The following is a 61,073-nucleotide window of genomic DNA, read 5'->3' as shown; positions in this document are numbered from 1 at the left end:
TTTCAACAACTTGGGTTGCCGACCCCTGGGTTAACAATACATGATGCATAGTGCTGTCGCCTCACAGCTAGAAGGTCCTGGGTTCGATTCCTGCTGGGGACGCTGTGGTGGGCGTGTTCCCTCCTCCGCGTCATCAGTGCCCATACCCGAGGCGGGGTTGGTGAAAGGGCCTTTCTGTGTGGAGTTTGCATGTTCTCCCCGTGTCCCCTAGGGTAGGTATACCCTCACAAAAAACATGCAGCAATCCTGGTCTCTAAACTGCCTCCCCCTGGCCAGCCAGGGCGCCTGATGGAGGGGAAAGGAACTGGTTGGAATAACGTGTTCCTTCCACACGCTACGTCCAACCGGGGAAACTCCCCCCTGTCAGGTGAAAAGATGCGGCTTGGACTCCTCATGCATAGAAGGAAGCATGAGGTCAGTCAGCTGCCCCCCCCCCCCAGGTTGGCAGAGGAAGTGTAGCGCCCAGGATTACATTAGATGGTTGACACTGGGTGAAAAAATGGGTTGCAAAATCGTGGGATAAAAATTATAGTAAAAAAAACAAAACAATAGGCTACATTAAAAAAGGACTGTGTCCTAGTATCATAGCCATTGTTGCTTTTGATTAGCCTGCAGCTGTAGTGTGTTGCTTACATCACAATAGTACTGCCATGTTTTACCCTGCTGCACACACACACACACACACACACACACACACACACACACACACACACACACACACACACACACACACACACACACACACACACACACACACACACACACACACACACACACACACACACACACACACACACACACACACACACACACACACACACACACACACACCACCCCGCAGGCCCGCACACACAACACCCAACCCGCCCCGTCTTCTCCCATACCAGCCCTCTTCAATTTGTGGCAGCTCATCTCTCTCATCTTGGCTTCGCATTTCCACAGTGTTTCCCCACATGAGAGCCTCCACAGTCACATGTTCTACTATACTCTTGTAGAGAGAGAGAGTGTGTGTGTGTGTGTGTGTGTGTGTGTGTGTGCGTGCGTGTGTGCGTGTTTTTGTGTGTGCGTGCCCGTGTACCCAGGTATCATACTTATGAGGGCCAGGTGTCCCCACAAGTATAGTAGATCTCAATTGAAGTGGACCTTGTTGAGGACCATTTGCATTATTGTTTTCATGTTTAACAATAAAAAATAAAAACAATACTACAACATGACGTAACAATATCATCCGCTCCCGACCGGATCATACAGACTTTTGAAACAGAGACCAGGCTTTCCTCCGAGGTGGTGGAAAGCCTGGTGAGGCGAGGTCAGGCTTGGGGTAGTTAGTGGCAGGGTTAGACTTGTGGTTATGGTTTGGGTTCCACTTAAAAATGTCAAAAGAAATGGTAAAATAATGAAATAAAATGCTTCTATAATTAATACCACCATATCTCTACGTATTAAGACCACCCATTTCCCAGATGGGTGGTCTTGACCCATCTTTTACCTGCGGGAACGATTTTGTCTTCTAAATCCTGACAGTTTTCTGAAAAACCTATGTTTCTGTGTCAGTGGTGCTCAAACACTTTCATGTCAATTAAGTACCCCCAAGATTATATGTAATTGGCCGCCGACCCCCATCTGAAAATATGTTGTTCCAGGGAACCCCCCAGAAGCAAAGATTTGAGTTAAAAACGTTCGCTCTGAAAGAATATATATATTCAAAGATTTGCACCACATTTTTACGATTAAAAAAAATTAGCAGACCTACAAGCTCGTAGCGTGGCACTCGGTGCCGCGCTGTTATACTTTAACTATTTTTCAATAGCTAAAGTATAACATAATGCTTTAAAACACCAAAAGGGGTTCCCGCCCAAAATGGGTTAATAGCTAAAATTGCTGTACTGTTGGCATAGCGGCGCTGATTGCTATAACTTCTGCGTACTTTAAGCGTGATTTATTACCCAGCGGTTCTCAGCGTTTATCCTGGGTCACAGCCTGGGCCCACCCATCAGCTGCACGGCCCACCCATCTGACCACCCATCAGCTGCCATGTTAATGGTTAAGTGGTCTCTCAAAGAAGGAAGTATTAGAGGAGGGAGAGAAGACACATTACATTACAGAAATTTTTTCGAAAAAAAAGAATTACTGTCTTGTAACCCTTATTGGTGTTTTAAGCATTATGTTATGCTTTAGCTATTGAAAAATAGCAGATCTACAAGCTCGTAGCGCGGCACTCGGTGCCGCGCTACGAGCTTGTAGGTCTGCTATTTTTGGAAAATCGTGAAATCGTGAGTATATATTCTTTCAGAGTTTCAGTTTTTAACTCAAATCTTTGCTTCTGGGAGGGTCCCTGGATGGAACAACATATTTTCAGATTGGGGTCCGTGGCCAAATACATATAATTCTGGGGGTCCTTGATGAAAATGTTTGAGAACGTGGGGTTTTTCAGAAAACCTTCAGGTTTTAGAAGGCATTTGTAGAATCGTCCTCGGGTCTAAATAATATAATAATGAATTTATAATGAATTGCATTTTTATAGCGCTTTTCCAAGTGCTCAAAGCGCTTTACAATGGTTCATTCATTCATACATTGGGAGGTGAAGCGGCGAACAGTCGACGCCAGCGTCCTCACTTCCCACATTCACACACCAATGGTGGCAAGCTTACACCGACCGACTCATTGGAGGCAATGTGGGGTTCAGTGTCTTGCCCATGGACACTTCGACATGTGGACAGGAGGAGCCGGGATTCGAAGCGCCGACCCAGGGATCATTGGACGACCTGCTCTACCTCCTGAGCCACAGCCGCCCCTGAAAGACGCGGTAGGGGTAGGGTAACATACCTGGATGTTTGGCAGTCACATATTCCGCCGTGTTTTTCCAGCGTGAGGAGGATCTCGTCCTTACTGCCGTACTGAGCTGTGGACTACAAACGCACACGGCGTCAATTCTATACACAGACAAGGCGCACGCGAACGTAAAAACCTTTGCTTCTTTAGAACGCCACAACGGTAAGGCCCTCCGGTCTGCTTTTCGGATATGTTATAGAGCTCCACGAGACGCACGCGTGGAACTGTAGTACGTCCTCGGGCGACCTTTCTAGTTGACATGGCGCGCGCGAACGTTCCACTACACCGAGTGGCGCGCTACGAGCTTGTAGATCTGCTATTTAAAACCTTTGCTTCTGTAGAACGCCACAACGGTAAGGCCTTCCGGTCTGATTATCGGATATGTTATAGAGCTCCACGAGACGCACGCGTGGAACTGTAGTACGTCCTCGGGCGACCTTTCTAGTCGACATGGCGCACGAACGTTCCACTACACCGAGTGGCGCGCTACGAGCTTGTAGATCTGCTACTTTAAAACCTTTGCTTCTGTAGAACGCCACAACGGTAAGGCCTTCCGGTCTGATTATCGGATATGTTATAGAGCTCCCAGAGACGCACGCGTGGAACTGTAGTACGTCCTCGGGCGACCTTTCTAGTCGACATGGCGCGCGCGAACGTTCCACTACACCGAGTGGCGCGCTACGAGCTTGTAGATCTGCTATTTAAAACCTTTGCTTCTGTAGAACGCCACAACGGTAAGGCCTTCCGGTCTGATTATCGGATATGTTATAGAGCTCCCAGAGACGCACGCGTGGAACTGTAGTACGTCCTCGGGCGACCTTTCTAGTCGACATGGCGCGCACGAACGTTCCACTACACCGAGTGGCGCGCTACGAGCTTGTAGATCTGCTATTTAAAACCTTTGCTTCTGTAGAACGCCACAACGGTAAGGCCTTCCGGTCTGATTATCGGATATGTTATAGAGCTCCCAGAGACGCACACGTGGAACTGTAGTACGTCCTCGGGCGACCTTTCTAGTCGACATGGCACGCGCGAACGTTCCACTACACCGAGTGGCGCGCTACGAGCTTGTAGATCTGCTACTTTAAAACCTTTGCTTCTGTAGAACGCCACAACGGTAAGGCCTTCCGGTCTGATTATCGGATATGTTATAGAGCTCCCAGAGACGCACGCGTGGAACTGTAGTACGTCCTCGGGCGACCTTTCTAGTCGACATGGCGCGCGCGAACGTTCCACTACACCGAGTGGCGCGCTACGAGCTTGTAGATCTGCTATTTAAAACCTTTGCTTCTGTAGAACGCCACAACGGTAAGGCCTTCCGGTCTGATTATCGGATATGTTATAGAGCTCCCAGAGACGCACGCGTGGAACTGTAGTACGTCCTCGGGCGACCTTTCTAGTCGACATGGCGCGCACGAACGTTCCACTACACCGAGTGGCGCGCTACGAGCTTGTAGATCTGCTATTTAAAACCTTTGCTTCTGTAGAACGCCACAACGGTAAGGCCTTCCGGTCTGATTATCGGATATGTTATAGAGCTCCCAGAGACGCACACGTGGAACTGTAGTACGTCCTCGGGCGACCTTTCTAGTCGACATGGCACACGCGAACGTTCCACTACACCGAGTGGCGCGCTACGAGCTTGTAGATCTGCTATTTAAAACCTTTGCTTCTGTAGAACGCCACAACGGTAAGGCCTTCCGGTCTGATTTTCATATGTTATAGAGCCCAGCAACACCGGCCGACACCTCCAAGGCTTCCTGGGTGATGGCGAGGAGGAGGGCTGCCACGTCACCTCACAGTCCAACAGTCTGTATGTACGCCTCTGCTGTGCCTGAGGAAGGCACGCGCGCACACACACACGCACGCGCACACACTCACCTGCCCAGGCCATTGATGCCAGACGACCCTCGGGCCAGGCACTGCAGCCTCAGCCTCTCCACGGGATCTGAACTCACACACAGACGTCTCTTGGCGTCCAGCGCCATCTCTCGGTCGTGCCTCGACGTCCTGGCCATGGCTGAACACACAGAGCACATTAATATAATGTGTAACATTATAGTGGATGCAGTTAGCTTAATGCTAATTCTGATTAGCATAGTTAGCTTCTTATCCATGCTACTGGTGACTGGTTTAGCACAATACAAACTCGGACTCATTACATAACATGCAAATCACACCACCACTCAATATAAAAATAAAACGTTGTCTTATAAAGCAGCATATACTTTGTTTACATTCAGACCCATGGCTTTGTACAACTACTGGCCAAAGTTGAAGTTCATATAGTTGTAAAACATTCACCATAAAAGCCAAAATCGCGACAGTCAGCTATTGATTCATTACTAACTATTTCACAGACCTTGATGTGACTGTTAGCTGTGATAAAGTAAAGTAAACAAAGTGATGATGAATGACACGACACGAAACACACACGTAGGATGTAGCTCTTCTCACAACATTGACGACACAGGTCGGTTCTTTATAAACGGGCATTTATTGGGCATTCTTCTCATCCCTCTGCTGTTCCATGCCGTGAGAACTATGTTCACACAAAATAATAAACACATAAACAATCAACAAATTACGTCGCAATACATAATATTGTCATTGATCAAACAAAGAAATACAAAACATGTAGATTTGCGCGATGCGCAGGTGAACGTGTCCGTCAAAACACCACAATACAACACAACAAAGATAACTCTCAAATAATAATACCTCGTTGGCCGCTTGTTGTGTAAAGAGGTTCTTGATGCTTCTTGAGTTTCATACAGTCCTTTGAATGTCCTTTTGACCGTGTTTAATAACTTTAAACAGTTCAAACACACTACTCTGCTGCGAGTGTGCTTCCTTGTGCAGACCAGAGTCTGAATGAGTGAGAGAAATGTTTGTACCACCTGTGTGCAATGCCAGGCAATCATGCATCAATCAGTCAATCAATCATGGTCCAGTGTTGCTACTGACAGACAGGGAACTTGGTTCTGCCTCAGAAAGTTATCATCACATCATGTTTACATTTTTAACCTCATATGAAATCAATTATGAACCACATATTTATTATTGTATCATGACATTATTATGAATTATGCTTTATGAACTTATGACCATGAATTGTTGTATTTTAGCTATTTTAGTCTTTTTAAAGTAAGCATTTTAATAGCAGCACTTACATAGGAAGTCAGAGAAACGAATCAAAGAAAAGACCGTTATCTGCCAGTGGAATTCAGAACAGCGCCACAGCCCATCCACATGTATGTGGCAGCGGTGGCCGAACGGATAGCGGCGCGGTCTAGATACCGGAAGGTTCCCAGTTCGAATCAGCCGTCCGACACGTTAAAATTACCACCGCTGAAATGCCCTTGAACAAGGCATCAACCACTACGATGAAATGTGTTCTATCCTGGCTGGAAACAAGTTCTTGAGCTTAGCCCAGATACCCTGGGTAAATATAGATTTCATTTCATTTCATTTCATGAAGCCATATGCCTCTCCCCTCCTCTCCTCTCCTCTCTTTTTGAATGAACAGACAAAACACAAAACACAACATGTTCATTAATGTTATTCTTCACAAACTAGACATTTTATTCATATTTAGAAAATGCAGAATCCAATGGCGTCGGTCTGGGCTCTCCACGCCGTTTGCAAAGGTCAATGGTCAGCAAAAAGACTGCCTCCTCTCTCCCCTCTCTCCACAGAAGTGAAAACAGACAAAACACACCTTTAAAATATGTTCCCTAACCCTATTCTTCGCAAACGAGACATTTTATTCATATTTAGAGCGTCCCAAATTCAATGGGGCCGGTCTCGACTTTCCAGGACGTTTGCAAAGGTCAATGGTCAGCAAAAAGACTGCAACGGTGACCCTTTGGGCCAAATTCTTAAAAAAACGGGGTGATATATATTTTTAAAAATATGTAAGAACCTCCAATATCCATATTCAGGACATGTCGAATCCAATGGAACCGGTCTCGAATTTCCACGACGTTTGCAAAGGTCAAAGGTCAGCCGAAAGACTGCCACGGTGACCTTTGGGCCAAATGCCTTAACAAATAAGTGATAGATATTTTTTTAAATATGTAACACCCCCGAATATCCATATTCAGGCCATGGCGAATAAAATGGCGTTGGTCTCGATTTTGTGGGACTCTTACAAGCGTCCGATAAAGGGAACTACACTGCAATGCTAGGCCTCGGGTCAGATTTGAGGTTCCCGAGGTCGCAGAAAAAAAACTCAGACCATCACGAAGATCGGCTCGTCGCCGCGATCGCAGAGGTGTTCGGCCCATCCCGAACAGACTTACGATCGTCGTCGTAGGCGCGCGTGAACGTCAAACTTTGCTTCACTGGAACGTCACGACGGTGAGGCCTTCCGGGATGATTTTCGGATATGTTATAAAGCTCCCGGAGACGCACGCATGGATCTATAGAACGTCCTCGGGCGACCTTTCTAAGAGGCACGGTCTCGTTTCACTTTTTCAGCCAGGACGCTGTTAGAGTCTATGGGTCTATGACGTGTCTGCATGCACAGAGCCAAAGTGAAGGACGTTTTGTACGACTGTCGGAGGCGTACGTCCGAGACACCTAACCGTTCGTCTCGGCTGGCTCTCCGACATATCCGAACGTCGGACCGTGATGTTTTATCGTTGGCGCGTTGTCGCGCGTCAAAGTCGGCAATTTGTAGGCGTTCGTTCAAGGCTACCGCCGCGGCCGTATGTCCGTTTGGCCCGAAACCTATACGGCTGCGATCGGGGCCGCGACCCGGCCGCGGTGATGGTCTCGGATTTGTTCTGCGACTTTCGCGTCAAAGTCGCAAATTTCGAGGCTTTCGTGCAGGGCTACTGTCACGACCGTATGTCCGTTTGGCCCAAACCCTATACGGCTGCGATCGGGGCCGCGACCCGGTTGCGGTAATGGTCTCGGATTTGTTCTGTCGAATTTCGCGACTTTTCTCGCTAACTTACTTTGTGGGAGCAGTTTATGCTAATGAAGGGCGTGGTTCCGGCTACTTTGTGGGTGTGGTATATGCAAATTAGTGGGTGTCGCTTATGTAAATTAGTGGGTGTCACCCCGCCTACTTTGTGGGAGTGGTTTATGCAAATGAAGGGGCGTGGCATGCAAATGAAGGTGCGTGGTATGCAAATGAAGGGCATGTTTCGGCTACTTTGTGGTATTTGCTTATGCAAATTAAGGTGCGTGGTATGCAAATGAAGGGGAGTGGTATGCAAATGAAGGGCATGTTTCGGCTACTTTGCGGGATTGGTTTATGCAAATTAAGGGGCGTGACATGCAAATGAAGGGGATTGGTTTATGCAAATGAAGGGACGTGGCATGCAAATGAAGGTGCGTGGTATGCAAATGAAGGGGAGTGGTATGCAAATGAAGGGCATGTTTCTGCTACTTTGCGGGATTGGTTTATGCAAATGAAGGGGCGTGGCATGCAAATGAAGGGGAGTGGTATGCAAATGAGGTGCGTGGTATGCAAATGAAGGGGCGTGGCATGCAAATGAAGGGGATTGGTTTATGCAAATGAAGGGGCGTGACATGCAAATGAAGGTGCGTGGTATGCAAATGAAGGGGCCACTCCCCTTCATTTGCATACCACGCACATGAAGGGCATGTTTCGGCTACTTTGTGGGATTGGTTTATGCAAATGAAGGGGCGTGGCATGCAAATGAGGGGGAGTGGTATGCAAATTAAGGTGCGTGGTATGCAAATGAAGGGGAGTGGTATGCAAATGAAGGGCATGTTTCGGCTACTTTGCGGGATTGGTTTATGCAAATGAAGGGGCGTGACATGCAAATGAAGGGGATTGGTTTATGCAAATGAAGGGACGTGGCATGCAAATGAAGGTGCGTGGTATGCAAATGAAGGGGAGTGGTATGCAAATGAAGGGGAGTGGTATGCAAATGAAGGGCATGTTTCCGCTACTTTGCGGGATTAGTTTATGCAAATGAAGGGGCGTGGCATGCAAATTAAGGGGAGTGGTATGCAAATGAGGTGCGTGGTATGCAAATGAAGGGGCGTGGCATGCAAATGAAGGGGATTGGTTTATGCAAATGAAGGGACGTGGCATGCAAATGAAGGTGCGTGGTATGCAAATGAAGGGGAGTGGTATGCAAATGAAGGGGAGTGGTATGCAAATGAAGGGCATGTTTCCGCTACTTTGCAGGATTAGTTTATGCAAATGAAGGGGCGTGGCATGCAAATTAAGGGGAGTGGTATGCAAATGAGGTGCGTGGTATGCAAATGAAGGGGCGTGGCATGCAAATGAAGGGGATTGGTTTATGCAAATGAAGGGACGTGGCATGCAAATGAAGGTGCGTGGTATGCAAATGAAGGGGAGTGGTATGCAAATGAAGGGGAGTGGTATGCAAATGAAGGGCATGTTTCGGCTACTTTGCGGGATTGGTTTATGCAAATGAAGGGGCGTGACATGCAAATGAAGGGGATTGGTTTATGCAAATGAAGGGACGTGGCATGCAAATGAAGGTGCGTGGTATGCAAATGAAGGGGAGTGGTATGCAAATGAAGGGGAGTGGTATGCAAATGAAGGGCATGTTTCCGCTACTTTGCGGGATTGGTTTATGCAAATGAAGGGGCGTGGCATGCAAATTAAGGGGAGTGGTATGCAAATGAGGTGTGTGGTATGCAAATGAAGGGGCGTGGCATGCAAATGAAGGGGATTGGTTTATGCAAATGAAGGGGCGTGGCATGCAAATGAAGGTGCGTGGTATGCAAATGAAGGGGAGTGGTATGCAAATGAAGGGGAGTGGTATGCAAATGAAGGGCATGTTTCCGCTACTTTGCGGGATTGGTTTATGCAAATGAAGGGGGCGTGGCATGCAAATGAAGGGGAGTGGTATGCAAATGGGGTGCGTGGTATGCAAATGAAGGGGTGTGGCATGCAAATGAAGGGGATTGGTTTATGCAAATGCAGGGGCGTGGCATGCAAATGAAGGTGCGTGGTATGCAAATGAAGGGGCCACTCCCCTTCATTTGCATACCACGCACATGAAGGGCATGTTTCGGCTACTTTGTGGGATTGGTTTATGCAAATGAAGGGGCGTGGCATGCAAATGAGGGGGAGTGGTATGCAAATTAAGGTGCGTGGTATGCAAATGAAGGGGAGTGGTATGCAAATGAAGGGCATGTTTCCGCTACTTTGCGGGATTGGTTTATGCAAATGAAGGGGCGTGGCATGCAAATTAAGGGGAGTGGTATGCAAATGAGGTGCGTGGTATGCAAATGAAGGGACGTGGCATGCAAATGAAGGTGCGTGGTATGCAAATGAAGGGGAGTGGTATGCAAATGAAGGGGAGTGGTATGCAAATGAAGGGCATGTTTCCGCTACTTTGCGGGATTGGTTTATGCAAATGAAGGGGCGTGGCATGCAAATGAAGGGGAGTGGTATGCAAATGAAGGGGAGTGGTATGCAAATGAAGGGGCGTGGCATGCAAATGAAGGGGAGTGGTATGCAAATGAGGTGCGTGGTATGCAAATGAAGGGGCGTGGCATGCAAATGAAGGGGATTGGTTTATGCAAATGAAGGGGCGTGGCATGCAAATGAATGGGAGTGGTATGCAAATGAAGGTGCGTGGTATGCAAATGAAGGGGAGTGGTATGCAAATGAAGGGGCATGGTTCCAGCTACTTTGTGGGATTGGTTTATGCAAATGAAGGGGCGTGGCATGCAAATTAAGGGGAGTGGTATGCAAATGAGGTGCGTGGTATGCAAATGAAGGGCGTGGTATGCAAATGAAGGGGAGTGGTATGTACGTCGTCGTGTAGGGAACATGTACGTCGTCGTGGAGGGAACATGTACGTCGTCGTGTAGGGAACATGTACGTCGTCGTGGAGGGAACATGTACGTCGTCGTGTAGGGAACATGCACGTCATCGTGGAGGGAACATGTACGCCATCGTGTAGGGAACATGTACGTCATTGTGGAGGGAACATGTATGTCATCGTGGAGGGAACATGTACGTCATCGTGTAGGGAACATGTACGCCATCGTGTAGGGAACATGTACGTCGTCGTGAAGGGAACATGCACGTCATCGTGGAGGGGACATGTACGTCATCGTGGAGGGAACATGTACATCATCGTGGAGGAAACATGTACGTCATCGTGGAGGGAACATGCGCGTCGTCGTGAATTGAACATGTACGCCATCGCGTAGGGAACATGTACGTCATCGTGGAGGAAACATGTACGTCATCGTGGAGGGAGCATGTACGTCATCGTGGAGGAAACATGTACGTCATCGTGAATGGAACATGTACATCATCATGTAGGGAACATGTACGTCATCGTGAAGGGGACATGTACGTTATCGTGAAGGGGACATGTACGCCATCGTGGCGGGAACATGTACGTCATCGTGGAGGAAACATGAACGTCATCGTGTAGGGAACATGCACGTCGTCGTAGATGGAGCATTTACGTCATCATGTAGGGAACATGTACGTCGTCGTGAAGGGAACATGCACGTCATCGTGGAGGGGACATGTACGTCATCGTGGAGGGAACATGTACGTCATCGTGGAGGAAACATGTACGTCATCGTGGAGGGAACATGCGCGTCGTCGTGAATTGAACATGTACGCCATCGTGTAGGGAACATGTACGTCATCGTGGAGGAAACATGTACGTCATCGTGGAGGAAACATGTACGTCATCGTGGAGGGAGCATGTACGTCATCGTGGAGGAAACATGTACGTCATCGTGAATGGAACATGTACATCATCATGTAGGGAACATGTACGTCATCGTGAAGGGGACATGTACGTTATCGTGAAGGGGACATGTACGCCATCGTGGCGGGAACATGTACGTCATCGTGGAGGGAACATGAACGTCATCGTGTAGGGAACATGTACGTCATCGTGGAGGAAACATGAACGTCATCGTGTAGGGAACATGCACGTCGTCGTAGATGGAGCATTTACGTCATCATGTAGGGAACATGTACGTCATCGTGGAGGGGACATGTACGTCATCGTGGAGGGAACATGTACGTCATCGTGGAGGGAACATGTACGTCATCGTGGAGGAAACATGTACGTCATCGTGGAGGGAACATGCGCGTCGTCTTGAATTGAACATGTACGCCATCGTGTAGGGAACATGTACGTCATCGTGGAGGAAACATGTACGTCATCGTGGAGGAAACATGTACGTCATCGTGGAGGGAGCATGTACGTCATCGTGGAGGAAACATGTACGTCATCGTGAATGGAACATGTACATCATCGTGTAGGGAACATGTACGTCATCGTGAAGGGTACATGTACGTTATCGTGAAGGGGACATGTACGCCATCATGGCGGGAACATGTACGTCATCGTGGAGGGACATGTACGTCATCGTGGAGGGAACATGTACGTCATCGTGGCGGAAACATGTACGTCATCGTGGAGGAAACATGAACGTCATCGTGTAGGGAACATGCACGTCGTCGTAGATGGAGCATTTACGTCATCATGTAGGGAACATGTACGTCATCGTGACGGGACCATGTACGTCATCGTGGAGGAAACATGTACGTCATCGTGGAGGGAACATGCACGTCGTCGTGAAGGGAACATGCACGTCATCGTGGAGGGAACATGTACGTCATCGTGTAGGGATCATGTGCGTCATCGTGTAGGGAACATGCACGTCATCGTGGAGGGAACATGTACGTCATCGTGGAGGGACCATGTACGTCATCGTGTAGGGAGCATGTACGTCATCGTGGAGGGAACATGTACGTCATCGTGTAGGGAACATGCACGTCATCGTGGAGGGAACATGTACGTCATCGTGGAGGGAGCATGTACGTCATCGTGGAGGAAACATGTACGTCATGGTGGAGGGCACATGTGCGTCATCGTGGAGGAAACATGTACGTCATCGTGAATGGAACATGTACATCATCGTGGAGGGAACATGCACGTCGTCGTGAAGGGAACATGCACGTCATCGTGGAGGGAACATGTACGTCATCGTGTAGGGATCATGTGCGTCATCGTGTAGGGAACATGCACGTCATCGTGGAGGGAACATGTACGTCATCGTGGAGGGAACATGTACGTCATCGTGGAGGGAACATGTACGTCATCGTGGAGGAAACATGTACGTCATCGTGGAGGGAACATGCGCGTCGTCTTGAATTGAACATGTACGCCATCGTGTAGGGAACATGTACGTCATCGTGGAGGAAACATGTACGTCATCGTGGAGGAAACATGTACGTCATCGTGGAGGGAGCATGCACGTCATCGTGGAGGAAACATGTACGTCATCGTGAATGGAACATGTACATCATCGTGTAGGGAACATGTACGTCATCGTGAAGGGTACATGTACGTTATCGTGAAGGGGACATGTACGCCATCGTGGCGGGAACATGTACGTCATCGTGGAGGGACATGTACGTCATCGTGGAGGGAACATGTACGTCATCGTGGCGGAAACATGTACGTCATCGTGGAGGAAACATGAACGTCATCGTGTAGGGAACATGCACGTCGTCGTAGATGGAGCATTTACGTCATCATGTAGGGAACATGTACGTCATCGTGACGGGACCATGTACGTCATCGTGGAGGAAACATGTACGTCATCGTGGAGGGAACATGCACGTCGTCGTGAAGGGAACATGCACGTCATCGTGGAGGGAACATGTACGTCATCGTGTAGGGATCATGTGCGTCATCGTGTAGGGAACATGCACGTCATCGTGGAGGGAACATGTACGTCATCGTGGAGGGACCATGTACGTCATCGTGTAGGGAGCATGTACGTCATCGTGTAGGGAGCATGTACGTCATCGTGTAGGGAACATGCACGTCATCGTGGAGGGAACATGTACGTCATCGTGGAGGGAGCATGTACGTCATCGTGGAGGAAACATGTACGTCATGGTGGAGGGCACATGTGCGTCATCGTGGAGGAAACATGTACGTCATCGTGAATGGAACATGTACATCATCGTGGAGGGAACATGCACGTCGTCGTGAAGGGAACATGCACGTCATCGTGGAGGGAACATGTACGTCATCGTGTAGGGATCATGTGCGTCATCGTGTAGGGAACATGCACGTCATCGTGGAGGGAACATGTACGTCATCGTGGAGGGACCATGTACGTCATCGTGTAGGGAGCATGTACGTCATCGTGTAGGGAGCATGTACGTCATCGTGTAGGGAACATGCACGTCATCGTGGAGGGAACATGTACGTCATCGTGGAGGGAGCATGTACGTCATCGTGGAGGAAACATGTACGTCATGGTGGAGGGCACATGTGCGTCATCGTGGAGGAAACATGTACGTCATCGTGAATGGAACATGTACATCATCATGTAGGGAACATGTACGTCATCGTGACGGGAACATGTACGTCATCGTGAAGGGGACATGTACGTTATCATGAAGGGGACATGTACGCCATCGTGGCGGGAACATGTACGTCATCGTGGAGGGAACATGTACGTCATCGTGGCGGAAACATGTACGTCATCGTGTAGGGAACATGCACGTCGTCGTAGATGGAACATTTACGTCATCATGTAGGGAACATGTACGTCATCGTGAAAGGAGCATGTACGTCATCGTGTAGGGAACATGTACGTCGTCGTGGAGGGAACATGTACGTCATCATGTATGTAACATGTACGTCATCGTGAAGGGGACATGTACGTCATCGTGGAGGGAACATGTACGTCATCGTGTAGGGAGCATGTACGTCATCGTGTAGGGAACATGTACGTCATCGTGACGGGAACATGTACGTCATCGTGAAGGGGACATGTACGTTATCGTGAAGGGGACATGTACGCCATCGTGGCGGGACCATGTACGTCATCGTGGAGGGAACATGTACGTCATCGTGGCGGAAACATGTACGTCATCGTGGAGGAAACATGTACGTCATCGTGTAGTGAACATGCACGTCGTCGTAGATGGAACATTTACGTCATCATGTAGGGAACATGTACGTCATCGTGAAGGGAGCATGTACGCCATCGTGGAGGAAACATGTACGTCATCGTGGAGGGAACATGTACGCCATCGTGTAGGGAACATGTACGTCATTGTGGAGGGAACATGTATGTCATCGTGGAGGGAACATGTACGTCATCGTGTAGGGAACATGTACGCCATCGTGTAGGGAACATGTACGTCATCGTGAAAGGAGCATGTACGTCATCGTGTAGGGAACATGTACGTCGTCGTGGAGGGAACATGTACGTCATCATGTATGTAACATGTACGTCATCGTGAAGGGGACATGTACGTCATCGTGAAGGGGACATGTACGTCATCGTGGAGGGAACATGTACGTCATCGTGTAGGGAGCATGTACGTCATCGTGTAGGGAACATGTACGTCATCGTGACGGGAACATGTACGCCATCGTGACGGGAACATGTACGTCATCGTGAAGGGGACATGTACGTTATCGTGAAGGGGACATGTACGCCATCGTGGTGGGACCATGTACGTCATCGTGGAGGGAACATGTACGTCATCGTGGCGGAAACATGTACGTCATCGTGGAGGAAACATGTACGTCATCGTGTAGTGAACATGCACGTCGTCGTAGATGGCACATTTACGTCATCATGTAGGGAACATGTACGTCATCGTGAAGGGAGCATGTACGCCATCGTGGAGGAAACATGTACGTCATCGTGGAGGGAACATGTACGCCATCGTGTAGGGAACATGTACGTCATTGTGGAGGGAACATGTATGTCATCGTGGAGGGAACATGTACGTCATCGTGTAGGGAACATGTACGCCATCGTGTAGGGAACATGTACGTCGTCGTGAAGGGAACATGCACGTCATCGTGGAGGGAACATGCACGTCATCGTGAAGGGAACATGTACGTCATCGTGGAGGGACCATGTACGTCATCGTGGAGGGAACATGCGCGTCGTCGTAAATTGAACATGTACGCCATCATGTAGGGAACATGTACGTCATCGTGACGTGGACATGTACGTCATCGTGGAGGGAACATGCACGTCATCGTGGAGGGAACATGTACGCCATCGTGGAGGAAACATGTACGCCATCGTGAAGGGAACATGTACGTCATCGTGGAGGGAACATGTACGTCGTCGTGGAGGAAACATGTACGTCATCATGGAGGGAACATGTACGCCATCGTGGAGGAAACATGTACGCCATCGTGAAGGGAACATGTACGTCATCGTGGAGGGAACATGTACGTCATCGTGGAGGAAACATGTACGTCATCGTGGAGGGAGCGTGTACGTCATCGTGGAGGAAACATGTCCGTCATCGTGAATGGAACATGTACATCATGTAGGGAACATGTACGTCATCGTGACGGGACCATGTACGTCATCGTGAAGGGGACATGTACGTTATCGTGAAGGGGACATGTACACCATCGTGGCGGGAACATGTACCTCATCGTGGAGGGAACATGTACGTCATCATGTAGGGAACATGTACGTCATCGTGGAGGGAACATATACGTCATCGTGGAGGGAACATGTACGTCATCGTGGAGGGAACATGTACATCATCGTGGAGGGAACATGTACGTCATCGTGGAGGAAACATGTACGTCATCGTGGAGGGAGCATGCACGTCATCGTGGAGGAAACATGTACGTCATCGTGAATGGAACATGTACATCATCATGTGGGGAACATGTACGTCATCGTGAAGGGGACATGTACGTTATCGTGAAGGGGACATGTACGCCATCATGGCGGGAACATGTACGTCATCGTGGAGGGAACATGTACGTCATCGTGGCGGAAACATGTACGTCATCGTGGAGGAAACATGAACGTCATCGTGGAGGGAACATGCGCGTCGTCGTAAATTGAACATGTACGCCATCATGTAGGGAACATGTACGTCATCGTGAAGGGGACATGTACGTCATCGTGGAGGGGACATGTACGTCATCATGGAGGGAACATGTACGCCATCGTGGAGGAAACATGTACGCCATCGTGGCGGGAACATGTACGTCATCGTGGAGGGAACATGTACGTCACCGTGGAGGAAACATGTACGTCATCGTGGAGGGAACATGTACGTCATCGTGGCGGAAGCATGTACGTCATCGTGGAGGGAACATGCACGTCGTCGTAGATGGAACATTTACGTCATCATGTAGGGAACATGTACGTCATCGTGACGGGAACATGTATGTCATCGTGAAGGGGACATGTACGTCATCGTGAAGGGGACATGTACGCCATCGTGGCGGGAACATGTACGTCATCGTGGAGGGAACATGTACGTCATCGTGGAGGGACCATGTACGTCGTCGCGAATGGAACATGTACGTCATCATGTGGGGGACATGTACGTATGTTCCCGCTACTTTGTGGGAGTGGGTTATGAAAATGTGAAGGGCGTTGTTTCGGCTACTTTGTGGGTGAGGGCTATGCAAATTAGTGGGTGTCGCTTATGCAAATTAGTGGGTGTCGCCACGCCCTTCGTTTGCATACCACTCCCCTTCATTTGCATACCACGCACCTTCATTTGCATACCATGCCCCTTCATGTGCATACCACTCCCCTTCATTTGCATACCACGCCCCTTCATTTGCATACCACGCCCCTTCATTTGCATATTATGCCCCTTCATTTGCATACCACTCCCCTTCATTTGCATACCACGCACCTTCATTTGCATATTATGCCCCTTCATTTGCATATCACGCACCTTCATTTGCATACCACGTACCTTCGTTTGCATGCCACGCACCTTCATTTGCATAAGCCAATCCCACAAAGTAGCAGAAACATGCCCTTCATTTGCATACCACTCCCCTTCATTTGCATACCATGCCCCTTCATTTGCATACAACGCACCTTTATTTGCATACCACTCCCCTTCATTTGCATACCATGCTCCTTCATTTGCATACCATGCCCCTTCATTTGCATACCACTCCCCTTCATTTGCATACCACTCCCCTTCATTTGCATACCACGCCCCTTCATTTGCATACCACGCACCTTCATTTGCATACCACGCACCTTCATTTGCACACCATGCTCCTTCATTTGCATACCATGCCCCTTCATTTGCATACTACTCCCCTTCATTTGCATACCATGCCCCTTCATTTGCATATCACGCACCTTCATTTGCATACCACGTACCTTCATTTGCATGCCACGCACCTTCATTTGCATAAGCCAATCCCACAAAGTAGCAGAAACATGCCCTTCATTTGCATACCACTCCCCTTCATTTGCATACCATGCCCCTTCATTTGCATACCACGCACCTTCATTTGCATACCACTCCCCTTCATTTGCATACCATGCTCCTTCATTTGCATACCATGCCCCTTCATTTGCATACCACTCCCCTTCATTTGCATACCACGTACCTTCATTTGCATGCCACGCACCTTCATTTGCATAAACTAATCCCACAAAGTAGCCGGAACCATGCCCCTTCATTTGCATACCACTCCCCTTCATTTGCATACCACTCCCCTTCATTTGCATACCACGCACCTTCATTTGCATACCATGCCCCTTCATTTGCATACCACGCACCTTCATTTGCATAAACTAATCCCACAAAGTAGCCGGAACCATGCCCCTTCATTTGCATACCACTCCCCTTCATTTGCATACCATGCCCCTTCATTTGCATACCACTCCCCTTAATTTGCATACCACGCACCTTCATTTGCATACCACTCCCCTTCATTTGCATACCACGCCCCTTCATTTGCATATTATGCCCCTTCATTTGCATACCACTCCCCTTCATTTGCATACCACGCACCTTAATTTGCATAAACTAATCCCACAAAGTAGCCGGAACCATGCCCCTTCATTTGCATACCACTCCCCTTCATTTGCATACCATGTCCCTTCATTTGCATACCACGCACCTTCATTTGCATACCATGCCCCTTCATTTGCATATCACGCACCTTCATTTGCATACCACGTACCTTCATTTGCATGCCACGCACCTTCATTTGCATACCACGTACCTTCATTTGCATACCACGCACCTTCATTTGCATAAACTAATCCCACAAAGTAGCCGGAACCATGCCCCTTCATTTGCATACCACTCCCCTTCATTTGCATACCACTCCCCTTCATTTGCATACCACACACCTTCATTTGCATACCACGCACCTTCATTTGCATACCATGCCCCTTAATTTGCATACCATGCCCCTTCATTTGCATACCACGCACCTTCATTTGCATACCATGCCCCTTAATTTGCATACCATGCCCCTTCATTTGCATACCACGCACCTTCATTTGCATACCACTCCCCTTAATTTGCATGCCACGCCCCTTCATTTGCATAAACGAATCCCACAAAGTAGCCGAAACATGCCCTTCATTTGCATACCACTCCCCTTAATTTGCATACCACGCACCTTCATTTGCATACCATGCCCCTTAATTTGCATACCATGCCCCTTCATTTGCATACCACGCACCTTAATTTGCATACCACTCCCCTTAATTTGCATGCCACGCCCCTTCATTTTCATAAACGAATCCCACAAAGTAGCCGAAACATGCCCTTCATTTGCATACCACTCCCCTTAATTTGCATGCCACGCCCCTTCATTTGCATAAACTAATCCCACAAAGTAGCCGAAACATGCCCTTCATTTGCATACCACTCCCCTTCATTTGCATACCATGCCCCTTCATTTGCATACCACTCCCCTTCATTTGCATACCACGCACCTTCATTTGCATAAACTAATCCCACAAAGTAGCCGAAACATGCCCTTCATTTGCATACCACTCCCCTTAATTTGCATACCATGCCCCTTCATTTGCATACCACGCACCTTCATTTGCATACCACTCCCCTTAATTTGCATGCCACGCCCCTTCATTTGCATAAACTAATCCCACAAAGTAGCCGAAACATGCCCTTCATTTGCATACCACTCCCCTTCATTTGCATACCCTGCCCCTTAATTTGCATACCATGCCCCTTCATTTGCATACCACGCACCTTCATTTGCATACCACGCCCCTTAATTTGCATACCACGCCCCTTCATTTGCATAAACTAATCCCACAAAGTAGCCGAAACATGCCCTTCATTTGCATACCACTCCCCTTCATTTGCATACCACTCCCCTTAATTTGCATGCCACGCCCCTTCATTTGCATAAAGCAATCCCACAAAGTAGCCGGAACCATGCCCCTTCATTTGCGTGTTTGGGTGTGTGTGTGTAGTATTATTAGAAGTAATACATACGAGATGATGCCTGATCGTCTGACATCCATATTTGGTTGACTGGATGGCATTGTCCTCACCTGGAGAGAAATGCCCCCGGGAATATATGATTCATCCATCCATCCATCCATCCATCCATCCATCCATTTATTTATTTATTTATTTATTTATTTATTTATTTATTTATTTATTCATTCATTCATTCATTCATTCATTCATTCATTCATTCATTCATTCATTCATTCATTCATTCATTCATTCATTCCCCCCGGAAATAAATAAATAAACAAGGCTAATCATCCATCCATGTGTGACAATTGTTTGACACACATCATGTCATGTCATGTCAAGTCATGTCTGTCTATAGCAAGAGGTGGGGGGGGGGGGGGGGGTCCGCCAAAGCATATTTTAGACTGATTCAGTATTGACCATATTAAGCCAGGTATCACGGCAGACAGCACTAATATAATAAACAAACGTGAACGGAGCACTGCTGCCAACATAGTACACGCATATAGTGGCCATACTGGCATACTCACCATAGCCTGGTCAAGGTTTCCCCTTGGTGGACGTGTCATTTCCAACTATTGCCACCGCGAGAGCCCCGGGAGCGCGTCCGGGACGGCGGCCCGGTTCGAACGAGATTCCCCCCGTCCGAAACGGACAAGGGACGGCCGAGATAGGGCCGGGGACCCCCGCGGACCCCCTCCGCGGACCCCCGGCGGACCCCCGGCCCTATGGAGGGGCCGGGATTGATTTATCCTTAGTCCTTAGTCCTTAGTCCTTGTCTTGACTTTTGACTTGTTGACTAAAAGGTGTGATTTATTTGGATTTATCCTTATTATTGTGAAAGATGTCCCCCAAATGTAAATTATTAATTTATTATTATTATTTTAATAATTATTATAAATGTGCCAAAAATATATATATAATTTATTTTACATGATTTCCTCTGATAAGTCCTAGTAGTAAAAAGTAGTAGTAAGGTTGAAATCGTTTTTTTGCAAGTAGAAATTAATCCGGGTTTTACAGGGTTAGTCATTCATTCATTCATTCCCCCCGGAAATAAATAAATAAACACGGCTAATCATCCATCCATGTGTGACAATTGTTTGACACACATCATGTCATGTCATGTCTATCTATAGCAAGAGGTGGAATTGACGTCAGATCTTCTACACAAAGCAAAACAAAAGGGAGCAGTGCACCACCCTGTGGCAACAACTGGCACTGCTGACTGTTACAAGTTGACAGAGTGGATTATCTTGGATTACGTCCGCCAACATACATTCCAATAGTACATTTACTTGACTAAAAGGTAAAGAGTGATTTATTTTGATTTATTCATTCTGGATCCTTAGTCCTTGGTCCGAGGTCCCGAATCTTGACTCGAACCAGCATCCTCTGGCAGGCACCGTAGGAAGCTGCCCAAACCACTGAGCCATCGTGGAATACTCTTAACCATGGATTTGGGGTCATTTTATCTTTTTGTTTTTTTGGAAGGGAAGACAAAAAAAAATAAAGTCTATTTTACCAATGCAAAGGGTGAAATATTGTCATAATGTACGTTGTGTTTGTTTTGGAAAGGAAAAAGGGTTTGAATGTACTTTTTAGTGACGTTAGGGTAGAGTTTGTTCTTTTCTCCTGCTCCTCGTCCGAGACGACACACACACATCAAAGGGATTTGATACCACACAGTACTTGTGACACTCACACACACACACACACACACACACACACACACACACACACACACACACACACACACACACACACACACACACACACACACACACACACACACACACACACACACACACACACCAGAGACTGGCAGCTGATTGGCTCATTCAGGGTTGCCAGGTTGGTGGCTGTCAGGTTGTCTAATGCCTGCTGCATTGTGTGCAGCTACAACCAGCTACACTGGCATTTAAACACATTCATATTGTAACTGTTGCCACTATAGGTGATATAGTTTGCTTTATTCCTAAAAGCTCCAAGTTCATAATGAAGAAGTTCATAATTAAGTCACATTTACGTTTAAAACATTATTTCATGTATTTGTGTCAAGTTGTAATGCTTTTATTTTGAAGAGTCAAAGTCATGTTCCGTGTCTCGTTTGGTCTGCTCATGTAAATTGGGTACACAGGTTGCTAGCAGCAGCAGGTTGCAGCAGCTCGTACTGATTGACGTTTATACCACTTAAATGGTGTAAAAAGATCCGTTTCTCCAGATAGGGTAAATTGCAGATCACAGATCGAGTCATTCGGAGTGAATATCACCGATTGGTGGCCGATTATCGGTGCATCTCTACTTTTAGACCAAGTGTTTGACTGTACTAACCTGTATTAAAATAGGGTGCATTTTGCATCCCAAAACGCAGTTTATAACATAGTTTTTAGTTAATAAAACAACGACCTCTGCATCCACGGGATGCACTACTGTACTCGGCATGTACACAATAATACACGTAACAAATAATTGCGATATTTTGTTAGCTTTAGTTATAATAATCATTTCTTCTTCTGTTTTCTACATGAATAAAACCACATTATAACCATTATAAAATGAAATGGGAGTTAAATGCTGCAATTTGAAAAACTGGCAAAATATGACTCCTAACGTCGTTAAAGTGGGGACTCATAAAATGTCTCTGGGACTCATTTCTAAAAGACCATCCCTGCATCACGGGACTCATTACATTGGAAACCTATTTACATCACTGCTCTGTAGTACTGTCAATCAATCAATCAATCAATCAATCAATCAATCAATCAATGCTCTCTCACTCTCTCTCTCTCTCTCTCTCTCTCTCTCTGCAGGCATGTATGTGTGTGTGAAATGTGAGCACCAGCTGTTCTCCAGCAGGTCCAAGTATGATCACTCGTCCCCGTGGCCGGCCTTCACAGAGACCATCCTCGAGGACAGTGTCTCCAAACACCAGGAGAGACCGGGTGCTTATAAGGTGACTTCATCTGACAACACACTCGTTCAGTCATTCATTCATCAATGGCTCAGGGGTAGAGTCGGACAGTCGGATGGGAACAGTGAGGGTTCCCAGTTCGATCCCTGTGGGCTCCCCCAGAGTTAGTGTCGAAGTGTCCTTGAGCAAGACTCTGAACCCCTAATTGCTCCCGATGAGCAGGTTGGTGCCTTGCATGGTTTCCTCCGCCTACGGTGTGTGAATAGGTGACTGTAATGCAATCTATCTAAAGCGTCTTGGAGAAAGGCGCTATATGTCACCAACTCACCATTTACTATTTATCCATACCCTCATTCATTCAGCCGTCCAATTAATTAATTCATGCATTACATTAGATTAGTTATATATACAGCATCACAATCGTTTCAAAACCACTGTATCCATTTATTTGTTGGGCTCTTCAAAAAATATCAGATCTACAAGCTCACACTCACAGCGAGCTTGTGCGTCTGTTTTTTTGGGGGGGTGGGGTTTATACGATTTTTGTCAGATTTCAGTCTGCGGCCAAATACTTTTTTTTGGGGGGGGGGGGGGGGGGGGGGGGGTCCTTGCAGTGTTGTTTTTGGTTTTAGTCACAGTCTCTTGAATAGTTTTAGTCACATTTTAGTCACCTGGAATGTTTTACTGTTAGTCTAGTTTTAGTCGACTAAATGTCATAAGATTTTAGTCGACTAAATCTACAGTTGATTTTCGTCGAACAAAATGTATTTTGGCGGGCCTTGATGCCGTCGTAATGACTTGCTGTCGCGTTGTGGGCTTGTAGATCGTCTATTTTCAGCATGCAACCAAGTGTAAAATGACTTATACTGGATCTCTTGTCCACTAGTCCCTTCCTCAAATTTTAGTCTAGTTTTTATTTGTTGACAAAATCAGTATATTTAGCCATAGTTTTAGTCATCATATGGCTTAGTTTTTGTCAGTGAAAAAAGGTAGTCGACGAACATTTTTTCGTCATAGTATTAGTCGATGAAAACAACACTGGTGTGGACAGTCACCTCAGTCTTAACGATCGGTTTTGAGAAACAAACGTGCAGCTTTGTCTCACGTGGTTTGAACAAAGCCTTTACTGTCAGGGTTCCTTCTTTGTCCTCGGTGGAAACCTGGCATATTGTCAGCAGCGCTCACTCCTGGAGCTGACATGTTGTAGCTCTTCGGTTTGGCTCCGCGTTATCTTTCTTTTTTCAACTCTCGTCGTGTCTCCTAACCTTTTCCACCATGTTTAATTCTTGTCTAAGCGATGGTGTTGTATCTCATTTCTACTACTGTACTACTACTATTACTACTACTACTTCATCAGACACTGATGAAGGCTGGATAGCCGAAACGTTTGTCTCCTGTCCAACATGCAAGAATACATTATTGAAATGCAGTCTTGGTGTGTGTGCAACCCATTACCGTTATTTATATGATATGATTTGAACGGGTAACGCACCTTAACCCATTTTGGGCGGGAATCCCTTTTGGTGTTATACTTTAGCTATTGCAAAATAGCAGATCTACAAGCTCATAGCGCGGCACCGAGTGCCGGTCTGCAATTTTTGAAACATTTTGAAAAATGTGCCTCAAATCTTTGAACATATATTATTACAGAGTGAACATTTTTAACTCAAATCTTTGCTTCTGGGGAGGTCCCTGGAACAACATATTTTCAGATGGGGGGGGGGGGGGGGGGGCATATTACATTTTTGGGGGTCCTTGACATGAAATATTGAAACATAAGGGTTTTCAGAAGACTGTCAGGATTTTGAAGACATTTTTTTAATTTCGACGTCATGCAGGCCTAAATGGGTCAAGTCAGAGCGCGGTGGTCACATGACGAGTAATATTTTGTCACTGTGATGCAAACACATACGTCCTTACATTGGTGTCATGTGTCCTGTTTTATAACCTGTCTGTAAAGCACTTTGTAACTATATGTTTGGAAAGGTGCTATACAAATAAATTCATTCATTCATTCATTCATGTCTCTCCAGGTGCTTTGTGGGAAGTGTGGCAATGGACTGGGCCACGAGTTTGTGAACGACGGCCCGGGCAGAGGACAGTCACGCTTCTGAATCTTCAGCAGCTCACTGAAGTTCGTCCCTAAAGGTACAAGCGGTCGGTCTGCTTCTGTGGAGATGGTGGTTATGTGAAAGAAATGTCACTATATCTAGGCTCATGCTCTAACCCATTTTGGGCGGGAACCCCTTTTGGTGTTTCAAGCATTATGTTATACTTTAGCTATCGAAAAATAGCAGATCTACAAGCTCATAGCGCGGCACCGAGTGCTGCGCTACGAGCTTGTAGGTCTGCTACTTTTGAAAAATCGTGAAAATGTGGTGCAAGAATGAATATGTATTCTTTCAGAGCGAACATTTTTAACTCAAATCCTTGCTTCTGGGAGGTCCCTGGAACTACATATTTTCAGATGGGGGTCTGCAGCCAAATACGGATAATTCTGGGCGTCCTTGACATGAAATTGTTGAGCACCACTGACACAGAAACGTAGGTTTCTTTTAGAACAGGATTTAGAAGACATTTTGTAGAATCGTCCTCAGGTCTAAATGCTCTAATAGGCATGCTGGTGTAGGAGTGCATTTACAGTATATAGCCAGCAGACTCCTTTTACCATCTACTCCTCCTTTTACTATCTACATGGATGCAAGTTCTCAGTCGCCAGGACTGTTCTCCGTCATTTGGATTCCATAGAAGCCAGCATGTACTTCTATGGAAGCATGTTGCACAGCAAAAATAGCCTATAAGAGCTCAATGACGCATTGAGAGCTTGTAGATAAGCTATTTTTGGTTCTTTTAAGATTAGGGCATTTTAAGTCGTAAAACTAGCAATATGTCCAGAAACATCTTCCATGCCATTTTAATAGTCCAGGCCAGGTGCACCTGCCACTGTTTATTGTAGTGCTACAGGTTTAAACCCTCAATCTGTGAATTATTCACCAAATTGGTTAATTAGTTAATTGGCTAACAGCAGGAACTGTTACTAAAACATGATTTTGTAGGAGTGGAGGCTCCTTTCACATGGATTCACAAATCACACATTAGGAGTTGGCCATACAGTAACAGAAATGGTAAATGGTGCATTTATATAGCGCCTTTATCCAAGGCACTTTACAGAGATTGTGCATTACATTCACCCATTCACACACACATACATACACCGATGGCAGCGGAAACCATGCAAGGCACCAACTAGCACATCGGGAGCAATTAGGGGTTCAGTGTCTTGCTCAAGGACACTTCGACAGTAACTCTGCGGGAGCCCGGGTTCGAACTGGCAACCTTACGGTTACCATCCAGGCACTCTACCCCTGAGCCACCGCCGCCCCGTACAGTACAGTACAGTACAGTACAGTACAGTACAGTACAGTACAGTACAGTACAGTACAGTACAGTACAGTACAGTACAGTACAGTACAGTACAGTACAGTACAGTACCAACGTCAGTCGTGAGATTCTATTTTAGCTTTAATGCTAAAATAGAGGGGGGGGGGGGGGGGGATTCAGACAGCTAGCCATCAATGAGTACAACGCTCCCAAACATTCTTTTCTGTCTCTGTGACACATCTAGGGGCCGCAATCTGCATTCAAATATGTTCTTGGAAGCGTTGTCATTGGTGGGAAAAAACCCGGTCGAAATGACTAACCAATCAGGAAGTAGACAGGCAAATCGACCAATGACAAAGCTTCTAGGATGCAGATTGCGGCCCCTAGATGTGTCACAGAGACTACTTTTTTTTAAGAGCGTTTTAAAAAGTCATTAAAATTGACATTTCGTCAGTGAAAAAAGGTAGTCGACGAACATTTTTCGTCTTAGTTTTAGTCGACTGAAAACAACACTGCCTGGCATCCATGTTGTTTTGTGCATGTGATAATTATGGCAGAAATGTTGATAATACTGTGGGGGAAACAGAGGGAATGTGGATAAATAGCCGATCTACAAGCTCTCAATGTGTCACATTGTGATGCAGTGTTGAGCTTGTAGCACTGCTATTTAACGACGTGCCCAAAATGGGGTTAATGGTTAACTGCTGGAGTCCTACTGGGTAAGAAAAGGAAAGGGGGAGGGACATTTTGGTGGGTTTTTACAACAAACACGAGTATTCTGTTCCGTCTAATCTAAGCAAGTGAGAGCATCCAGGCTGCTTATATATATAGCCTCTTTCTTTCCTTATCCAGGCAGACAGAATTAAATCTATTCTTATCTACCAATAAGAAGTGTTTTTAAACTTCTGAGCATCCTGCATCCATTCTTCCTTCCTCATATCCGATATCCTAATATATCCTGATGTCCCTAACATCTCCGGTCTCCTCATCTTAAAACCTTTAGTGACCAGTAGCTGGTCACCTTCCAGATGTCATTATGTGTCATCATGTTCTTTTTTGTTTTGTTTTTTTTCTTAATTTTTATCCCACGATTTTGTAACCCATTTCACCCCTGTGTCAATTATCTAATGTGATCCTGGGCTCTACACACCCTCCGCCAACCTGGGGAGAGCAACGGACTTGAACTCATGCCTGAGTGTCCAAGTTGCTCCTTTTACACCTGACATGGGGGAGTTTCCCTGGTTGGACATGGCGCGTGGAAGGAACACGTTATTCCAACCAGTTCCTTTCCCCTCCATCAGGCGCCCCGGCTGGCCAGGGGTTACTGCATGTTTTTTGTGAGGGTACCTACTAGGGATGCACCGAAAGGGAAATTCTTGGCCGAAAACCGAATACCGAATATCCGAATATGATTAATATTATATATCTTTTTTCCTACCATTGTTGTCATGGCCGTACCTTAAAGCTACCTGATTTATGGCAAAAGTAATGGTTATGGCAAAACTTAACTTAAATAATAATCACTATTATGGGTCCATACAACATTTATTCAGCTCTTTTGAATGCATTAATTGCATACACTATTCGGTGATATATTTTCTGCCTATTCGGGCCGAAACCGAATAGGCCTAAAATGCATTTTTAGCCATTTTCTGCCGAATATTTTCTGTGGCCGAATATTCGGTGCATCACTAGTACCTACCCTAGGGGACACGGGGAGAACATGTGAGGGTACCTACCCTAGGGGACACGGGGGGAACATGCAAACTCCACACAGAAAGGCCCTTTCGCCAACCCCGCCTCGGGTATGGGCACTGATGACGCGGAGGAGGGAACACGTTGTACATGTTGGACATGTTTCATCATTCTTAATATAGCAGTTCCATATCACCGCATGATAGTATAGAATTTTCCTAACAACGTAATTTGGTCCTCTGCTCCAACTACATCCATGGTTGTTCTGGTGCTGTTGTTCACAGACAAGGTGGATGGACAGTAAGGTGAGCTGAATGATGTGTGTTTATCCTCTCCTGTTGTTCACAGACAAGGTGGATGGACAGTAAGGTGAGGTGAATGATGTGTGTTTATCCTCTCCTGTTGTTCACAGACAAGGTGGATGGACAGTAAGGTGAGGTGAATGATGTGTGTTTATCCTCTCCTGTTGTTCACAGACAAGGTGGATGGACAGTAAGGTGAGGTGAATGATGTGTGTTTATCCTCTCCTGTTGTTCACAGACAAGGTGGATGGACAGTAAGGTGAGGTGAATGATGTGTGTTTATCCTCTCCTGTTGTTCACAGACAAGGTGGATGGACAGTAAGGTGAGGTGAATGATGTGTGTTTATCCTCTCCTGTTGTTCACAGACAAGGTGGATGGACAGTAAGGTGAGGTGAATGATGTGTGTTTATCCTCTCCTGTCGTTCACAGACAAGGTGGATGGACAGTAAGGTGAGCTGAATGATGTGTGTTTATCCTCTCCTGTTGTTCACAGACAAGGTGGATGGACAGTAAGGTGAGGTGAATGATGTGTGTTTATCCTCTCCTGTTGTTCACAGACAAGGTGGATGGACAGTAAGGTGAGGTGAATGATGTGTGTTTATCCTCTCCTGTCGTTCACAGACAAGGTGGATGGACAGTAAGGTGAGGTGAATGATGTGTGTTTATCCTCTCCTGTCGTTCACAGACAAGGTGGATGGACAGTAAGGTGAGGTGAATGATGTGTGTTTATCCTCTCCTGTCGTTCACAGACAAGGTGGATGGACAGTAAGGTGAGGTGAATGATGTGTGTTTATCCTCTCCTGTCGTTCACAGACAAGGTGGATGGACAGTAAGGTGAGGTGAATGATGTGTGTTTATCCTCTCCTGTTGTTCACAGACAAGGTGGATGGACAGTAAGGTGAGGTGAATGATGTGTGTTTATCCTCTCCTGTTGTTCACAGACAAGGTGGATGGACAGTAAGGTGAGGTGAATGATGTGTGTTTATCCTCTCCTGTTGTTCACAGACAAGGTGGATGGACAGTAAGGTGAGCTGATGGAGGTCCAGGATGGATGGATGGACGGAGCTGATGTGTGTTCTGCTCAGCGTCGGGGACAGTGGATGATGGGTTTTGGGACAAAGCCCCTCGCTGGGACGCCCAGGACTCTGATGGACCGTGGACCCCTCTGGCACCGCAGAGACAGAACACTCTCGCGCACACAAAGTCAAAGTCGTACGATTTGTCACACACGTTACCGCAGTGAAATTTGTTCTGCTCCGCATTCGATCCAATCTCTTGGAGCGGTGAGCCGCAGCCGTGCCGTGCTCTGGAAACATTTGATTAGTTGATTTGACCCCCCAATCCAACCCTTTGATGCTGAGTGTCAAGCAGGGAGGCATTGGGTCCCATTTTTACAGTCTTTGGTATGACCCCGGCCGGGGATCGAACCTCCGACCTCCCAGTTTCAGGGCGGACACTCTAACCACAAGGCCACAGACTCTGGGCTGCAGCGACAGACCACTCACACACACAGACACGCACAGCTAATCGGTTAGCATAATTTAATTTAAACAGGATCAGTCTATCACATAATTGTCTTGGCTTTCGGGCGGAAACCTTGTGTAATAACTTTATGATAGAATCTTTTATTTATATAGCGCCTTTCTCAAACGGAAGTCACAAAGTGCTGCACAGAGAAATTACACTTTGAAACAAAACCAAGGGAAACTAATCACAATTTAAACGGATGCAAATAGAAAACGGCTAAAGCTGATACAGACATTCGACATGAAAAGAGAGGAATTGGGCTGTATAACGATGTCTAAAAGCGTTTTAGTTTCATTGGTTACAGTGCCTAATTTTGTCAGTTTTAGTCATAGTCTTTTGAATAAAATGCAGTTTAGTTTTAAGTCATATTTTAGTCATCTGAAATGTTTTGGTTTTAGTAGACCGAATAATTTGTGGGCGACTAAATTTACAGTTGATTTAAGTCGACGGATTATTCTCAAACGTGCATTCTTTGCAAACGTGAATTTCACTTGTTTTAATATGCGTTTCAATTTGAGAACGGTGGAACATTTACACTCATTCAGCATATCAATCAATCTTTTAATTTACAAACTATAAGATAAGCAAGTCATTCATCATTCACTTCTCTAACCAGTCCAGTCCATGTCAGGTCAGCGGTTTCTTTAGCTTGCAATAATATTTCAGGTTTAGCATAAACACACCATCTTTACCTACCTAAAGTAACCTCGGCTTGTGTGCTTTTGCATTTTGAATGAAATGTGGAATGACTTGTCTCTACTGGATCTCTATGATATTTTCATTGTTTTTGTGTCATCCTAGCTTAGTCTTTATTTTGTTTTTGTCAGTGAAACTTTTTTTGTGAGCTTGTAGATCAGCTATTTTCACGACTTGTTGTCGTGTGACACTGCCATACGACGGGGACGGAGCGGGCATTCCGACGCACCGCCATTCAGACTACGTTGGCTTTCCCGGGTTAGCGTCAAGGACTATTTAACCCATTTAGGCCTGACCTCAACATTTAAAAAAAATCTTCTAAATCCTCCAGTTTTCTGAAATAAATATTTTCACGATTTTTCAAAAATAGCAGACCTACAAGCTCGTAGCGCGCCACTCGGTGGCGCGCTATGAGCTTGTAGATCTGCTATTTTTCAATAGCTAAATTATAACATAATGTTTAAAACACCAAAAGGGGTTCCCGCCCCAAAATGGGTTAAAGAAGACGGGAAGCTGTACGGTGGACTCCATGTTGCTCCCTGGAAAGAAAGAAACATGCGCAAGTTGAGACCAGGAAGTTGTACATGACAAATCATAGATATGGCACAAATTAAATGGCCCCAGCAGATGGCGTGATGCCACTGAAAGGAGAGATGCTTGTATATCATGTCACGTCATTGTATTTTACCTTTTTTATATTAACGTTTTAACAGCAAGTGGATAAGTAAGACCCAGCATGGATCATCATCACACAGACAGTAATGTTGGTCTCAACTGCTCATGTTTCTTTCCTTCCAGGGAGCAACATGGAGTCCACCGTACGGTCTTCTTTCCTTCCAGGGAGCAACATGGAGTCCACCGTACGGTCTTCTTTCCTTCCAGGGAGCAACATGGAGTCCACCGTACGGTCTTCTTTCCTTCCAGGGAGCAACATGGAGTCCACCGTACGGTCTTCTTTCCTTCCAGGGAGCAACATGGAGTCCACCGTACGGTCTTCTTTCCTTCCAGGGAGCAACATGGAGTCCACCGTACGGTCTTCTTTCCTTCCAGGGAGCAACATGGAGTCCACCGTACGGTCTTCTTTCCTTCCAGGGAGCAACATGGAGTCCACCGTACGGTCTTCTTTCCTTCCAGGGAGCAACATGGAGTCCACCGTACGGTCTTCTTTCCTTCCAGGGAGCAACATGGAGTCCACCGTACGGTCTTCTTTCCTTCCAGGGAGCAACATGGAGTCCACCGTACGGTCTTCTTTCCTTCCAGGGAGCAACATGGAGTCCACCGTACGGTCTTCTTTCCTTCCAGGGAGCAACATGGAGTCCACCGTACGGTCTTCGCTTCCTGTCCTCCTTTAATCCATTTTGGGCGGGAACCCCTTTTGGTGTTTTAAGCATTATGTTATGCTTTAGCTATTGAAAAATAGCAGATCTACAAGCTCATAGCGCGGCACCGAGTGCCGCGCTACGAGCTTGTAGGTCTGCTATTTTTGAAAAGTCGTGAAAATGCCTCAAATCTTTGAATATATATTCTTTCAGAGCAAACGTTTTTAACTCAAATCTTTGCTTCTGGGGGGTCCCTGGAATAACATATTTTCAGATGGAGGTCGGTGGCCAATTACATATAATTTTTGGGATCCTTGACATGAAATATTGAGCACCTCTGACAGAAACATATCAGAATTTAGAAGACATTTTTTTAAATTTCGACGTCATGCAGGCCTAAATGGGTTAATAGTCCTTGGTTGGGGTCCGAGATCGGGTTAGGGACAGGGTTCGTAAATGTGGCGAGTCGGAATGGCGATCCGTTGGAATAATGGGCTTCGGAATGCCGGCGTGTACCCGTGACCGTCATGCGACAATAAAAATAGGGCAGTCATTTATAAAAAAGAATTTCCGCCTGATTTTGAATCATTACATTTAAGTTATGCATATAAAACAATGTCAGTATCGGTACACACAAAAGGGCAAACTTGAACTCACTGACGGTACCATACACATGTATTGTTTTAGTCGCTATATTTGGAAGTGGAAAATATGCAATTATGAAGCAGATAGAGTATATATATTTATTTATATATATTGTTTAAAAAGAAAAGAGCAAATTTCAAGTGTGCAAAGAGACAGAACTATAATTTTTGTAATGAGAATCTCGCATTGCTTTATCCATAGTGATAAATGAATGAATAAATAAATATACTTTTATAAAGAGAATTGTGCACTGTCTGCTGTATCTATATGGTTATTGAGTGTGTTTATGGTTTGCATTCTCCAACTTTTATTTACAAATCTATCTGTTATCCTCCCAGGGTGGACAACAGTAATGATTGATGGAAGAAAAGTACTCAAACTCAAACGTTTTACTTAACCCATTTCGGGCGGGAACCCCTTTTGGTGTTTTAAGCATTATGTTATACTGTTATACTTTAGCTATTGAAAAATAGCAGATCTACAAGCTGCTCTACGAGCTTGTAGGTCTGCTATTTTTTTTTAAATCGTGAAAATGTGGCGCAAATCTTTGAATATATATATTCTTTCATAGTGAATGTTTTTAACTCAAATCTTTGCTTCTGGGGGAGGTCCCTGGAACAACATCTTTTCAGATACGGGTCGGTGGCCAAATGCATTCTATTTTTGGGAGTCCTTGACATGAAAACGACTGACATACACTGCAATGTAGATTACAGCCTACTCTTGTACAAATACAAGTCCCGGATTGAAAATGTGCTTGAGTAAAAGTAAGAAAGTATTGGCAACAAAAACATAGCTAAAGCACCAAAAGTAAAAGTACTCATTGTGCAGAATTTGTCCCATTATTACACAAGTTCAAAATGTATACAAAAATCTTGCAAATGGCAAATCTACAAGTTCACAATGTGTCACATTGTGAACATGCAGATCTGCTATTTCCAAATGGCCGATATATATATATATATATATATATATATATATATATATATATATAGCAAGGGTCAAGGTTGTACTTTATTGTTCCATCTTATTGTGTACAGGTACATAAGAGTAAACGTTTTTGTTTGGCTTCCTTAAAGACAAAGCAGCAGCATAGACAGCATAACATTCAAAACAACAAAACCACAGCAAACACAGCAAAGAGTGCAAGAAAGGGCAATCAAAGTGTAACAATAAATAGTGCGGCTGAAGTGGTAGTGTGTTTTAGTAGTAAAAAGTACTATATTTCCCTCTAAGATGTAGTGGTGTTGTGTAGAAGTAAAAGTAGCCTATACTAATACCTCCCCGTGTCACTGTTCAGCTGTGTACTAATTAATATACTGCCACCATGTGGTAGACAGGAGAACATGTGCTCCACAAATAGAATGGCGTGTCTACTGTGAGTCACCTGACCTAGTAGTATGTTTGTGCACATGTTCATTTTAGCTGTGGCCTGTGATGATGGCTGTAATCCCCAGTCTAATCCTTCGCAGACCTTCGCAGTATCTGGCATGGATCAAATGTGTCATAATATTGCTGCTTCACCTGTGGAGAACAATAATAATAATAATAATAATATCTCAAACTTATATAGCGTTTTTCTGAGTACCCAAAGACGCTTTACATGGGGGGGCTTTACAGAGGTAACAACAAAATAAAAACAACTTTATTAGAAAAAATAAATTAAAAAAAAAACACTAAAAGCTAAAGAACATTAAAAGACAGTGAAAAGGGTTAGCTAGGGAAGGCAATATTGAAGAGGTGGGTCTTGAGGGCGGTTTTGAAAGTTTGGAGTGTGGGAGCATCTCTGAGTGCCTTAGGGAGGGCATTCCACAGGGTTGGGGCAGCAAATGCAAAAGCTCTGTCACCCCACGTACAGAGTTTGGTTTTGGGGACGTCGAGGAGGTTTGCATCACCAAAGTATTGAATATAAGAACCAATTCCAACCTGGTGAGTGAGATGCAGTGCTGTCTGGTCTAGGGATGCCAGCAACTGACCATCAGCCAAATCGATTAATTGACAGCTCTCCCGATTATTAATCGATTAATTAATTGATTTTTTTTTCCGTAAAAATAAATATCACATAAAACATATATTATCCAGACCCCCAGGAACGCGCCCAGGGGGGCGGGCCGGGCCAGCGTGCCACCCTGCGTCTGAAACGGTTGAGAAATGACAGAGTTACCGTGTGCCGGTCCCTCTACTGTACCCTCTACTGTACTGTAGCCTACTGTACTGTACTGTCACTGTACTGTACTGGCACACCCAAAATCATCATATATACAGTTAATATGTGCGAGTGTGTTTGTGTGTGTGTTAGGTTGCGCACAGGTGGTGAAAAACAACCATGCTGTTCTGGGTACTCATACCCAGCCAGCCAGGCACCCACATAACTCCGTAAGGGAGTGGTAGCACCACTCAAAAACATGGCAGTCTAGTAAACGGAAAAGAACCACCCAAGAACAGAACACGGCTGCAGCTAGTACTGCAGTGCAGGCCTAATGGGTGTGTTAAGATGTACTAGATGTGTAAGCAAGCATAGACAGTGATTGTCAAAGCTTGCACATTGGTATATGGTTAACACAGGGGTCTGCAACAGGCGGCTCTAGAGCACACCCCTAGTGGCTCCCTGTAGCATTACAAAAAATCGATGGAAATGTATAATGTTTACCCTGTAGAAAAAGAAAGATAGCCGACGAAAAACACAATGCAGATTGGCTGCCTGTATGTTTAATCTGCAGTGAGAAGCTATCAAACAACAAAAAAAGTAACGTTGAAAGACATTTCCAGGGAAAGCATGCTAAATTCTGCTAGTTTCGTTGCAACCCGGGAGATAATAAAGCTTGGCAAGCCGTGTTATAATGCGTACATTTTCTTTGCGGCTCCAGATAGATTTAGAATTTATTTTTGGTAGAAAATGGCTCTTTCAACAACTTGGGTTGCCGACCCCTGGGTTAACAATACATGATGCATAGTGCTGTCGCCTCACAGCTAGAAGGTCCTGGGTTCGATTCCTGCTGGGGACGCTGTGGTGGGCGTGTTCCCTCCTCCGCGTCATCAGTGCCCATACCCGAGGCGGGGTTGGTGAAAGGGCCTTTCTGTGTGGAGTTTGCATGTTCTCCCCGTGTCCCCTAGGGTAGGTATACCCTCACAAAAAACATGCAGCAATCCTGGTCTCTAAACTGCCTCCCCCTGGCCAGCCAGGGCGCCTGATGGAGGGGAAAGGAACTGGTTGGAATAACGTGTTCCTTCCACACGCTACGTCCAACCGGGGAAACTCCCCCCTGTCAGGTGAAAAGATGCGGCTTGGACTCCTCATGCATAGAAGGAAGCATGAGGTCAGTCAGCTGCCCCCCCCCCCCAGGTTGGCAGAGGAAGTGTAGCGCCCAGGATTACATTAGATGGTTGACACTGGGTGAAAAAATGGGTTGCAAAATCGTGGGATAAAAATTATAGTAAAAAAAACAAAACAATAGGCTACATTAAAAAAGGACTGTGTCCTAGTATCATAGCCATTGTTGCTTTTGATTAGCCTGCAGCTGTAGTGTGTTGCTTACATCACAATAGTACTGCCATGTTTTACCCTGCTGCACACACACACACACACACACACACACACACACACACACACACACACACACACACACACACACACACACACACACACACACACACACACACACACACACACACACACACACACACACACACACACACACACACACACACACACACACACACACACACACACACACACCACCCCGCAGGCCCGCACACACAACACCCAACCCGCCCCGTCTTCTCCCATACCAGCCCTCTTCAATTTGTGGCAGCTCATCTCTCTCATCTTGGCTTCGCATTTCCACAGTGTTTCCCCACATGAGAGCCTCCACAGTCACATGTTCTACTATACTCTTGTAGAGAGAGAGAGTGTGTGTGTGTGTGTGTGTGTGTGTGTGTGTGCGTGCGTGTGTGCGTGTTTTTGTGTGTGCGTGCCCGTGTACCCAGGTATCATACTTATGAGGGCCAGGTGTCCCCACAAGTATAGTAGATCTCAATTGAAGTGGACCTTGTTGAGGACCATTTGCATTATTGTTTTCATGTTTAACAATAAAAAATAAAAACAATACTACAACATGACGTAACAATATCATCCGCTCCCGACCGGATCATACAGACTTTTGAAACAGAGACCAGGCTTTCCTCCGAGGTGGTGGAAAGCCTGGTGAGGCGAGGTCAGGCTTGGGGTAGTTAGTGGCAGGGTTAGACTTGTGGTTATGGTTTGGGTTCCACTTAAAAATGTCAAAAGAAATGGTAAAATAATGAAATAAAATGCTTCTATAATTAATACCACCATATCTCTACGTATTAAGACCACCCATTTCCCAGATGGGTGGTCTTGACCCATCTTTTACCTGCGGGAACGATTTTGTCTTCTAAATCCTGACAGTTTTCTGAAAAACCTATGTTTCTGTGTCAGTGGTGCTCAAACACTTTCATGTCAATTAAGTACCCCCAAGATTATATGTAATTGGCCGCCGACCCCCATCTGAAAATATGTTGTTCCAGGGAACCCCCCAGAAGCAAAGATTTGAGTTAAAAACGTTCGCTCTGAAAGAATATATATATTCAAAGATTTGCACCACATTTTTACGATTAAAAAAAATTAGCAGACCTACAAGCTCGTAGCGTGGCACTCGGTGCCGCGCTGTTATACTTTAACTATTTTTCAATAGCTAAAGTATAACATAATGCTTTAAAACACCAAAAGGGGTTCCCGCCCAAAATGGGTTAATAGCTAAAATTGCTGTACTGTTGGCATAGCGGCGCTGATTGCTATAACTTCTGCGTACTTTAAGCGTGATTTATTACCCAGCGGTTCTCAGCGTTTATCCTGGGTCACAGCCTGGGCCCACCCATCAGCTGCACGGCCCACCCATCTGACCACCCATCAGCTGCCATGTTAATGGTTAAGTGGTCTCTCAAAGAAGGAAGTATTAGAGGAGGGAGAGAAGACACATTACATTACAGAAATTTTTTCGAAAAAAAAGAATTACTGTCTTGTAACCCTTATTGGTGTTTTAAGCATTATGTTATGCTTTAGCTATTGAAAAATAGCAGATCTACAAGCTCGTAGCGCGGCACTCGGTGCCGCGCTACGAGCTTGTAGGTCTGCTATTTTTGGAAAATCGTGAAATCGTGAGTATATATTCTTTCAGAGTTTCAGTTTTTAACTCAAATCTTTGCTTCTGGGAGGGTCCCTGGATGGAACAACATATTTTCAGATTGGGGTCCGTGGCCAAATACATATAATTCTGGGGGTCCTTGATGAAAATGTTTGAGAACGTGGGGTTTTTCAGAAAACCTTCAGGTTTTAGAAGGCATTTGTAGAATCGTCCTCGGGTCTAAATAATATAATAATGAATTTATAATGAATTGCATTTTTATAGCGCTTTTCCAAGTGCTCAAAGCGCTTTACAATGGTTCATTCATTCATACATTGGGAGGTGAAGCGGCGAACAGTCGACGCCAGCGTCCTCACTTCCCACATTCACACACCAATGGTGGCAAGCTTACACCGACCGACTCATTGGAGGCAATGTGGGGTTCAGTGTCTTGCCCATGGACACTTCGACATGTGGACAGGAGGAGCCGGGATTCGAAGCGCCGACCCAGGGATCATTGGACGACCTGCTCTACCTCCTGAGCCACAGCCGCCCCTGAAAGACGCGGTAGGGGTAGGGTAACATACCTGGATGTTTGGCAGTCACATATTCCGCCGTGTTTTTCCAGCGTGAGGAGGATCTCGTCCTTACTGCCGTACTGAGCTGTGGACTACAAACGCACACGGCGTCAATTCTATACACAGACAAGGCGCACGCGAACGTAAAAACCTTTGCTTCTTTAGAACGCCACAACGGTAAGGCCCTCCGGTCTGCTTTTCGGATATGTTATAGAGCTCCACGAGACGCACGCGTGGAACTGTAGTACGTCCTCGGGCGACCTTTCTAGTTGACATGGCGCGCGCGAACGTTCCACTACACCGAGTGGCGCGCTACGAGCTTGTAGATCTGCTATTTAAAACCTTTGCTTCTGTAGAACGCCACAACGGTAAGGCCTTCCGGTCTGATTATCGGATATGTTATAGAGCTCCACGAGACGCACGCGTGGAACTGTAGTACGTCCTCGGGCGACCTTTCTAGTCGACATGGCGCACGAACGTTCCACTACACCGAGTGGCGCGCTACGAGCTTGTAGATCTGCTACTTTAAAACCTTTGCTTCTGTAGAACGCCACAACGGTAAGGCCTTCCGGTCTGATTATCGGATATGTTATAGAGCTCCCAGAGACGCACGCGTGGAACTGTAGTACGTCCTCGGGCGACCTTTCTAGTCGACATGGCGCGCGCGAACGTTCCACTACACCGAGTGGCGCGCTACGAGCTTGTAGATCTGCTATTTAAAACCTTTGCTTCTGTAGAACGCCACAACGGTAAGGCCTTCCGGTCTGATTATCGGATATGTTATAGAGCTCCCAGAGACGCACGCGTGGAACTGTAGTACGTCCTCGGGCGACCTTTCTAGTCGACATGGCGCGCACGAACGTTCCACTACACCGAGTGGCGCGCTACGAGCTTGTAGATCTGCTATTTAAAACCTTTGCTTCTGTAGAACGCCACAACGGTAAGGCCTTCCGGTCTGATTATCGGATATGTTATAGAGCTCCCAGAGACGCACACGTGGAACTGTAGTACGTCCTCGGGCGACCTTTCTAGTCGACATGGCACGCGCGAACGTTCCACTACACCGAGTGGCGCGCTACGAGCTTGTAGATCTGCTACTTTAAAACCTTTGCTTCTGTAGAACGCCACAACGGTAAGGCCTTCCGGTCTGATTATCGGATATGTTATAGAGCTCCCAGAGACGCACGCGTGGAACTGTAGTACGTCCTCGGGCGACCTTTCTAGTCGACATGGCGCGCGCGAACGTTCCACTACACCGAGTGGCGCGCTACGAGCTTGTAGATCTGCTATTTAAAACCTTTGCTTCTGTAGAACGCCACAACGGTAAGGCCTTCCGGTCTGATTATCGGATATGTTATAGAGCTCCCAGAGACGCACGCGTGGAACTGTAGTACGTCCTCGGGCGACCTTTCTAGTCGACATGGCGCGCACGAACGTTCCACTACACCGAGTGGCGCGCTACGAGCTTGTAGATCTGCTATTTAAAACCTTTGCTTCTGTAGAACGCCACAACGGTAAGGCCTTCCGGTCTGATTATCGGATATGTTATAGAGCTCCCAGAGACGCACACGTGGAACTGTAGTACGTCCTCGGGCGACCTTTCTAGTCGACATGGCACACGCGAACGTTCCACTACACCGAGTGGCGCGCTACGAGCTTGTAGATCTGCTATTTAAAACCTTTGCTTCTGTAGAACGCCACAACGGTAAGGCCTTCCGGTCTGATTTTCATATGTTATAGAGCCCAGCAACACCGGCCGACACCTCCAAGGCTTCCTGGGTGATGGCGAGGAGGAGGGCTGCCACGTCACCTCACAGTCCAACAGTCTGTATGTACGCCTCTGCTGTGCCTGAGGAAGGCACGCGCGCACACACACACGCACGCGCACACACTCACCTGCCCAGGCCATTGATGCCAGACGACCCTCGGGCCAGGCACTGCAGCCTCAGCCTCTCCACGGGATCTGAACTCACACACAGACGTCTCTTGGCGTCCAGCGCCATCTCTCGGTCGTGCCTCGACGTCCTGGCCATGGCTGAACACACAGAGCACATTAATATAATGTGTAACATTATAGTGGATGCAGTTAGCTTAATGCTAATTCTGATTAGCATAGTTAGCTTCTTATCCATGCTACTGGTGACTGGTTTAGCACAATACAAACTCGGACTCATTACATAACATGCAAATCACACCACCACTCAATATAAAAATAAAACGTTGTCTTATAAAGCAGCATATACTTTGTTTACATTCAGACCCATGGCTTTGTACAACTACTGGCCAAAGTTGAAGTTCATATAGTTGTAAAACATTCACCATAAAAGCCAAAATCGCGACAGTCAGCTATTGATTCATTACTAACTATTTCACAGACCTTGATGTGACTGTTAGCTGTGATAAAGTAAAGTAAACAAAGTGATGATGAATGACACGACACGAAACACACACGTAGGATGTAGCTCTTCTCACAACATTGACGACACAGGTCGGTTCTTTATAAACGGGCATTTATTGGGCATTCTTCTCATCCCTCTGCTGTTCCATGCCGTGAGAACTATGTTCACACAAAATAATAAACACATAAACAATCAACAAATTACGTCGCAATACATAATATTGTCATTGATCAAACAAAGAAATACAAAACATGTAGATTTGCACGATGCGCAGGTGAACGTGTCCGTCAAAACACCACAATACAACACAACAAAGATAACTCTCAAATAATAATACCTCGTTGGCCGCTTGTTGTGTAAAGAGGTTCTTGATGCTTCTTGAGTTTCATACAGTCCTTTGAATGTCCTTTTGACCGTGTTTAATAACTTTAAACAGTTCAAACACACTACTCTGCTGCGAGTGTGCTTCCTTGTGCAGACCAGAGTCTGAATGAGTGAGAGAAATGTTTGTACCACCTGTGTGCAATGCCAGGCAATCATGCATCAATCAGTCAATCAATCATGGTCCAGTGTTGCTACTGACAGACAGGGAACTTGGTTCTGCCTCAGAAAGTTATCATCACATCATGTTTACATTTTTAACCTCATATGAAATCAATTATGAACCACATATTTATTATTGTATCATGACATTATTATGAATTATGCTTTATGAACTTATGACCATGAATTGTTGTATTTTAGCTATTTTAGTCTTTTTAAAGTAAGCATTTTAATAGCAGCACTTACATAGGAAGTCAGAGAAACGAATCAAAGAAAAGACCGTTATCTGCCAGTGGAATTCAGAACAGCGCCACAGCCCATCCACATGTATGTGGCAGCGGTGGCCGAACGGATAGCGGCGCGGTCTAGATACCGGAAGGTTCCCAGTTCGAATCAGCCGTCCGACACGTTAAAATTACCACCGCTGAAATGCCCTTGAACAAGGCATCAACCACTACGATGAAATGTGTTCTATCCTGGCTGGAAACAAGTTCTTGAGCTTAGCCCAGATACCCTGGGTAAATATAGATTTCATTTCATTTCATTTCATGAAGCCATATGCCTCTCCCCTCCTCTCCTCTCCTCTCTTTTTGAATGAACAGACAAAACACAAAACACAACATGTTCATTAATGTTATTCTTCACAAACTAGACATTTTATTCATATTTAGAAAATGCAGAATCCAATGGCGTCGGTCTGGGCTCTCCACGCCGTTTGCAAAGGTCAATGGTCAGCAAAAAGACTGCCTCCTCTCTCCCCTCTCTCCACAGAAGTGAAAACAGACAAAACACACCTTTAAAATATGTTCCCTAACCCTATTCTTCGCAAACGAGACATTTTATTCATATTTAGAGCGTCCCAAATTCAATGGGGCCGGTCTCGACTTTCCAGGACGTTTGCAAAGGTCAATGGTCAGCAAAAAGACTGCAACGGTGACCCTTTGGGCCAAATTCTTAAAAAAACGGGGTGATATATATTTTTAAAAATATGTAAGAACCTCCAATATCCATATTCAGGACATGTCGAATCCAATGGAACCGGTCTCGAATTTCCACGACGTTTGCAAAGGTCAAAGGTCAGCCGAAAGACTGCCACGGTGACCTTTGGGCCAAATGCCTTAACAAATAAGTGATAGATATTTTTTTAAATATGTAACACCCCCGAATATCCATATTCAGGCCATGGCGAATAAAATGGCGTTGGTCTCGATTTTGTGGGACTCTTACAAGCGTCCGATAAAGGGAACTACACTGCAATGCTAGGCCTCGGGTCAGATTTGAGGTTCCCGAGGTCGCAGAAAAAAAACTCAGACCATCACGAAGATCGGCTCGTCGCCGCGATCGCAGAGGTGTTCGGCCCATCCCGAACAGACTTACGATCGTCGTCGTAGGCGCGCGTGAACGTCAAACTTTGCTTCACTGGAACGTCACGACGGTGAGGCCTTCCGGGATGATTTTCGGATATGTTATAAAGCTCCCGGAGACGCACGCATGGATCTATAGAACGTCCTCGGGCGACCTTTCTAAGAGGCACGGTCTCGTTTCACTTTTTCAGCCAGGACGCTGTTAGAGTCTATGGGTCTATGACGTGTCTGCATGCACAGAGCCAAAGTGAAGGACGTTTTGTACGACTGTCGGAGGCGTACGTCCGAGACACCTAACCGTTCGTCTCGGCTGGCTCTCCGACATATCCGAACGTCGGACCGTGATGTTTTATCGTTGGCGCGTTGTCGCGCGTCAAAGTCGGCAATTTGTAGGCGTTCGTTCAAGGCTACCGCCGCGGCCGTATGTCCGTTTGGCCCGAAACCTATACGGCTGCGATCGGGGCCGCGACCCGGCCGCGGTGATGGTCTCGGATTTGTTCTGCGACTTTCGCGTCAAAGTCGCAAATTTCGAGGCTTTCGTGCAGGGCTACTGTCACGACCGTATGTCCGTTTGGCCCAAACCCTATACGGCTGCGATCGGGGCCGCGACCCGGTTGCGGTAATGGTCTCGGATTTGTTCTGTCGAATTTCGCGACTTTTCTCGCTAACTTACTTTGTGGGAGCAGTTTATGCTAATGAAGGGCGTGGTTCCGGCTACTTTGTGGGTGTGGTATATGCAAATTAGTGGGTGTCGCTTATGTAAATTAGTGGGTGTCACCCCGCCTACTTTGTGGGAGTGGTTTATGCAAATGAAGGGGCGTGGCATGCAAATGAAGGTGCGTGGTATGCAAATGAAGGGCATGTTTCGGCTACTTTGTGGTATTTGCTTATGCAAATTAAGGTGCGTGGTATGCAAATGAAGGGGAGTGGTATGCAAATGAAGGGCATGTTTCGGCTACTTTGCGGGATTGGTTTATGCAAATTAAGGGGCGTGACATGCAAATGAAGGGGATTGGTTTATGCAAATGAAGGGACGTGGCATGCAAATGAAGGTGCGTGGTATGCAAATGAAGGGGAGTGGTATGCAAATGAAGGGCATGTTTCTGCTACTTTGCGGGATTGGTTTATGCAAATGAAGGGGCGTGGCATGCAAATGAAGGGGAGTGGTATGCAAATGAGGTGCGTGGTATGCAAATGAAGGGGCGTGGCATGCAAATGAAGGGGATTGGTTTATGCAAATGAAGGGGCGTGACATGCAAATGAAGGTGCGTGGTATGCAAATGAAGGGGCCACTCCCCTTCATTTGCATACCACGCACATGAAGGGCATGTTTCGGCTACTTTGTGGGATTGGTTTATGCAAATGAAGGGGCGTGGCATGCAAATGAGGGGGAGTGGTATGCAAATTAAGGTGCGTGGTATGCAAATGAAGGGGAGTGGTATGCAAATGAAGGGCATGTTTCGGCTACTTTGCGGGATTGGTTTATGCAAATGAAGGGGCGTGACATGCAAATGAAGGGGATTGGTTTATGCAAATGAAGGGACGTGGCATGCAAATGAAGGTGCGTGGTATGCAAATGAAGGGGAGTGGTATGCAAATGAAGGGGAGTGGTATGCAAATGAAGGGCATGTTTCCGCTACTTTGCGGGATTAGTTTATGCAAATGAAGGGGCGTGGCATGCAAATTAAGGGGAGTGGTATGCAAATGAGGTGCGTGGTATGCAAATGAAGGGGCGTGGCATGCAAATGAAGGGGATTGGTTTATGCAAATGAAGGGACGTGGCATGCAAATGAAGGTGCGTGGTATGCAAATGAAGGGGAGTGGTATGCAAATGAAGGGGAGTGGTATGCAAATGAAGGGCATGTTTCCGCTACTTTGCAGGATTAGTTTATGCAAATGAAGGGGCGTGGCATGCAAATTAAGGGGAGTGGTATGCAAATGAGGTGCGTGGTATGCAAATGAAGGGGCGTGGCATGCAAATGAAGGGGATTGGTTTATGCAAATGAAGGGACGTGGCATGCAAATGAAGGTGCGTGGTATGCAAATGAAGGGGAGTGGTATGCAAATGAAGGGGAGTGGTATGCAAATGAAGGGCATGTTTCGGCTACTTTGCGGGATTGGTTTATGCAAATGAAGGGGCGTGACATGCAAATGAAGGGGATTGGTTTATGCAAATGAAGGGACGTGGCATGCAAATGAAGGTGCGTGGTATGCAAATGAAGGGGAGTGGTATGCAAATGAAGGGGAGTGGTATGCAAATGAAGGGCATGTTTCCGCTACTTTGCGGGATTGGTTTATGCAAATGAAGGGGCGTGGCATGCAAATTAAGGGGAGTGGTATGCAAATGAGGTGTGTGGTATGCAAATGAAGGGGCGTGGCATGCAAATGAAGGGGATTGGTTTATGCAAATGAAGGGGCGTGGCATGCAAATGAAGGTGCGTGGTATGCAAATGAAGGGGAGTGGTATGCAAATGAAGGGGAGTGGTATGCAAATGAAGGGCATGTTTCCGCTACTTTGCGGGATTGGTTTATGCAAATGAAGGGGGCGTGGCATGCAAATGAAGGGGAGTGGTATGCAAATGGGGTGCGTGGTATGCAAATGAAGGGGTGTGGCATGCAAATGAAGGGGATTGGTTTATGCAAATGCAGGGGCGTGGCATGCAAATGAAGGTGCGTGGTATGCAAATGAAGGGGCCACTCCCCTTCATTTGCATACCACGCACATGAAGGGCATGTTTCGGCTACTTTGTGGGATTGGTTTATGCAAATGAAGGGGCGTGGCATGCAAATGAGGGGGAGTGGTATGCAAATTAAGGTGCGTGGTATGCAAATGAAGGGGAGTGGTATGCAAATGAAGGGCATGTTTCCGCTACTTTGCGGGATTGGTTTATGCAAATGAAGGGGCGTGGCATGCAAATTAAGGGGAGTGGTATGCAAATGAGGTGCGTGGTATGCAAATGAAGGGACGTGGCATGCAAATGAAGGTGCGTGGTATGCAAATGAAGGGGAGTGGTATGCAAATGAAGGGGAGTGGTATGCAAATGAAGGGCATGTTTCCGCTACTTTGCGGGATTGGTTTATGCAAATGAAGGGGCGTGGCATGCAAATGAAGGGGAGTGGTATGCAAATGAAGGGGAGTGGTATGCAAATGAAGGGGCGTGGCATGCAAATGAAGGGGAGTGGTATGCAAATGAGGTGCGTGGTATGCAAATGAAGGGGCGTGGCATGCAAATGAAGGGGATTGGTTTATGCAAATGAAGGGGCGTGGCATGCAAATGAATGGGAGTGGTATGCAAATGAAGGTGCGTGGTATGCAAATGAAGGGGAGTGGTATGCAAATGAAGGGGCATGGTTCCAGCTACTTTGTGGGATTGGTTTATGCAAATGAAGGGGCGTGGCATGCAAATTAAGGGGAGTGGTATGCAAATGAGGTGCGTGGTATGCAAATGAAGGGCGTGGTATGCAAATGAAGGGGAGTGGTATGTACGTCGTCGTGTAGGGAACATGTACGTCGTCGTGGAGGGAACATGTACGTCGTCGTGTAGGGAACATGTACGTCGTCGTGGAGGGAACATGTACGTCGTCGTGTAGGGAACATGCACGTCATCGTGGAGGGAACATGTACGCCATCGTGTAGGGAACATGTACGTCATTGTGGAGGGAACATGTATGTCATCGTGGAGGGAACATGTACGTCATCGTGTAGGGAACATGTACGCCATCGTGTAGGGAACATGTACGTCGTCGTGAAGGGAACATGCACGTCATCGTGGAGGGGACATGTACGTCATCGTGGAGGGAACATGTACATCATCGTGGAGGAAACATGTACGTCATCGTGGAGGGAACATGCGCGTCGTCGTGAATTGAACATGTACGCCATCGCGTAGGGAACATGTACGTCATCGTGGAGGAAACATGTACGTCATCGTGGAGGGAGCATGTACGTCATCGTGGAGGAAACATGTACGTCATCGTGAATGGAACATGTACATCATCATGTAGGGAACATGTACGTCATCGTGAAGGGGACATGTACGTTATCGTGAAGGGGACATGTACGCCATCGTGGCGGGAACATGTACGTCATCGTGGAGGAAACATGAACGTCATCGTGTAGGGAACATGCACGTCGTCGTAGATGGAGCATTTACGTCATCATGTAGGGAACATGTACGTCGTCGTGAAGGGAACATGCACGTCATCGTGGAGGGGACATGTACGTCATCGTGGAGGGAACATGTACGTCATCGTGGAGGAAACATGTACGTCATCGTGGAGGGAACATGCGCGTCGTCGTGAATTGAACATGTACGCCATCGTGTAGGGAACATGTACGTCATCGTGGAGGAAACATGTACGTCATCGTGGAGGAAACATGTACGTCATCGTGGAGGGAGCATGTACGTCATCGTGGAGGAAACATGTACGTCATCGTGAATGGAACATGTACATCATCATGTAGGGAACATGTACGTCATCGTGAAGGGGACATGTACGTTATCGTGAAGGGGACATGTACGCCATCGTGGCGGGAACATGTACGTCATCGTGGAGGGAACATGAACGTCATCGTGTAGGGAACATGTACGTCATCGTGGAGGAAACATGAACGTCATCGTGTAGGGAACATGCACGTCGTCGTAGATGGAGCATTTACGTCATCATGTAGGGAACATGTACGTCATCGTGGAGGGGACATGTACGTCATCGTGGAGGGAACATGTACGTCATCGTGGAGGGAACATGTACGTCATCGTGGAGGAAACATGTACGTCATCGTGGAGGGAACATGCGCGTCGTCTTGAATTGAACATGTACGCCATCGTGTAGGGAACATGTACGTCATCGTGGAGGAAACATGTACGTCATCGTGGAGGAAACATGTACGTCATCGTGGAGGGAGCATGTACGTCATCGTGGAGGAAACATGTACGTCATCGTGAATGGAACATGTACATCATCGTGTAGGGAACATGTACGTCATCGTGAAGGGTACATGTACGTTATCGTGAAGGGGACATGTACGCCATCATGGCGGGAACATGTACGTCATCGTGGAGGGACATGTACGTCATCGTGGAGGGAACATGTACGTCATCGTGGCGGAAACATGTACGTCATCGTGGAGGAAACATGAACGTCATCGTGTAGGGAACATGCACGTCGTCGTAGATGGAGCATTTACGTCATCATGTAGGGAACATGTACGTCATCGTGACGGGACCATGTACGTCATCGTGGAGGAAACATGTACGTCATCGTGGAGGGAACATGCACGTCGTCGTGAAGGGAACATGCACGTCATCGTGGAGGGAACATGTACGTCATCGTGTAGGGATCATGTGCGTCATCGTGTAGGGAACATGCACGTCATCGTGGAGGGAACATGTACGTCATCGTGGAGGGACCATGTACGTCATCGTGTAGGGAGCATGTACGTCATCGTGTAGGGAGCATGTACGTCATCGTGTAGGGAACATGCACGTCATCGTGGAGGGAACATGTACGTCATCGTGGAGGGAGCATGCACGTCATCGTGGAGGAAACATGTACGTCATGGTGGAGGGCACATGTGCGTCATCGTGGAGGAAACATGTACGTCATCGTGAATGGAACATGTACATCATCGTGGAGGGAACATGCACGTCGTCGTGAAGGGAACATGCACGTCATCGTGGAGGGAACATGTACGTCATCGTGTAGGGATCATGTGCGTCATCGTGTAGGGAACATGCACGTCATCGTGGAGGGAACATGTACGTCATCGTGGAGGGAACATGTACGTCATCGTGGAGGGAACATGTACGTCATCGTGGAGGAAACATGTACGTCATCGTGGAGGGAACATGCGCGTCGTCTTGAATTGAACATGTACGCCATCGTGTAGGGAACATGTACGTCATCGTGGAGGAAACATGTACGTCATCGTGGAGGAAACATGTACGTCATCGTGGAGGGAGCATGCACGTCATCGTGGAGGAAACATGTACGTCATCGTGAATGGAACATGTACATCATCGTGTAGGGAACATGTACGTCATCGTGAAGGGTACATGTACGTTATCGTGAAGGGGACATGTACGCCATCGTGGCGGGAACATGTACGTCATCGTGGAGGGACATGTACGTCATCGTGGAGGGAACATGTACGTCATCGTGGCGGAAACATGTACGTCATCGTGGAGGAAACATGAACGTCATCGTGTAGGGAACATGCACGTCGTCGTAGATGGAGCATTTACGTCATCATGTAGGGAACATGTACGTCATCGTGACGGGACCATGTACGTCATCGTGGAGGAAACATGTACGTCATCGTGGAGGGAACATGCACGTCGTCGTGAAGGGAACATGCACGTCATCGTGGAGGGAACATGTACGTCATCGTGTAGGGATCATGTGCGTCATCGTGTAGGGAACATGCACGTCATCGTGGAGGGAACATGTACGTCATCGTGGAGGGACCATGTACGTCATCGTGTAGGGAGCATGTACGTCATCGTGTAGGGAGCATGTACGTCATCGTGTAGGGAACATGCACGTCATCGTGGAGGGAACATGTACGTCATCGTGGAGGGAGCATGTACGTCATCGTGGAGGAAACATGTACGTCATGGTGGAGGGCACATGTGCGTCATCGTGGAGGAAACATGTACGTCATCGTGAATGGAACATGTACATCATCGTGGAGGGAACATGCACGTCGTCGTGAAGGGAACATGCACGTCATCGTGGAGGGAACATGTACGTCATCGTGTAGGGATCATGTGCGTCATCGTGTAGGGAACATGCACGTCATCGTGGAGGGAACATGTACGTCATCGTGGAGGGACCATGTACGTCATCGTGTAGGGAGCATGTACGTCATCGTGTAGGGAGCATGTACGTCATCGTGTAGGGAACATGCACGTCATCGTGGAGGGAACATGTACGTCATCGTGGAGGGAGCATGTACGTCATCGTGGAGGAAACATGTACGTCATGGTGGAGGGCACATGTGCGTCATCGTGGAGGAAACATGTACGTCATCGTGAATGGAACATGTACATCATCATGTAGGGAACATGTACGTCATCGTGACGGGAACATGTACGTCATCGTGAAGGGGACATGTACGTTATCATGAAGGGGACATGTACGCCATCGTGGCGGGAACATGTACGTCATCGTGGAGGGAACATGTACGTCATCGTGGCGGAAACATGTACGTCATCGTGTAGGGAACATGCACGTCGTCGTAGATGGAACATTTACGTCATCATGTAGGGAACATGTACGTCATCGTGAAAGGAGCATGTACGTCATCGTGTAGGGAACATGTACGTCGTCGTGGAGGGAACATGTACGTCATCATGTATGTAACATGTACGTCATCGTGAAGGGGACATGTACGTCATCGTGGAGGGAACATGTACGTCATCGTGTAGGGAGCATGTACGTCATCGTGTAGGGAACATGTACGTCATCGTGACGGGAACATGTACGTCATCGTGAAGGGGACATGTACGTTATCGTGAAGGGGACATGTACGCCATCGTGGCGGGACCATGTACGTCATCGTGGAGGGAACATGTACGTCATCGTGGCGGAAACATGTACGTCATCGTGGAGGAAACATGTACGTCATCGTGTAGTGAACATGCACGTCGTCGTAGATGGAACATTTACGTCATCATGTAGGGAACATGTACGTCATCGTGAAGGGAGCATGTACGCCATCGTGGAGGAAACATGTACGTCATCGTGGAGGGAACATGTACGCCATCGTGTAGGGAACATGTACGTCATTGTGGAGGGAACATGTATGTCATCGTGGAGGGAACATGTACGTCATCGTGTAGGGAACATGTACGCCATCGTGTAGGGAACATGTACGTCATCGTGAAAGGAGCATGTACGTCATCGTGTAGGGAACATGTACGTCGTCGTGGAGGGAACATGTACGTCATCATGTATGTAACATGTACGTCATCGTGAAGGGGACATGTACGTCATCGTGAAGGGGACATGTACGTCATCGTGGAGGGAACATGTACGTCATCGTGTAGGGAGCATGTACGTCATCGTGTAGGGAACATGTACGTCATCGTGGAGGGAACATGTACGCCATCGTGACGGGAACATGTACGTCATCGTGAAGGGGACATGTACGTTATCGTGAAGGGGACATGTACGCCATCGTGGCGGGACCATGTACGTCATCGTGGAGGGAACATGTACGTCATCGTGGCGGAAACATGTACGTCATCGTGGAGGAAACATGTACGTCATCGTGTAGTGAACATGCACGTCGTCGTAGATGGCACATTTACGTCATCATGTAGGGAACATGTACGTCATCGTGAAGGGAGCATGTACGCCATCGTGGAGGAAACATGTACGTCATCGTGGAGGGAACATGTACGCCATCGTGTAGGGAACATGTACGTCATTGTGGAGGGAACATGTATGTCATCGTGGAGGGAACATGTACGTCATCGTGTAGGGAACATGTACGCCATCGTGTAGGGAACATGTACGTCGTCGTGAAGGGAACATGCACGTCATCGTGGAGGGAACATGCACGTCATCGTGAAGGGAACATGTACGTCATCGTGGAGGGACCATGTACGTCATCGTGGAGGGAACATGCGCGTCGTCGTAAATTGAACATGTACGCCATCATGTAGGGAACATGTACGTCATCGTGACGTGGACATGTACGTCATCGTGGAGGGAACATGCACGTCATCGTGGAGGGAACATGTACGCCATCGTGGAGGAAACATGTACGCCATCGTGAAGGGAACATGTACGTCATCGTGGAGGGAACATGTACGTCGTCGTGGAGGAAACATGTACGTCATCATGGAGGGAACATGTACGCCATCGTGGAGGAAACATGTACGCCATCGTGAAGGGAACATGTACGTCATCGTGGAGGGAACATGTACGTCATCGTGGAGGAAACATGTACGTCATCGTGGAGGGAGCGTGTACGTCATCGTGGAGGAAACATGTCCGTCATCGTGAATGGAACATGTACATCATGTAGGGAACATGTACGTCATCGTGACGGGACCATGTACGTCATCGTGAAGGGGACATGTACGTTATCGTGAAGGGGACATGTACACCATCGTGGCGGGAACATGTACCTCATCGTGGAGGGAACATGTACGTCATCATGTAGGGAACATGTACGTCATCGTGGAGGGAACATATACGTCATCGTGGAGGGAACATGTACGTCATCGTGGAGGGAACATGTACATCATCGTGGAGGGAACATGTACGTCATCGTGGAGGAAACATGTACGTCATCGTGGAGGGAGCATGCACGTCATCGTGGAGGAAACATGTACGTCATCGTGAATGGAACATGTACATCATCATGTGGGGAACATGTACGTCATCGTGAAGGGGACATGTACGTTATCGTGAAGGGGACATGTACGCCATCATGGCGGGAACATGTACGTCATCGTGGAGGGAACATGTACGTCATCGTGGCGGAAACATGTACGTCATCGTGGAGGAAACATGAACGTCATCGTGGAGGGAACATGCGCGTCGTCGTAAATTGAACATGTACGCCATCATGTAGGGAACATGTACGTCATCGTGAAGGGGACATGTACGTCATCGTGGAGGGGACATGTACGTCATCATGGAGGGAACATGTACGCCATCGTGGAGGAAACATGTACGCCATCGTGGCGGGAACATGTACGTCATCGTGGAGGGAACATGTACGTCACCGTGGAGGAAACATGTACGTCATCGTGGAGGGAACATGTACGTCATCGTGGCGGAAGCATGTACGTCATCGTGGAGGGAACATGCACGTCGTCGTAGATGGAACATTTACGTCATCATGTAGGGAACATGTACGTCATCGTGACGGGAACATGTATGTCATCGTGAAGGGGACATGTACGTCATCGTGAAGGGGACATGTACGCCATCGTGGCGGGAACATGTACGTCATCGTGGAGGGAACATGTACGTCATCGTGGAGGGACCATGTACGTCGTCGCGAATGGAACATGTACGTCATCATGTGGGGGACATGTACGTATGTTCCCGCTACTTTGTGGGAGTGGGTTATGAAAATGTGAAGGGCGTTGTTTCGGCTACTTTGTGGGTGAGGGCTATGCAAATTAGTGGGTGTCGCTTATGCAAATTAGTGGGTGTCGCCACGCCCTTCGTTTGCATACCACTCCCCTTCATTTGCATACCACGCACCTTCATTTGCATACCATGCCCCTTCATGTGCATACCACTCCCCTTCATTTGCATACCACGCCCCTTCATTTGCATACCACGCCCCTTCATTTGCATATTATGCCCCTTCATTTGCATACCACTCCCCTTCATTTGCATACCACGCACCTTCATTTGCATATTATGCCCCTTCATTTGCATATCACGCACCTTCATTTGCATACCACGTACCTTCGTTTGCATGCCACGCACCTTCATTTGCATAAGCCAATCCCACAAAGTAGCAGAAACATGCCCTTCATTTGCATACCACTCCCCTTCATTTGCATACCATGCCCCTTCATTTGCATACAACGCACCTTTATTTGCATACCACTCCCCTTCATTTGCATACCATGCTCCTTCATTTGCATACCATGCCCCTTCATTTGCATACCACTCCCCTTCATTTGCATACCACTCCCCTTCATTTGCATACCACGCCCCTTCATTTGCATACCACGCACCTTCATTTGCATACCACGCACCTTCATTTGCACACCATGCTCCTTCATTTGCATACCATGCCCCTTCATTTGCATACTACTCCCCTTCATTTGCATACCATGCCCCTTCATTTGCATATCACGCACCTTCATTTGCATACCACGTACCTTCATTTGCATGCCACGCACCTTCATTTGCATAAGCCAATCCCACAAAGTAGCAGAAACATGCCCTTCATTTGCATACCACTCCCCTTCATTTGCATACCATGCCCCTTCATTTGCATACCACGCACCTTCATTTGCATACCACTCCCCTTCATTTGCATACCATGCTCCTTCATTTGCATACCATGCCCCTTCATTTGCATACCACTCCCCTTCATTTGCATACCACGTACCTTCATTTGCATGCCACGCACCTTCATTTGCATAAACTAATCCCACAAAGTAGCCGGAACCATGCCCCTTCATTTGCATACCACTCCCCTTCATTTGCATACCACTCCCCTTCATTTGCATACCACGCACCTTCATTTGCATACCATGCCCCTTCATTTGCATACCACGCACCTTCATTTGCATAAACTAATCCCACAAAGTAGCCGGAACCATGCCCCTTCATTTGCATACCACTCCCCTTCATTTGCATACCATGCCCCTTCATTTGCATACCACTCCCCTTAATTTGCATACCACGCACCTTCATTTGCATACCACTCCCCTTCATTTGCATACCACGCCCCTTCATTTGCATATTATGCCCCTTCATTTGCATACCACTCCCCTTCATTTGCATACCACGCACCTTAATTTGCATAAACTAATCCCACAAAGTAGCCGGAACCATGCCCCTTCATTTGCATACCACTCCCCTTCATTTGCATACCATGTCCCTTCATTTGCATACCACGCACCTTCATTTGCATACCATGCCCCTTCATTTGCATATCACGCACCTTCATTTGCATACCACGTACCTTCATTTGCATGCCACGCACCTTCATTTGCATACCACGTACCTTCATTTGCATACCACGCACCTTCATTTGCATAAACTAATCCCACAAAGTAGCCGGAACCATGCCCCTTCATTTGCATACCACTCCCCTTCATTTGCATACCACTCCCCTTCATTTGCATACCACACACCTTCATTTGCATACCACGCACCTTCATTTGCATACCATGCCCCTTAATTTGCATACCATGCCCCTTCATTTGCATACCACGCACCTTCATTTGCATACCATGCCCCTTAATTTGCATACCATGCCCCTTCATTTGCATACCACGCACCTTCATTTGCATACCACTCCCCTTAATTTGCATGCCACGCCCCTTCATTTGCATAAACGAATCCCACAAAGTAGCCGAAACATGCCCTTCATTTGCATACCACTCCCCTTAATTTGCATACCACGCACCTTCATTTGCATACCATGCCCCTTAATTTGCATACCATGCCCCTTCATTTGCATACCACGCACCTTAATTTGCATACCACTCCCCTTAATTTGCATGCCACGCCCCTTCATTTTCATAAACGAATCCCACAAAGTAGCCGAAACATGCCCTTCATTTGCATACCACTCCCCTTAATTTGCATGCCACGCCCCTTCATTTGCATAAACTAATCCCACAAAGTAGCCGAAACATGCCCTTCATTTGCATACCACTCCCCTTCATTTGCATACCATGCCCCTTCATTTGCATACCACTCCCCTTCATTTGCATACCACGCACCTTCATTTGCATAAACTAATCCCACAAAGTAGCCGAAACATGCCCTTCATTTGCATACCACTCCCCTTAATTTGCATACCATGCCCCTTCATTTGCATACCACGCACCTTCATTTGCATACCACTCCCCTTAATTTGCATGCCACGCCCCTTCATTTGCATAAACTAATCCCACAAAGTAGCCGAAACATGCCCTTCATTTGCATACCACTCCCCTTCATTTGCATACCCTGCCCCTTAATTTGCATACCATGCCCCTTCATTTGCATACCACGCACCTTCATTTGCATACCACGCCCCTTAATTTGCATACCACGCCCCTTCATTTGCATAAACTAATCCCACAAAGTAGCCGAAACATGCCCTTCATTTGCATACCACTCCCCTTCATTTGCATACCACTCCCCTTAATTTGCATGCCACGCCCCTTCATTTGCATAAAGCAATCCCACAAAGTAGCCGGAACCATGCCCCTTCATTTGCGTGTTTGGGTGTGTGTGTGTAGTATTATTAGAAGTAATACATACGAGATGATGCCTGATCGTCTGACATCCATATTTGGTTGACTGGATGGCATTGTCCTCACCTGGAGAGAAATGCCCCCGGGAATATATGATTCATCCATCCATCCATCCATCCATCCATCCATCCATTTATTTATTTATTTATTTATTTATTTATTTATTTATTTATTTATTCATTCATTCATTCATTCATTCATTCATTCATTCATTCATTCATTCATTCATTCATTCATTCATTCATTCATTCCCCCCGGAAATAAATAAATAAACAAGGCTAATCATCCATCCATGTGTGACAATTGTTTGACACACATCATGTCATGTCATGTCAAGTCATGTCTGTCTATAGCAAGAGGTGGGGGGGGGGGGGGGGGGTCCGCCAAAGCATATTTTAGACTGATTCAGTATTGACCATATTAAGCCAGGTATCACGGCAGACAGCACTAATATAATAAACAAACGTGAACGGAGCACTGCTGCCAACATAGTACACGCATATAGTGGCCATACTGGCATACTCACCATAGCCTGGTCAAGGTTTCCCCTTGGTGGACGTGTCATTTCCAACTATTGCCACCGCGAGAGCCCCGGGAGCGCGTCCGGGACGGCGGCCCGGTTCGAACGAGATTCCCCCCGTCCGAAACGGACAAGGGACGGCCGAGATAGGGCCGGGGACCCCCGCGGACCCCCTCCGCGGACCCCCGGCGGACCCCCGGCCCTATGGAGGGGCCGGGATTGATTTATCCTTAGTCCTTAGTCCTTAGTCCTTGTCTTGACTTTTGACTTGTTGACTAAAAGGTGTGATTTATTTGGATTTATCCTTATTATTGTGAAAGATGTCCCCCAAATGTAAATTATTAATTTATTATTATTATTTTAATAATTATTATAAATGTGCCAAAAATATATATATAATTTATTTTACATGATTTCCTCTGATAAGTCCTAGTAGTAAAAAGTAGTAGTAAGGTTGAAATCGTTTTTTTGCAAGTAGAAATTAATCCGGGTTTTACAGGGTTAGTCATTCATTCATTCATTCCCCCCGGAAATAAATAAATAAACACGGCTAATCATCCATCCATGTGTGACAATTGTTTGACACACATCATGTCATGTCATGTCTATCTATAGCAAGAGGTGGAATTGACGTCAGATCTTCTACACAAAGCAAAACAAAAGGGAGCAGTGCACCACCCTGTGGCAACAACTGGCACTGCTGACTGTTACAAGTTGACAGAGTGGATTATCTTGGATTACGTCCGCCAACATACATTCCAATAGTACATTTACTTGACTAAAAGGTAAAGAGTGATTTATTTTGATTTATTCATTCTGGATCCTTAGTCCTTGGTCTGAGGTCCCGAATCTTGACTCGAACCAGCGTCCTCTGGCAGGCACCGTAGGAAGCTGCCCAAACCACTGAGCCATCGTGGAATACTCTTAACCATGGATTTGGGGTCATTTTATCTTTTTGTTTTTTTGGAAGGGAAGACAAAAAAAAATAAAGTCTATTTTACCAATGCAAAGGGTGAAATATTGTCATAATGTACGTTGTGTTTGTTTTGGAAAGGAAAAAGGGTTTGAATGTACTTTTTAGTGACGTTAGGGTAGAGTTTGTTCTTTTCTCCTGCTCCTCGTCCGAGACGACACACACACATCAAAGGGATTTGATACCACACAGTACTTGTGACACTCACACACACACACACACACACACACACACACACACACACACACACACACACACACACACACACACACACACACACACACACACACACACACACACACACACACACACACACACCAGAGACTGGCAGCTGATTGGCTCATTCAGGGTTGCCAGGTTGGTGGCTGTCAGGTTGTCTAATGCCTGCTGCATTGTGTGCAGCTACAACCAGCTACACTGGCATTTAAACACATTCATATTGTAACTGTTGCCACTATAGGTGATATAGTTTGCTTTATTCCTAAAAGCTCCAAGTTCATAATGAAGAAGTTCATAATTAAGTCACATTTACGTTTAAAACATTATTTCATGTATTTGTGTCAAGTTGTAATGCTTTTATTTTGAAGAGTCAAAGTCATGTTCCGTGTCTCGTTTGGTCTGCTCATGTAAATTGGGTACACAGGTTGCTAGCAGCAGCAGGTTGCAGCAGCTCGTACTGATTGACGTTTATACCACTTAAATGGTGTAAAAAGATCCGTTTCTCCAGATAGGGTAAATTGCAGATCACAGATCGAGTCATTCGGAGTGAATATCACCGATTGGTGGCCGATTATCGGTGCATCTCTACTTTTAGACCAAGTGTTTGACTGTACTAACCTGTATTAAAATAGGGTGCATTTTGCATCCCAAAACGCAGTTTATAACATAGTTTTTAGTTAATAAAACAACGACCTCTGCATCCACGGGATGCACTACTGTACTCGGCATGTACACAATAATACACGTAACAAATAATTGCGATATTTTGTTAGCTTTAGTTATAATAATCATTTCTTCTTCTGTTTTCTACATGAATAAAACCACATTATAACCATTATAAAATGAAATGGGAGTTAAATGCTGCAATTTGAAAAACTGGCAAAATATGACTCCTAACGTCGTTAAAGTGGGGACTCATAAAATGTCTCTGGGACTCATTTCTAAAAGACCATCCCTGCATCACGGGACTCATTACATTGGAAACCTATTTACATCACTGCTCTGTAGTACTGTCAATCAATCAATCAATCAATCAATCAATCAATCAATCAATGCTCTCTCACTCTCTCTCTCTCTCTCTCTCTCTCTCTCTGCAGGCATGTATGTGTGTGTGAAATGTGAGCACCAGCTGTTCTCCAGCAGGTCCAAGTATGATCACTCGTCCCCGTGGCCGGCCTTCACAGAGACCATCCTCGAGGACAGTGTCTCCAAACACCAGGAGAGACCGGGTGCTTATAAGGTGACTTCATCTGACAACACACTCGTTCAGTCATTCATTCATCAATGGCTCAGGGGTAGAGTCGGACAGTCGGATGGGAACAGTGAGGGTTCCCAGTTCGATCCCTGTGGGCTCCCCCAGAGTTAGTGTCGAAGTGTCCTTGAGCAAGACTCTGAACCCCTAATTGCTCCCGATGAGCAGGTTGGTGCCTTGCATGGTTTCCTCCGCCTACGGTGTGTGAATAGGTGACTGTAATGCAATCTATCTAAAGCGTCTTGGAGAAAGGCGCTATATGTCACCAACTCACCATTTACTATTTATCCATACCCTCATTCATTCAGCCGTCCAATTAATTAATTCATGCATTACATTAGATTAGTTATATATACAGCATCACAATCGTTTCAAAACCACTGTATCCATTTATTTGTTGGGCTCTTCAAAAAATATCAGATCTACAAGCTCACACTCACAGCGAGCTTGTGCGTCTGTTTTTTTGGGGGGGTGGGGTTTATACGATTTTTGTCAGATTTCAGTCTGCGGCCAAATACTTTTTTTTGGGGGGGGGGGGGGGGGGGGGGGGGTCCTTGCAGTGTTGTTTTTGGTTTTAGTCACAGTCTCTTGAATAGTTTTAGTCACATTTTAGTCACCTGGAATGTTTTACTGTTAGTCTAGTTTTAGTCGACTAAATGTCATAAGATTTTAGTCGACTAAATCTACAGTTGATTTTCGTCGAACAAAATGTATTTTGGCGGGCCTTGATGCCGTCGTAATGACTTGCTGTCGCGTTGTGGGCTTGTAGATCGTCTATTTTCAGCATGCAACCAAGTGTAAAATGACTTATACTGGATCTCTTGTCCACTAGTCCCTTCCTCAAATTTTAGTCTAGTTTTTATTTGTTGACAAAATCAGTATATTTAGCCATAGTTTTAGTCATCATATGGCTTAGTTTTTGTCAGTGAAAAAAGGTAGTCGACGAACATTTTTTCGTCATAGTATTAGTCGATGAAAACAACACTGGTGTGGACAGTCACCTCAGTCTTAACGATCGGTTTTGAGAAACAAACGTGCAGCTTTGTCTCACGTGGTTTGAACAAAGCCTTTACTGTCAGGGTTCCTTCTTTGTCCTCGGTGGAAACCTGGCATATTGTCAGCAGCGCTCACTCCTGGAGCTGACATGTTGTAGCTCTTCGGTTTGGCTCCGCGTTATCTTTCTTTTTTCAACTCTCGTCGTGTCTCCTAACCTTTTCCACCATGTTTAATTCTTGTCTAAGCGATGGTGTTGTATCTCATTTCTACTACTGTACTACTACTATTACTACTACTACTTCATCAGACACTGATGAAGGCTGGATAGCCGAAACGTTTGTCTCCTGTCCAACATGCAAGAATACATTATTGAAATGCAGTCTTGGTGTGTGTGCAACCCATTACCGTTATTTATATGATATGATTTGAACGGGTAACGCACCTTAACCCATTTTGGGCGGGAATCCCTTTTGGTGTTATACTTTAGCTATTGCAAAATAGCAGATCTACAAGCTCATAGCGCGGCACCGAGTGCCGGTCTGCAATTTTTGAAACATTTTGAAAAATGTGCCTCAAATCTTTGAACATATATTATTACAGAGTGAACATTTTTAACTCAAATCTTTGCTTCTGGGGAGGTCCCTGGAACAACATATTTTCAGATGGGGGGGGGGGGGGGGGGGCATATTACATTTTTGGGGGTCCTTGACATGAAATATTGAAACATAAGGGTTTTCAGAAGACTGTCAGGATTTTGAAGACATTTTTTTAATTTCGACGTCATGCAGGCCTAAATGGGTCAAGTCAGAGCGCGGTGGTCACATGACGAGTAATATTTTGTCACTGTGATGCAAACACATACGTCCTTACATTGGTGTCATGTGTCCTGTTTTATAACCTGTCTGTAAAGCACTTTGTAACTATATGTTTGGAAAGGTGCTATACAAATAAATTCATTCATTCATTCATTCATGTCTCTCCAGGTGCTTTGTGGGAAGTGTGGCAATGGACTGGGCCACGAGTTTGTGAACGACGGCCCGGGCAGAGGACAGTCACGCTTCTGAATCTTCAGCAGCTCACTGAAGTTCGTCCCTAAAGGTACAAGCGGTCGGTCTGCTTCTGTGGAGATGGTGGTTATGTGAAAGAAATGTCACTATATCTAGGCTCATGCTCTAACCCATTTTGGGCGGGAACCCCTTTTGGTGTTTCAAGCATTATGTTATACTTTAGCTATCGAAAAATAGCAGATCTACAAGCTCATAGCGCGGCACCGAGTGCTGCGCTACGAGCTTGTAGGTCTGCTACTTTTGAAAAATCGTGAAAATGTGGTGCAAGAATGAATATGTATTCTTTCAGAGCGAACATTTTTAACTCAAATCCTTGCTTCTGGGAGGTCCCTGGAACTACATATTTTCAGATGGGGGTCTGCAGCCAAATACGGATAATTCTGGGCGTCCTTGACATGAAATTGTTGAGCACCACTGACACAGAAACGTAGGTTTCTTTTAGAACAGGATTTAGAAGACATTTTGTAGAATCGTCCTCAGGTCTAAATGCTCTAATAGGCAT

At 46.4% G+C, this 61,073-nt stretch overlaps 2 protein-coding genes and 1 long non-coding RNA gene across 3 annotated transcripts; 1 reads left to right on the top strand and 2 right to left on the bottom strand.

Annotated features, from left to right (window-relative positions):
* Window positions 1–2,770: 2,770 nt before the first annotated feature.
* Window positions 2,771–5,683, bottom strand: LOC306937271 (uncharacterized protein; the record flags this gene model as incomplete). The annotated part of the gene is made up of 3 exons (XM_079520937.1): window positions 5,554–5,683; window positions 4,714–4,852; window positions 2,771–2,909 (listed from the first exon to the last, which is right to left on the bottom strand). The coding sequence occupies exons 1-3, from the start codon at window positions 5,603–5,605 to the stop codon at window positions 2,771–2,773; spliced, it is 330 nt and encodes a 109-aa protein (XP_079377063.1). The 5' UTR covers window positions 5,606–5,683.
* A 17,221-nt stretch (window positions 5,684–22,904) lies between these two features.
* On the top strand, window positions 22,905–30,867 carry LOC306936801. Its single transcript, XR_013791537.1, has 3 exons — window positions 22,905–23,033; window positions 25,025–25,139; window positions 29,376–30,867. It is a non-coding gene; the product is annotated as an uncharacterized lncRNA (long non-coding RNA).
* A 7,365-nt stretch (window positions 30,868–38,232) lies between these two features.
* Window positions 38,233–41,145, bottom strand: LOC306937270 (uncharacterized protein; the record flags this gene model as incomplete). The annotated part of the gene is made up of 3 exons (XM_079520936.1): window positions 41,016–41,145; window positions 40,176–40,314; window positions 38,233–38,371 (listed from the first exon to the last, which is right to left on the bottom strand). The coding sequence occupies exons 1-3, from the start codon at window positions 41,065–41,067 to the stop codon at window positions 38,233–38,235; spliced, it is 330 nt and encodes a 109-aa protein (XP_079377062.1). The 5' UTR covers window positions 41,068–41,145.
* Between the last annotated feature and the right edge of the window lie 19,928 nt (window positions 41,146–61,073).

This window comes from Electrona antarctica, assembly GCF_951216825.1.
Source record: "Electrona antarctica genome assembly, chromosome: 14".
Lineage (NCBI taxonomy): Eukaryota > Metazoa > Chordata > Actinopteri > Myctophiformes > Myctophidae > Electrona > Electrona antarctica.
The sequence above is the reverse complement of the archived record's forward strand: the minus strand, read 5'-3'. Positions and strand labels throughout refer to the sequence as shown.